The 66,280-nt window shown below is 40.7% G+C and overlaps 1 protein-coding gene and 1 pseudogene across 3 annotated transcripts; one reads left to right on the plus strand and one right to left on the minus strand.

The window, feature by feature from the left end:
- Positions 1-5,604: 5,604 nt before the first annotated feature.
- On the plus strand, positions 5,605-59,926 carry anchor (integral membrane protein GPR155 homolog anchor). Of its 3 annotated transcripts, none has more exons than XM_065230413.1 (8): positions 5,605-5,831; positions 7,223-7,644; positions 50,610-50,899; positions 50,974-51,119; positions 51,477-52,415; positions 58,050-58,552; positions 58,622-59,131; positions 59,193-59,926. In XM_065230413.1, the coding sequence occupies exons 2-8, from the start codon at positions 7,379-7,381 to the stop codon at positions 59,392-59,394; spliced, it is 2,856 nt and encodes a 951-aa protein (XP_065086485.1). In that variant the 5' UTR covers positions 5,605-5,831; positions 7,223-7,378; the 3' UTR covers positions 59,395-59,926. The 3 variants fall into 3 exon arrangements, with proteins under 3 accessions (XP_065086485.1, XP_065086487.1, XP_065086486.1); XM_065230415.1 differs by having other exon boundaries at positions 5,605-5,764; XM_065230414.1 differs by lacking the exon at positions 5,605-5,831 and having other exon boundaries at positions 6,421-7,644.
- On the minus strand, positions 21,242-22,162 carry LOC135708499 (eukaryotic translation initiation factor 2 subunit 1-like; annotated as a pseudogene).
- Positions 59,927-66,280: the final 6,354 nt, after the last annotated feature.

Here is a 66,280-nt window from a genome sequence, read left to right on the forward strand (position 1 = left end):
AGTTGTGTATTGAGTCTCCATGCACAATTATAGGAACCTAACGCTTCTAACGTACCGTAACTATAGGAGCGTGTCCCTTATTTAATATTCGGCTAATTTCAGTCGACTTGCATTAGTCATTATCTAAGAGCTATCTAATCTTTATCTGTTTGATTGCTGCATGAAAGGTGTATAATTGGTCATCAACATTACACTGGCGACCAGGCTCAATGCCCCTCCAGCATGGCACAATAACATCCCATTTTTAAATTTATTTATCAGTCAAATTGCTTTTTGACGTAATCACTTTCCGACCAAACTATTTTTCGGTGTTAAAGGGTGAACACGAAATTATTGCGACACATTCAACAGGGCATAACTTTTTTACCATTGGGTAAAAATCAACCAAATTTTGCACACTTTCTCATTGATGTGTATTGTGTACATGCTGTCAAACTCGAAGTCGTGTTTTTCGATTCAACGAAAATGGAGGTGAACCAACGCGAGTTGAGAGAACAAATTCTTTCCAAACACCTGGAATTTCCTGACCTGTCGCACCGGCAGTTGGGAAAAATGTTGAACATTCACCATTCAACCGTCTCCAGAGTGTTGAAGCGGTTCCAGGAGCGGTTGACGTTGGACCACGGCAAAGGAGCTGGAAGAAAACCGGGACCGGAGAACAAAAAGACGGAGGGAAAGGTGAAGCGGATGATTAAACCAAATCCCAACGTCTCAAGCCGTGATTTGGCTAAAAAGATCGGCATGTCGCAGAGCTACGTCCAGAATGCAAAGAAGAGAGCTGGACTACATACTTACAAGGTACAGAACTTCCCAAACCGCGATGAGCGGCAACAATCGACGGCTAAAACTCGGGCACGGAAGCTCTACGAGAAGATGCTGACAAAATATGGCTGCTGTGTGATGGACGACGAAACGTATATAAAAGCCGATTTTAAGCAAATTCCGGGGTTGGAGTTTTTCACCGGCAAGAGCAAGTTCGATGTGGACGACAAATTTAAGAAGAAGAAAATGTCGAAGTTCGCCTCCAAATATCTCATTTGGCAGGCCATCTGCTCTTGCGGACTGAGAAGTGACAAAGGGCACAGTAAATGGCGAGATCTACAAATATGAGTGCCTCGAGAAGCGCCTTTTGCCGTTCTTGCAGCAGCACGATGAAGCTCCGCTGTTTTGGCCAGATTTGGCATCATGCCACTATTCTAAAAGTGTCCTGGAGTGGTATGAGGCCAATTCTGTCCATTTTGTTCCAAAGGACATGAATCCGCCAAACTGTCCGGAGCTGCGCCCGGTGGAGCAGTACTGGGCAATAATGAAGCGGGAACTTCGGAAGAGCAAGAAGACAGTCAAAGACGAGAAGGACATGTTAAGAAAATGGAAAAAAAACTGAGAAACTGGTACCGGATGACACTGTAAAGACTTTGATGGAGGGCATCAAGCGAAAATGCGTTAAATTTTACACTCAAGGCTCCATCGATTAACTTTTCTTTTGATTTTTGAATTAAATATATGTATAAAACTACCCTAAAATTTTGGTTTGATTCTAAACATTATAAGAAAATTGGCATGACATTTTCGGTGTCGCAATAATTTCGTGTTCGCCCTTTACTTAAGTCACCCAATATCTATGGAGATGCCGTTTGTCTTATATCGAATTCGTTTATTATTAAGTTCCAACGTGGATCGGGTATCAAGATTAGGTCTGCTTGTTTTCTGACAAACGTCAGTTTGCTCGTTTGTTTTTAAAACCTAGCTCAGGTTAAGGTTCACACTGACAACAAGTTCGGTTTCGCACTAGGTTGGAACTGGTGTTAACCCCGATAATGGTTTGTTTTTTTTTTTTTCCGTCGACCCCGACCCCGATAATAAAAGAGTTAAGTAACAGCACCGAGAAACCCATGAAAAGTGTGCGTTCGTCGTTTCGTTGTCTCATTATTAAAGTGAATAAATCGAACTGTTTGTTGCTCAGATGATTTCGATGGTCCTAAAAAGATGAATGGGCTGTACGTAAGGAAACGTGATTGATAATTCTCCCGAATATAATGGCAAATACACTTTGACTTAAGTAACATTAGGGGGCCACCAAACGACTTACAATAACTTTTTACTGAAAAACCAGTATTTTTTAAGCATGATGCTAGCGATCTGCTTTGTATGATTAAAACCCTGCATGTTAAACATTACTATCACATGAGATTATATGTGTTTAATTTGAAATTGGAATAACTTTTCGGTCATCAAAACAATACTAGGGGAAACAGTCCTATTATTGCGATACGTTAGAAGAGTCAGGAGGCTATTGTTGTGTATGGAGGCCTCCATGCACAACAAAAGGCTTCTAACGCTTCTAACTTACCGCAACAATAGGACTGTTTCCCCTATATTATTCTCAGATCGGTGCGAATGTTACTTACGACATAATGAAAATTGTCTCTTGTGTTCACTGCCGCTCTTCTCATGTCGGTCCCATGGCAAAAATCAGCAAGCCGAGAAAATTGCATTTTAAGCTTGATTCGTACCATTGCTTCTTATGGGATGAGACAACCAATTTGGCTGTCTTTCCAAACTTTTTCAGAATAAAGTTTATGAGTTCATCCACTATTATGAAAATATGGGTGATCAGCTACCATTTGCATTGTAAAACTCAGTTTTGATAAAAATTGCTTTGGGACCGACATGCGAAGAGCGGAAACTAAATTCACATATGGAAAATCAATGAGCGTAGGCAGGTCAATGAATTAATCTCTTTCAATTTCTTTTTCATTGACGGTGTGATGTAATCGATGCGCTAAGTGACGAGAGCGCAAACAAAACGAGGCCATTGTTCAACGATACGACAATAACTTATGCGCCTTTCACACAAAACCTACCCAACCCTTTTCCTTTCGACAATCCCTGATCAGCTGGTTCACTATAAGTGTACCTCGCAGAACTTTTTTAACCCCCATGGGTAAATATGCTGTGATGCTCAGTCTTCTCCCCCTCCCTGGTGCATTATGGACGGTGTAAATATTTACATCGGTGACATGGCCCCTCACCCCCTTTTTTTTCAATGCGTTTATTTTTCCAGGCTCATTTGCCGTAGCTTTGCGGAGCCAATATTCATCGTTTGGGTAACAAAATTACTTAAAACTAACGTTAGTAAAGCGGGGGCCGATTACTCGCGGCTATCTCGAGGTTAGGGGTAACAAATTGTAACAAACGGGTGGCAGGGTAGGGATTGAGAACACAAGGTTTTTTAGAGCAATGTGCTCTTGATCTAGAACTAAGCGACATACTGGAGAAAATGACAAACATGGGGGTACACCGATAGAGACCTAGCAACTTGTGAGAACACAAGATGACACTAACTACTAAATCCTCAGATCGATCCGTTTTAAAAACACATAAATTAAATTAAAATATTCAAAATCTCGGCTCGCCAAGATGTCTCTAACGGGTCGCAAAGGTTATTTTCCTCGGGCCCTGAGGGATGCGGATAACTCGGATCTAGCAACACAATGTAGGGTGAATGACCAAAGCACGTGGTCGATATCGTGATAGCCACTACCACAAGCGCACAAATTGCTGCCTGCGAGCCCGATTCGGAAGAAATGCGAGTCTAACGAGTAGTGATTAGACATGAGTCTTGACATGACACGTATAAAGTCACGGCTCATGTCCAATCCTTTGAACCATGGCTTGTTCGATACCTGTGGGAGAATAGAATGTAACCATCTTCCCAGATCACTCTCATTCCATTTTTGTTGCCAGTTGGTGAGGACGTGCTGACGGGTAATTGAAAGGCGATTTGTCGATTAAAAATATCGCCTTCCATAGCGCCCACCTTCGCTAGCGAGTCCGCTTTCTCATTACCCGGAATTGAGCAATGAGATGGGACCCAAACTAAGGTGATAGTATAGGAGCAGTTAGATAAAGTACTCAATTTAGCTCGGATTTCGGTCAGGAAATACGAGGAGTGCTTCATCGGCCTCATTGATCGAATAGTCTCCAACGAGCTAAGGCTATCAGTAAATATATAATAGTGATCAGATGGTAGTGAGGCAATTTGTTCTACTGCGTAGAATATGGCTGCTAGTTCCGCAACGTATACGGAACATTGCCCCTCACCCCCTTGTACATCATAAAATGATAATGAAAATCTCGATCATTGTTAACAGGTAAATATTTATTTTATTCAATTAGTATATTATACTGTACATGCTGTTCATACGAATACATACATTCAATGATATAGGAAAAGGGGGGAATTACGATTCAGCATGGAGAATGTATGGGAACCGTTCTAGAGGTTGTTTGGGGCATGTGGTTCATTTTAAACGTTATAATTTGGCGTAATCACCATGTTCCAATCACGTTTTGGAATGTGGCCTTGAGACTTGAGATTTGGCTTTCATAAGACCCCCTTCTGCCTAAATCAAAATTAAAAATGTGGCGAAAAGTTCGATAAATATAAGCAGGCAACATTTATTGCGGATTGCATCTGAAATTGGGCTGCTCCAAAAATACAAAAAGTGTGATTCAAAATCGCCTAATCCTAATCCAAAGTCTACAATCCGATCACGATCCTTAATTTACGTTAAGGATCCAAATATTCGACGATTTCAGTTCTGATTCGTGAAGTGAACATGTTTGTGGATGTTCTCGAGTTTCCTGATGACCAGCTCTTGACCATTCAAGACATACACACTTAGTTAGAGATTGGCACAGCCAAGTGCTCGGCAATCAATTTTACGGAGATCTCAGCAAACATCACGTCGTTTGTTGAGATTCAGTAAAGCATTTTCCGAGACTCAGCAACCACACGTCACTTCTGCTGAGGTCTCAGTAAAACAGATTGCACTGCGGCTGTGCAAATCTCGGCAAAAAATATTAAATGTGAGATCCATTCCATAAAGGGTGTTACGATCAAAATTTAGTCGACTTAAACTTGACGTATTTCTTTTAAGAGCATTTAAAAAACCCCTTATTTTGTGGGTGTGTGCGTGCAGAATAATGTATCTATTTTGATTTTGACATTTCGACAGTGAGCATGCATAAGGGCGTATACGCAATGATCGATTCCCTTCATCGGTTTTCTCTTTGCACTGCTACAGCTAAGCGAAACAATTCTCTAGAATTTGTTCAATGCAGTGCTGTAACAGGTTGTATTGACTATCAAAAGCACCAGCAAACGCACCGAGAAACGTTAATCCAAGCAAAAGAGAATCATTGCGTTTACGCCCTTATGCATGCTCACTGTCGATTTGCTCTTAAGTTATTAAAATGGCGTTCAAGCAAAGCGCCCATTACACATATCAATATATTGACAATAAATTGACATACTGACATACTGTATGTAAATCATTAGCAGATCCAGTCACATGGCCTGCTTTGCCAAATATATGATTACACATATTAGTGAGCCCAACGGTCACTTCGAACAACCTTCTACCGTCGTATTCCGCTAGATTACAGCACCGTCAGTGTCATTTTATTCACGTGTATGTGTGGTATAATGAAAATGACTGCTTCTGGCAAATAATTGCGATAAACGTCAGCGGTTGTTTATACATATAGTTTTCTCTTGAATTGAAAAAAAAACGAAGTTCCCTCTCAGTTTCCATTCAGTCGTCAGTACTCGGTCGGATTTCATTCGTTATGCACGCAAACCAAACGTAGTGAACATCTAAGAGCCAATTCGGAGAATCGTATGCCTGTCGGTGTGCGCAGTACCTACATAGAAAAGAAAACTTTTACTCATCAAGTCTGACGTATGCAGCCTTTTTCAGTACGGTGAAAAATTGTGCAAAAGTGGAAAAATTCTCGTGGTTATAATTTCGATTTTGCATATTTCGGTAGGAATGCCCTTGGGCTTTTTGTAAACCAGTAGGTTTGCCCAAAAAAAAGTTTGATTAACCGTACAAACAGAAATTAGTGTCCGCAGAAAAAATAAGTTTCACCTGGCAAAAAAAAAACACCAAAGCAAACGAGACCCTTCTAGGTTTTGTTTTTGTTCTTGGAACTCATCTATGGCAGTGCCTAGCAGCAGCAGATTCAAAACAAAAAAAAAAGTTTATTTTGCTGGCTCCATGATGCAGTCGATCTGGCTTGTTGCAGCGACCAGTGTCGGTGTTCAAGGTTTCAATCGATTTTCGCAGATTAAATCCTTTCACGGCAATGCGACATGGGCGGTCAGCTGAAGGGAAAGAGGAGAATCGAATGAAACAAGCGAGAGGTGGAAATGACACTGTTGATTGTGTATTCTTAATGAATGTGAGCGAGTTTGTTGTGAAATTTCAATTGCTATGTCCCTTCGACGAAAGAGAGAACTTTGCAGCTGGCTAAATTGCGGGTTTTGGCAAAAATTTAGATCAAATTTTGCGAATGACTATTTTTTCTCGCGATTTTTTTGCCGTCAATTTTTCCCGTGTGATTTTAGAGTGTAACTTTTTTGTTAACATGATGCTGCAAAAAATTCAAAAACCTGTTTAACATCATAGAAGATCGATTTTGTTATTAAATTTATACAGAAGCCAAGAAATAAGATGTATTATTTAATTAACATACAAGACGTAAAAAAAGCGAAAACATCATTAGGAAAACCTGTTCTATAATAAGAAATTGGAACATCACAGCTGTGCAGAAACAGAAAGTCCATTCTGATGCATGGAACGAAATGAAACGAGAGGTTCAATTTTTTGAAAAAGTGAAAATGTGGCGATGAGCAAAAAAGGAGTGGTATTCGAAATACACTTCTGAAAACAATGTTCCTTCAAGAGATAGGTACTCTGTGCAGCATTGTAGGCTACTAACCCCCTCTTGATAGTATTGACAGCGTAATCCCTCTTCCATCCTAGTGGGTAGGCGTCTGTGGGTATAAGTAAGGAAAATAACTTCAACGAGACGTAGGAATAACTGAATTATAAATTTATGTAATCGATTCGAGAGAAGTGCTAGGCTACATACTGACAGGCCTCGTGGGTTGTGCTACATGATCCATGTGATGTGATGTTATTGATACAGGTCGGCCGATGTACAACAATCAACAGTGTCAATAAGCGCTCTACTGTCTCGAGTATACTCTTCCATGAACCGCATTTTATAGATCGATAGCAACGTGCACGTGAATTAAATCGAGCATGAGTAATGACGAACAGCTGTTTCCATAATCGATTGAAGGGTGGATGATCTTTGTTTAGTAGTATTTCAACTCAATGGTGTTTTAAATTATGTTACTTAATTCCAGTGCAGTGCTCATTAAAAAAAGTGAGAAAGTAAAAATGGATTGTGTCAAAACTAATTGTTTCTAAACTTGTGCCAAGCCACAACAATCAACAAAGTGTCCTAAGTGAAAAAGAACGTGCCCGCTGACGAAACTCATCCAGGAGAAATAGCTTTGCTGATGAAAACCAACGCCTCTGGCGTGGCAAAAGTGGTAGCTCAGGCCAGTATGCTAACTTTGGCGAACAAGACGCTATTGTCGGTCGTGGCCAATGCTACTACTGCTGCCATGAGTGGTGATCCATATGTAACCACTATGCTGCCGCCGACGACGATGTCAACGAACAACGGCAGTAGCGACGGCGGCGGGGACGATGATCAACCGAGCATTTCCATGGATAATCTCTACCCGGCGCTGGTGCAGTGCTTTGCCATCATAATTTGCGGGTGAGTAGAAGAAGCTATGTTGGATATTACAGACGGTACCTAGTTGTTATTCGCTGGGTGATGCGCAATTTTTAAAGCCTCTGCGTGGATGCTATCACTTATCACCCTAGTTGTTTGCTAAAATCATCAGTGCTTTCAAATACCTACAACAGGAACACATCAGTAGACTGTCCCCGTTTGTTTACAATGTTTTTAAATGTTTTGCTCATCCAAAATTTGCTATCAGTACCTATATGTTAAGTCCTCTAAGTAAAAGTATGGACGTCTGCCAAAAGTTGATCGATTGGAACAGCTTTTATCAGTTTTGTGATGACAGTCGTCCATGCTTTACCTATATTTGCATTAACGTTCTCTGTGCAAAACAATAGCTTTATTAACTCTTTATTTGTTCCAAATTTGAATTAAATTACATGTCATTTAAATCTAGGTGCTCCAGCTACTACATTAACTTACTAGCCTTCATTGTTATGATATATATCTAAGTTTGTTTACATTGTTTCTGCTGTGGCAATTCAGTTTTACCTTTGTTACTACCGTAACATAGGTATTAAAATCGGATTTCATACGTCTTGGCGTCTGTGACCGATAGCACTAGTTTACAAAACAACCTAAAAAGTGTGAACTTTAGTGGTTGACCAACGTTTCTAATGCAAAATCTTACGCTGAATTCAATGCCGTAGTCAGAAAAAATTAAAGTAGAGCCATTTTTGAGATATACAAAAATTTTGATTTTTTGAATTTTGGACAAAAGTACGATTACTAAAATGTCAATATCTTTGGAACTAGTGCACCAATTTTAAATCTTTTTTTATGAAAGTGAAGCTAAATAAATTTGCTATCGTTCATCAGAATATTATGTCTTAATTAAAAACTTAATTTTGAAGTCATTTAAAAAATTACAGCATTTTTTTTCCTGCGAATTTTCCATAAAAATCTTGTTTTAATCAACATTTTTAATGGAATAAAAAGATTCAAAAAATCATTCCATAATTTATTCTTAAAGTCCATTAAAAACTGGAGAAAATGAGCCTTTGATGGATGAAATCGGTTGGAAATTGTCGAAGTTATGATTTTTTTTGTAAAATCATGGAAATTGAATGTTCCAAGATTGGCCGTTGTCCCGCTCCTAGGTTCATGCACCACTTCCAGTAAGCCTTTCGGCGGACGTGTACGCATACGGTGCATTTCACTAACACTACCAGCTGTCACGCAAAATTAAATGGGATATTTTCAACAATATAATTTACGCTAGTGTTTGTGAGACCGCTCGGCGAGAACCTAACGCAACCAACTCAATTTGACAGCTTTCTTTCTTTAACATTGCTTAACGATGTATACGACAAAACGTGAATTCAAGTGTAAAAATGATCCTCAAAAGTTTTGTTACGCGCGTGGCAACTATATATTTACAAAATCGGTCAATTTCACTGCTTCGTTGCAAACTGCATACAGGCTTTATTTTAAAATTGATCCTGGAGACTTTGACGAACCGTGGATTCCAAAAGTATTATGTAGTTCGTGCAAAACGTGCTTGGCTAGGTGGATGTCAGGCGCAAGGTAAATTGATTTTTTGAATAACTTTCATATAAACAATTTATGTACAGCATGGTAGTGCTTTGTTCTTTCCTGATCGACATTATCTTACTTCATCTATTTTTGATAAGTGTTAATGTCTTACTTACTAACTCACTTATTTGTTATCTGTCAGTCGCTATTTGTCCTTTGACATGCCACCATATGGCGTCGACCGTTTTGTCATGCAACGGATTGTTATTTCTGCTTGACAAAAGTTAAGCAACAAGGACGTCACAAAACAGTTGAGTATCCACAAGTGGCTTCTATGACAAAACCTGTTCCACATTCAAGTTCGGTCCCGTATCCTGTTTATCCAAAGCGGAAACGAGCGCCCTCTGTTGAATCGACCGTTACAAAAAGTGAGGAGGAATTCAAGGAGAAAGGAAGACTTCGAGGTGGAATTGGAAAGAAACCCAAAACTGTTTACACAATCCGAATTTAATGATTTGGTGCGAGATCTCGACTTATCGAAGGAGAAATCCGAATTGCTGGCATCACGCTTGAAAGAACACAACATGCTGAGCAAGGAGGTCAAAATTTCTTGTGACAGGAATCGTCACAAGAAATTTGACAAATATTATTCTACAAAGGACAAGGCATGTTTTTGCCATGACGTAAACGGCTTGTTTGAAGAGTTTGGTGAGCCATATGATCCAGCTGAATGGCGTTTATTCATCGATAGCAGCAAGATGAGCTTGAAAGCCGTTTTACTGCATCAAGGGAATGAGAAACCTTCTATTCCATTAGCTCATGACGTTAATATGAAGGAAACGTATGAATCAATGGCTCTATTACTCAATTTGATAAATTACAATCAACACAATTGGAAAATTTGTTCCGATCTTAAAGTGGTTGCCATGTTGACTGGATTGCAACAGGGATACACAAAATATATGTGTTTTTTGTGTAAATGGGACAGTCGAGCTCGTAAGAAACACTACGTCCGAAAAGATTGGCCAAAACGGGATAATTTCACAATTTGTAAAGACAACGTTAAAAATGATCCTCTTGTGGTAAAAGAACGCATAATACTTCCATCACTACATATAAAACTTGGGCTATTCAAAAATTTCGTCAAAGCGTTGCAAAAAGAAGGGCCGGCATTCCAGTACTTGAAATCAGTATTTCCAAATTTATCTGACGCAAATATAAAGGAAGGTGTATTTGTTGGCCCACAGATCAAAAAACTGCTCAATGATTCCGCATTCAATACAGTTTTGACACCAGATGAGGAAGAAGCGTGGAAATCGTTCCAGCGTGTTGTCACAACCTTTTTAGGAAATTTCAGAAGCCCAGATTATGAGGAAGCCGTCGATGAATTACTCAAAAATTATGAGAAAATAGGTATAAATCAAAAATATTGTGTTTGTTACATATAATTAATTTCAAATCCTTTCATTTCACTGAACACAGGTGTGAATATGTCTTTGAAGATACATTTCCTACATTCTCACATGGATTTTTTCCCGGAAAATCTTGGTGACGAGAGTGATGAGCACGGCGAACGTTTTCACCAACAAATGAAGATGATGGAACGTCGTTACCAAGGGTTTTGGGATGAAGCAATGATGGGTGACTATTGTTGGTTTCTGATTCGAGAAACAAGTTCAAAACATCGAAGACAAAGTCATTCGATTCTCAATCATTTTTAATAAAACCTAAATAAATTTCTTTTGTATCAACTCGGTTTTAAATCCTGATATGCCTTAATCAAATTGATATGTAGAGAAAAGAATCTCCCATGAAAACTTTACATGCGATTTGGATGCTTACAACGACACCTAGAAAAGGAACTCTAAAGCTGTTGTATTTCAGCAACATTTTTAAGTGTTTTACAGAAATGCTCATAACTTCGACAATTTCCAACCGATTTCATCCATTAAAGGCTCATTTTCTCCGGTTTTGAATGGACTTTAAGAATAAATTATGGAATGATTTTTTGAATCTTTTTATCCCATTAAAAATGTTGATTAAAACAAGATTTTTATGGAAAATTCGCAGGAAAAATTAAAAAAAATGCTGTAAATTTTTAAATAACTTCAAAATTAAATTTTTAATCAAGACATAATATTCAAGTGAACGATAGCAAATTTATTTAGCTTCATTTTCATAAAAAAAGATTTAAAATTGGTGCACTAGTTCTAAAGATATTGACATTTTAGTAATCGTACTTTTGTCCAAAATTAAAAAAATCAAAATTTTTGTATATCTCAAAAGTGGCTCTACTTTAATTTTTTCTGACCACGGCATTGAATTCAGCGTAAGATTTTGCATTGGAAATGATCATCACCTTACCGAGTTCAAAAATGCTGTAAACTAGTGTAGCCATCCACACAAGCTATCTCACCTGTATAAAACATTCCCAATCGATAGATCTCTGCTCGATCTGGCTCGACAGTTTGATTACGACATCGTAGAATCAAAGATGAAATTTGCTGATGTCTGTATGTGCGTCTGTGGACGCGTTTCATCTAGGCAAGCTTTTTCCGAGATGGCTTATCCGATCAATATGGTTGATACCTACATGGCGTAAACTCCTTTTTTTAAGTCAGGGGAAGAGTTAATGTTAAGTTTGTACGTTATCATCTGAAGAAGAAATCGTACGAATTTATATTGTGTCGATGCCAAGAGTTTTCATACTTTACAATGTATCCCAATAAGACCAGTTGGATTTTGTCCCTTTAAATTTGTACACGGCCGATGAGATCAACCCAAATTTTAGTTCAGTTTTTTCTTAATCCAGGGCTGGTAGCAGGCCACTTTTTAGTGACTTGGTCACTAATTTCAAGTCAGTCACTAAAAAGTCACTTATTTCATCAAAAAGTTACTAAAGTCACTATTCCTTAATATTTAGTCACTAAAGTCACTTTTTTACGATGAGAGTAAAGAATTTGACTTTAAAAACTCACATCAAATCACAGCTTGATTGGTATCAAATTTGTGCTAGAAAGATTAATTAAAAATCAGTGTGTAAATCTGACTGACAATGAGGCTAGCCTAGGAAAAAAATCAAGATCTCGAAGTTAAATAGCCAGAACATTGAGTACCTTTGACAATTTGTGACAGGTCTATGACAATTTCGAGATCAGAAAAATTTAAATATTAGTGATTCCGTCAACATGAATTGAACAGTTCTAGATAGAGCTGGAATTAGGGCGTAACAACTTTTGTTAACAATGACTTCTCTTGAAGATTTCTCGAAAGTCATGGCTCTCCCTGGCAAATTGACATCACCATCGAGTAGGGGAAGACTACCCCTATTCGATGGATATGTTGGTTTGTGTAGGCGTGCCTTGAATGCCTAGAAATCAACGAGAAAAGTCATTGTTTACAAAGACTGTTACGCCCTAGTTCCAGCTCTATCTAGAACTGTTCAATTAATGTTGAAGGAATCACTAATATTTTAATTTTGACGTAGGACTACGTCTTTGATTTCTATATGGGGGTACACTTTGTGAAAACCGAAATGGAACATGTAACAAATTAAGAAAGATTTTGAACTCAGCTGCCCCTGGTCTAATTTCAATAATTTTATCACCAATCGATCAGAAATATGGCTACGCATCGATAACAAAGCTTACGAATGTTGATTTTCAACAAGAAAAACTGGTAAATGTCCAGCATTGCCCAAAAACGTAGAGTTAACCAACAAATCCACCTATTACCGTTGTCTGGCTCGCCGTGGCGGTGTCTGACGTATCTCCTATCTACACGCCAAGCGTAAGCGGCCATGGATGTCATCTACGCTTTGAAGTGACAGAGACGCACTCTGTTTGGTTTCGGAAGTTAAATCATCACCAACTTTGGCAACAAAACGGCTCTTTTCAGGGCCACCAAGCTTATTGCAGTAAAGAGTAGGAATAGAATTCATCTGCCTGTTTGTCCATATTCAGAACCAACGATCACACAAAATGCTCATGCAAACTGAAAGCAGGGGTACAAATTATTTTGATCAACCTTGATCAACTTTGAATCGCCATGGCCGGATATTTTCGATGGAATAAGCAACAATCTAGCATCTAATTCGACGAAGACGGCAGGAAACATTTGTGAAGCCGAGTTATTTACGAAAGAAAGTGTCGATGAAGAGAATCAATCAATGTAGATAGGACCTTTAGTATATAGGAGTTTAGTTATCTCAGAAATAAGAAATAAAGTGCAGGAACTCAGCGATGAGTAAATTTGCCTCATGTTTTCCCAGGATTTTCCAGGGAAAAATTCCCGAATTTAAGGAAAGTAAAGATTGGATTAACTCAGTCTATTTATACTAATCCAAGACTGAACAAAATTTTCGTCAATTTCCTCATTTTCTGGCAGATTTTTTTAGGTTTTCCACAGGAAACCATAAGACAAATTTACTCATCGCTGAGTTCCTGCACTTTTGGCGATTATGAGTAAACTAAACTCAAATTTGGGTCGTTCTCATTCGCTGTGTACGCAAAAGGAAAATAGCCAGTGTCGTTACTTGATAGCAAACTACTCATAATGGGAGGAGTCTTTGTAGCTTTTATACCACTTGGTTGCACATCATTCTGCTTTAACCTGAAAAGATATAAAAGAGCGCTGCTGTATGGAATTAGCTCATTTTCGCTTCAGACGGCGTGGTGAACAGCAATAGCAGTAGTAGGAAGGTGGTGGCTAGTCCACTCCTTCACACCTAACAAGCAACAATTGACTGGTCGTGGCAAAGGCGGAAAAGGTCTGGTAAAGGAGGCGCCAAGCGTCATCGCAAAGTTCTTCGAGATAACCACCATCGGTCGTCTGGCTCGCCGTGGTGGTTTCAAACGTATCTCCAGTCTGATCTACGAGGTGTGCTGAAGGTGTTCCTGGAAAATGAGGTCCGTGAGGCTGTCATCAGTAAAGAGTTGGAATAGAATTTATCTGTGCTTGTTTGTCCATATTCAGAACCACAAGCCCCCAACGACCACACAAAATGCTCTCCAGAGTTGTAATCTTGTAACCAAACTTGGAAGCAGGGGTGCAAGTGATTTTGATTGATTCTCATAATCAACTTTCTCTTTGAAAAAAAAATTACTACAAATTTGGTACACTTACAATTCAAAAACGGAAAGAGTTGAGATAATAGATAATTCATCAATTAAAAGAACTAAATGCTCTTCACATTTATTCCGTCCACTAGCGGTCCTACGTCAAGCTTCCGTTCGTGCCCCTAGGCACAGACCCTTCTACTTTTTTTTTTTTTGATCTCGAAATTGTCATAGACCTGTTACAAATTGTCAAAAGTACTCAATTTTTTTCCTAGCCTAAAATCTCAAAAAATGGTCTAGGAAAATTTTCAAACCCTCGAAATTTTTTCATAGGCCAGAAATTTGAAAAATCATTGACACTTGGTATCTTTAGTATTTGTCGAAAAACCAATACCAAAACCAAACCATTAAATTGTATTGTATTTTTTCCGTACTAACAATCCGGTACTACAGAAACAAATTATCGGGTCCTTGTTTGAGAAAAAAAAACATTGTATCTATGATCATAAGCTGTTTTCTATGTTTCAAGAGAATTTAAAATGTTCAAGGATTGTGAACTGCAGGCTGCACAATTTTCTTAATTTGTTTGTCTAAGAGATCGCTAATGTTTAAGTCCCAGCAATAAAAAGTATGGTCTAAAACTCTAAAATGCATCCCTAGATCTCTCATTTTTCACGATCGAGATTTTAAGTGCTACACGCATTCAAATTTTGTTTTATATCCGTTATCTTTCCGTGTGGGATAATTTTCCTCGTTCCATAGTAATGAGATTTTTTCTTAGACTGCGCACTCCAAAGAAGAGCACGATGTGTTTATTAGAATACTCATGGCTATCTGAGATCTAAATTTAATTCTAGTCTGCAGTAATTCACGTTGCTAAACGCTTCGCTTCATATATACCCTAGATGTTTAAAATGTACAGTCCTAAATTGCCAAAATTTGGCTAAATCCTTGAATTTAAACATTTTTTTCTGTGCCTCAATTTTGCGATTTACTCACCAATTGCATCTAATATCAACTTAGGTAGACACCGTGCACCGTGCTCTTGCTTATTCATTTCATACTCACTTTATTATTGTTTGGAAGTCACTATTTTCGTTATTGTAGTCACTACTTTTACATCACATACCCACTACCAGCCATGTTAATCGCAAAAAGTGCAGGAACTCAGCGATGAATAAATTATCTCCGTGTTTTAAACCCTCAATAAACTGCTGGAAAATGAGGAAAATTAACGAAAATTTTATTCAGTCTAGTAGAAGTACTAATAGACCGATAAAATCCAATCGTTACTGTTATCATAATCTGGATTTTTTTCCTTGAAATATCGTGAAAAAGCTGGAAAAACATGAAGCAAATTTACTCATTGATGAATTCCTGCACTTCTTGCGATTTATAAGTAAAGGAAAATCAAATTTAGGTTGATCTCGTTGGCCGTGTACAGCGAGTTTTTCCAGCTTTCTGCACACGTAATTTCTAAACATACAAATTTCAGTAAGATCTTCTTTTTTTAACTCTTTATTTGTTCCAAATTCAAAATAAATCACTTTTGAGGGGGATAGAAGGAAAGGGGTGTAAGTGACTTTCATAGATTCTCTTCATCGACTTTCTCTTTCGTTAATAATTCAGCAGCAAACACATTCCTTGATTCGTGCGCCATTCTGGATGCTATATGAGAACCCCTTTTATCAAACTATGAGGCAGAAATAGCGCAAAATCTGTTTATAAAGCTGTGACTATTAAAAGAGAAAGTTTGTTTAACTATCCTGTGCACCTCCAGGGGTGCAAAGGGCTTTTGTGAAAGATTTCCATCCTCGGCGATTACTAGCTTTGGCCTTGACCTGTGCCCAAGTCAAATTTCGGTCAACGTTCTTAATTTCACTTTTTAGGCTCCGCCGCCACGAGCCTCTGGGTCTGCCTCTGCTGCGATGTCCTGCTGGATTCCAGTCCAGTGCTTGCTTGCAGATTTCGTTTCCGCTCCGTCGTAGTGTGTGGCCGACCCACCTCCACTTCCGTTCACGAATGTCTGTCTCTATCGGCTTCTGATGGCTCAAACGATGAAGCTCGGAATTTGAGATCCAATTGTGGGGCCACCAGGCACGAATTATGTACCGCAGGCATCGGTTCATAAACACCTGCAGCTTCTGAGTGTTCTCCGCTGATACACACCCCGTCTCGCTGGCGTATAACAGCACAGACTTCACGTTCGAGTTAAAAATTCGGATGCGTCGAATGATCTGATTCGCTCTCCATACATTTCGCAAACTGGCAAAATCAGTCCTCGCCTTCTTAATCCGTGCACCTATGTCACTCTTGGTGCCGCCGTTCGACGCTATCTGGCTGCCAAGATATTGGAAGCTTTCGACTTTCTCCACTGCCTGCCCAGCTACCGTGAAATTGGAACGGTTTTCCGTGTTGACATCCAACGATTTGGTCTTGTTGACGTTGATGGTTAGACCTGCTTCAGAGGAGCGTTCCACAAGGTCGTCGAGCTTACTCTGCATGTCAGAGCGCCGTTGTGCTAATAAAGGGTGATACGGTCAAAATTTGGTCAATATCAACTTGACGTATTTCTTTCAATTTTGCATTTAAAAAACCTGAACACCCCTCATTTTGAAGGTGTGTGTGTGTAGAATGTTGCTCCTATTTTGATTTTGGAATTCACTCTTCAGTTGTCAAAATGCCGTCCAAGCAAGAAGAGCAGCGTATCAAAATTTTGCTCGCGCATCGCGAAAATCCGAGCTACTCGCACGCAAAGTTGGCAAAATCCGAGGGGGACGAAAGTAATCCATTCTGCATTTAATTTAACAGATTTCAAATAAATTTGCTGAATAATTACGATAAACACCGGATAAATTCGATCCGTAATGATTAATAACACGTGTCTTCAGATGTCATCCGATTTCATCCACTATTAATCGATAATATTGGATATATCAGATAATTCTGCTCGTTACTGCTGATGTTATGTTTAGTGTGTATCGCAGTGTTACCTGTCAACGGGGAAAACCGGAAACTGCTTGTCATCTCGCTTGTGATTCAAATTCAAAAATGGAAATCAATTTTAGCAATTTTTGGAAAGAGGTTTCCAAAACTACGGGGCCAATTCCAATAAGTGTTCGGGCGGCGCTGGAAGGAACAAAATATCTCCATGGAGGGTTGGCATCCATTGATGACCGAACCATAGATGCCATTGAAGCTGATGTTCGCCGGATGCCGGAGATACTGGGAAAATCTGTTGAGGAGGTGAAGGAAATGTTCGGTAATATACCCGGAGATATTCGTGAATTTCGTTTCGTGACCGGTGAAAGAAGTGCAATGAAACTTGTGGCAGATTGTATCAAACAACATGGAATAAAGCGGTTTTGTAAAAGGTTGTCCGGACAACAAACTCTGAACGTGACTGCAGCACAAGATGCCTCACGATCTGTCCACAATAAGATTTTGGACTACTACAAAAAAAGGTTTTATAGTTATTGAAATCTTAGCTTTCCTGTTATTTTACGACCCCATTCTATTACAGAGACGACACAAGTATTGATTTGTTTACAAAACTGGCTAAGTTATCGCTAAACATTCAGCAGGATAACTGTGGTATCAAAGCATGTATCCAATGTCCATTTTGTGGTAACATCGTCACGATACGGCCTGAAAAATCAGGAACTTGGAAAATATCCAACTTTTCAGCTCACGTTAAGGCCAAACATTCAACTGCAGATCACATTACGAGTACAAAACCTGGGAACAACTCGGAGCGCAAACCAAATAAACGACTTCGTCTAGACACCAGCGCAAATGTTACGCCTCACCAATTTGACCAGGATGTAGTCACACCAAGCTGTAGCCGGACTATTAAAAACAGTTTTGCAACAGCTGAGCTCACGATCGAGAACATTGACGAGTACCCTTGCGAGTACCTGGAGGTCAGCAAATGCGGTGAGAAACCAGAGCCGGATGATCTAAATACCGATGTGAAGCTAAACGACGGTGAGGAGCTGGAAAACGATGAGATAGATGTATCCAATGAGGAAGTAGATGCCAATGCAGAGCTAGACGCTGATAAGCAGATAGAATCCGATCCGGTAAGCAGTGCTGGTGAAGAACTGGAATCCGATGAGGAGCTAGTGAGCAATGAGAATCTAGAGGCCGACAATGAAGTAAAAAGCGCTGAGGACCAAATGGTAGAGCAGAATCAGAAAGCCGACGATGATGCTGGTGAGGAAGTAGAGTCCGATGAAGATGCGGAACGCAGTTCCGGTGGAGAACTATCGTTTGAAGAGGACCAACAGGATCGAAAATCCGATGAAGATGACCCTTCAAACTAGATAGATACTGCGATTTGGCCAGTCGCAGTATCGAGGATAAACAGGCTCATACGGGAAGCATACTGAACCTGCTAACCGCTTGCGAAGCGCGATTGGCTGGTATACATCCAAGAGGTAGACGTTATACTGATAAGGAGCTTGATTATTTCACATACAAATATGTACAGTGTGGCAAATCGGCTTACGAATTTGAACACGCAAATTCCGTGTCGCCGGATATTAGAACATGTCAGCAACATTTGAAAAAAATGAGCAGAAATGTAAAACCAGATTGTCTGAGACTGCCGGAATTCTCTCGATATCTTGAGCTCAACGATTTGCCAAGGGTATTCGTATTGAGTGAAGATGCAACCCGTATCTCTGGTGGGGTTAGCTATAACTCTATCAAAGATGAAATATATGGTCTAGTTCCACCTGTCGATACCAACGGAATGCCCATCAGGAATTTTTTTGTTGCTTCCTCCCCAGCACAGGTTAAAGAATTCCTTCAGCGGTATCCAGTTGGTCGGAACCTTTATGTTACCATGGCTCAACCGTTAAAATCAGGTTCTGAGGCATTCTGCCTGATGTTCACTTGTTCGGACAATAGATTCACCACAAAAGATGTTCTCAGAAGATGGAAACACACTGAAGAGGAGTGTAAAAAGCTTGGAATACTAATGATATGCAGAGCATCTGATGGTGATCCACGATTGGTTCAGGCCATGATGAATCGCATGAGAATTCCAATCAAAGACGAAAATCGAATCGGTGAATGGTTTTTTGCTGACTGTTCTACGGACAACATTTGTATCCAGGACACAACCCATCTTGTTAATAAGTTTCGGGTACGGCTGATGAAACAAGACCGTCATATAATAATAGGTATTTAAAAAAAATAAAACTTACTGATAATATCACATCAATTTTACGCTAAACACTTTACAGGAAACCATACTATATCGAGTGTTCACCTTCAGCAGCTGATACTTTTGCCTAGAGATCAACATGGACTTTTTCCGTCTGATCTTAGCATGCAGGATAAAATGCGTTTCCGCCCGGTTGAAAAAATGACGGAACGTCGAGTTATTGATGCGTTAAACAGTAATTTTCCGGAAGCTGAAGGCACTGCAATATACCTCCAATTGATGTCCAAAATCATGACTTCATTTATGGATCCGAACCTGAACGCTTCAGAAAGAGTTTATAGAATTTGGTTAGTATGATTCATTATAGCTTCATAAACATTGAAATAAACGCATAAAGGCTTGATTATGATGCACTGTTTAATATTTTTTTACAGGTATGCCCTTTTCTTCGTAAGAGCTTGGCGTAGTTGGTGCGTTTTAAAATATAAAACAATCAAAAACTGCATTACAACTAACTGCTACTGGAGCCTGGAAATAAACGCTCACGCTTTGGTCAACTTTCTCAGACTTTGTCGCGAAAAGGGGTACGAATTTAATATAACTCTTTTGCAAAGCCAGACATGTGAAAGCTTCTTTAGATTAGCACGATCCTTCACTACAACAGAATCTACGGTTGTAAATTTTACCATGCAATCCTTTGAAGCGCGATTGAATAGGATCGAAGCGAAATCTCTCTTTATACATAGCAGAAAAGATGAGTTTTGCTTTCCTCGCCAAAAGTTATCCGATACCTATACGCCACAATCACAGCTGCCGTCAGATTCGGATATTGTATCCACAATTTCAAAAGCTAAGCTCGAAGTACGCTACCAGCTGGAAAAGTTAGGATTGGAACCGAAAAACATGTCGTTCGAAGAATGCGTATTCATCAGAAAACCTAAAGCAAAAAATGACCCCGCTTGCGGAGAATTTGCGTATATTTCTGTACCGGAGGAATCTTTTGAAAGTGACAAAGAGATCCATAATGCAACCGACTTATTTGGAAACGTTGGCGCTGAACTTAACATAAAAGATTCATCAGCTTTCAACTCACGAAATACGTTTCAAATTCGAAATCGCAACGGAAGCATTGTGCGTGTGAAAAAATCTACATTCCTTTGGATGCTGATGTCGGAAACGGAACGGTGTTCCTCGGACAGAATTTACAGATTTCAAGGACCAGCGCACAGAATTACATAATTACAAACGTTATTTTTCAGTAATAAAATCAAACACTATTCACACAAAATTTATGCATCATAAGGCTTTTGAGTGGGGAGGGAGTGGGTTTGGAAACTGTGACGAGTATACAGATAAAATTTAAGGCCCATACAAAAAAACGTGACAAAGGGGGAGGGGGGTTGAAAATGGGCCAAATTTGCGTTACGTAACTAATGGACCTTCCCTTACAGTTTTTTGCATTAAAATACTCTTTTTTAAATAAATTATGGTTTCTTACAAATTCAAAGTTATAAAGGCCAGATATCTACACCGATTCTTTATTTTATCTTTTGTTCCCATTATCGTACATCTGTACATCCCGTAATCGTCCGCCTCCTTCCACGAAGATTCTTCCTTCACATGGCCATGGCCCATACCGGCAGTATCCCCCATCAGGACTCGATCGGTAAACTTGGCATAGATCCGATAGGGCTGCAGCGGTTCCAACTTCGTCGCCAACACGGAGCTGTCGTATCGCAGGAGATCGACATTCATGTTGAAGTACACCCCGTCGAACTTACACAGGAACACATTTTCCATCTCCCGCCGCTGGCCAGCCAATTCCGCGTTGAAGTAGATCATCGAGTAAAAGTTGAGGTTTTTAGACACCTGTGCATCGAGCGTGTACAGTTGCTCCGGCAGAGGGACCTTCACTGCCAGTGGGGGTGTAATCAGTGTGACGGCAATAATGGTCGTCCTTAGCGGTGATCACTTTCGGTGCCATCAGTACCTTAAACACATTGCCGAGATTCTCGATCGTTTCCATGACCTTTTCAATTACCAGTTTCAGGCCTTTCAGCCCGTTGGCTTTCTCCGGCGTTGAGGTTGTCATGGCTAAAACGATATTTCTGATAACTACTGCATTATTTAATACTGTTGAGTGATAAATTTACCATACAAAGGTGGAGCAATCAAATCAATCTTGATCCAAAGGTTCCTCCGTCGAGAGATCTAGGCCAGCCCGCAGCGCAGTCTTGACTGCATCGATACCCTCGTAACCGTAGCAAGCAAATCCAATATTTGCTCGGATCTTAACCACTTGCTAGGTAAGCTTCCGCTTGATGTTACTCAACAGAATTTCTTTCACTTCCCGTTCCAGCCGCATTCGTCCGAGATGGCTCACTGCAATATATATTAGATAATTACAATCTAAATCCATAATCCACAAGCAAAATCTACTTACATGACACACTGTTTGAACACATCATACGCAACGGCCTTGCTCTTGAGCTTCTCCTCGAAGCGCCAGGCCAACTGCTCGTTAAAGAACTTCATATCAACCAAATGCCGGAGGATCGAATTCACTGCCTTTTTCCTTGGCAAATCGCTCCGTACATGTTTCCACATCTTCCGGCGAAACTCGTCCCTTGAACAGATCGATGTATCCCTTGAATTAGTCCACACGGATTATGACCACTGGTTCGGTTTTACCGATAAATCTGTGGAACAATTCTGACAACAAACGAATGTTGCAATACAATGTTTTGCTAATTTGAGGCAAAAATGTCACGTCACCTTTCATTAGGTCCTATCTACATTGATCGATTTTATCATCGACTCTCTCTTTGAATCACCATGGCTGCGCAAACAAATTTTGCGCTATTTTTGTCACATAGTTGGATAAAATAAGGTACTAGCTAGTACCCAGAATGTCAAACATAACAGATAATGTTGTTGCTACTGAGCTATTAACGAAAGAGAAAGTCAATGAAGAGATTCGATCAATGTAGATAGAACTTAATGAAAAGTGACGCGAGAAATCTCTTCTGTCAAAACAGCTGTCACCGTAATCTGTCACATGAAAATTAGAGATGTGACCCGATATGTCAGAGATGTGATCGATAAAAACGATATTTTTATTTTTTAGAGATTTAAGCTCGATAATATCGGATAAAATGGATTTGGCTGAATATTAATGAAATCATTAAACTGAAGAGATTTTCTTGCTAAATTCGAATAAATCTGGGACTTTCGCCCCCCTCGGCAAAATCGCTAAAAGTTGCCAAATCAACCGTTACAAATGTAATTAAAGTGTTTGGGGAACGTTTGTCGACAGCCAGGAAGTCTGGATCGGGGGGAAATCGAAAACCGGAAGCCGCTGAGACGACAAAGAGAGTTGCCGGTAGTTTCAAGCGAAACCCTAACCTCTCTCTCCGAGATGCCGCAATTAAGCTGGGTGTATCGTCTACAACCGTGCATCGAGCCAAAAAACGAGCCGGACTATCGACTTACAAGAAGGTAGTGACTCCAAATCGCGATGATAAACAAAATACGACGGCCAAAGCGCGATCCCGGAGGCTGTACACGACGATGCTGACGAAGTTTGACTGCGTGGTAATAGACGACGAAACCTACGTCAAAGCCGACTACAAGCAGCTTCCGGGACAGGAGTTTTATACGGCAAAAGGAAGGGGAAAGGTAGCAGATGTTTTCAAGCACATGAAACTGTCAAAGTTCGCAAAGAAATATCTGGTTTGGCAAGCCATCTGTACCTGTGGCTTGAAAAGCAGCATTTTCATAGCTTCCGGGACTGTCAACCAAGAAATTTACGTGAAAGAGTGTTTGAATAAACGTCTGCTGCCTTTCCTGAAGAAACACGGTTGTTCCGTACTGTTTTGGCCGGATTTGGCATCTTGCCATTACGGTAAAAAGGCCATGGAGTGGTACGCCGCCAACAACGTGCAGGTGGTTCCCAAGGACAAGAACCCTCCCAACACGCCAGAGCTCCGCCCAATTGAGAAATACTGGGCTATTGTCAAGCGGAACCTAAAGAAGACCAAAAAAACTGCTAAGGGCGAGCAGCAGTTCAAGGTAAACTGGCTTTCTGCGGCGAAGAAGGTGGACAAGGTGGCTGTACAAAATCTAATGGCAGGGGTCAAGCGTAAGGCCCGGCAATTCGGATTTGGAAAAGCGGAAGCCTAACTGAATATTTTTCCTGAATTTTATACTAATTGAACTTGAAAAAGAAATTTAATTTGATTTTTTAAATAAACGATTTCACCGATTTACACGCGTTTTCCCTTGACCAAATTTTGACCGTATCACCCTTTAACGCAACATCATCAGCCAAATCGGAGTCGTTATAGGTTATTTCTGAGATTTCGTGCCTCCCTTGTAAGAAAACGTAAGAGAATTTTTTTTTAATCTCACGTAATAAGTACATGGTCCAGTGCAGGGTTGTGCTATAAGGGTTTTGTTTTGAAAACAGCAACATTGTGAAAGTTCTTCTTCTTATTCGCATTTCAAGCATAAACCCCGTTCACATTACAGCCTACACACTAAGATTTTTTTACAGGAGTCAGTATTTTTTTACTGGGTTTTCGAATTACTGAAAAAGTCGGTAAAAATTCAAATGACCGTTATCCGTAAGGAATCAATGAAATCGACCAATTTTATTTTCTATCATTAAATGGGTTTAACAGAACTAAGTATGTACAAGTTCAGAACAAATTTTCTCGTTAATAAATTTTCCACAGATTTTTAAACTTTTACCGAACAGTTCCGCAGTTCAAAAACTCGGTAAAACCGTACTGACTCGATTAGTGTGTATATCACGTAATATAGGCTGTCTTGCAATGAGCACTCATACATAGGATTTCCAGTGAAAACTAGATGTATGAGTGCTCATTGCAAGACAACGTATATCACTTGATATACGCTGTAATGTGAACGGGGTGTTATTGCTTAGTGAATATTAGCTTGTTGCGTGTTCTCAACTTAGTGTTCTAAATGCGCTTCCTCAGTTATTAATTGAGCACTTTTGGTGCCAATACCAATGAATGAAATTGTATATTGTTTTCGACCGGACCGGGAATCGAACCCGCATTCGGCTTGGTAATACCGTGCCACAAACAAACAGACAACTCTTAGCAGAAAATTCTTTGAAAAATATCGTCAAGCGGATTTTGCATGCACACTAGCACCAACAGTCAATACGAAACTAACGATTTCAAATTGGCTCACTATTTGACTAGCCTATTGGTCTCAAGCAAATCCACTAACGTACCCCATTCTAGTATAAATTCCAGTACTACACTACAGTTTGATAGATAAAATGAGGGGTTAGTGGATTTTCCTATGTTTCGAGGGGTGAATCGATTAGCTTGGGACCGAAGATAGTACCAGAGCTGAGCCAAAAAGTTGAGCTCGTTTCTTCGGGACCTTCTGGCCTTAGAGTTACCTCTACACTAGCACCCTCTATCATGCACATTCCGAAGCATTGTTTTGCAACCGGAGCATCCCTCGTTCATGCAATTTTTTCACTAGTTGCTTTTCTTTCGTTCTGTCAACGCGTCAGCTGTGTTGAATAAAAACAAAACAGGTGGAAGTCAGTGATGTCGGTTCTACAAAATTTTCCGTAGATCTTTAAAATTGATTGAATTTGTTTTTTTTATTTTTTAATCTTTATTATAGAGATTTTTAGCCTAAGGCTAGTTCATCTCTAAAGATCCGTAGGAGAAATTCACAGAAGCTTAGTCTTTTTTAGGGTTTTGTTTTGTTTGTTAAGTGTGATGTTTTTTTGCTGGAAACAAGTTTTTAAACGTTGTAATGCATCACTAATGAGTGCCCTTTCTACCACCGCTCATCACTTTAATGAGTACAAAGCAAACAATATGTATCAATCAACGTTATTCATGCTGTATTAAACACCTGTTACTAAAAATCGATGCAATATTACACTCATTAAAATGATTTGTTCACAAATTCTGTGTACATCGTACAGCGTAATATTACACAACAAGCGGAATGACCACTCGACTGTTTGGGTGTAATATTCAACAATTTTTTTCTGTATTTTTTATATAAATATGTGGTACAGGAATGACCCGATTTTGTCAACCCCTCCGTGCATTAGACTTTTATCAATAAATAATTGTAATTCCAAATCATTCTCATGCATCTTCAAGATGGGTGTTTAAGGTATACTTTGGTCCAATAAGACCACTGAAAAAGCGCATGGGAACATTCGAAAACAATTTCAAAAAAGGGCTGGCAAAATCGGGTCATTATGTATGTATGTATCCAGTGGGATGCCTTGGTTCCCTTATTATTATCAAGAGCTGACATATACTAAATTGACCTGTAAAAGAACTGGCATCACTGATAAGTTTGAAATATAGTGGTTTGCTTAACGCTTCAGTGGCGCCATCATGACAAATGCAAGCATATTTCCAACTCAAACCTTATTTGCGAAAAATGTGATGGTGAGTGCTATGTCTGGTTGTCTGTGACCGTTCCTTTACTGAAAAGGCTATAAGGCCCCACATTGTGAAATTTAAACATGCTGAAAATAGTTTTGCAGGCCAGATCCTTCAGTTGAATACATTGGCGTCGCCCTAACCTCAATCTACCTGTTCAACAACTCTCAAAACGTAAACAAACAAAACAATATTGGTTTCAATGGATACAAATCAGTGAAACTAGAAGACCCTATGCCTTTTGAAACTGATTTGAAGGTAAAAATAACCCTAAATAACGATTTCAAAGTTGCTGAACAGGTAAAAAGTGAGGTTACGCGACGCCACTGGTTGAATACAATATTTGCAGTATCTGATTTTTATTTGCAGAAATATAAACTTTCGGGTCAAAACTAAATTTAAGGTTACGGACAATTCTGAAGTAAATAAGCCGAAATTTTGATTTCACTGGGCCTTACAGAAGCACATGTTAACAATGAGCTGACAAAATCCTAATTGTGGACCATGACAAAACCGAAAATGTTGCATAGGTATCCCAAGTAGCAATTGGGGTTTTATGAGGGTTCTGCAGACTATGATTTAGACTTGTAGCATGCTTTAAAACCGTGATAAAACTTGCAATGTTGCTTGGGATGTTACGCTAATTTCGGGTTCTCATACCGCTTATCCCTTAGCTGTAGTATAGTACTGGTTCTCTGAACGTGTCTGATACTTGCTAAAGAGGCTGAATTGGGTAAAGAGCAGGCTTCCAGTGCGCGCGCTACCGTATGCGAGACGCAATACGAATAGTCTCATAGTCATAGCAGTCTCATGCGCAAGAGATTTGTAGTACTCTGTTTCTCTCTCTTCAGTTTTGTCGCATCTCACATTCTCATAATGTCAGTGTGTCGCACTGTTTTGTAAGCACAGCACATTTCCGGATGTATGCGTTTCATGAGAACGAGTATCATGCGACGTCGCGTGAGCCGAAGCTCATGCGCTTTTCTCAACGAGACGTCGCTAAGCGACGTTTCAATGCGACATCGGAATAACAAACTCAACTGGAAGACCAACTCGTGTTCTTGATGTGGGAAAAGTGTTGCTTTGTTTTGAAAACGAAGGAAAGCGACCTAGCTACTACACTCTTATCGAACATGGAGAAGAGGTGTCGGATGGTTATGACTTGGATGGTTATGGTTTTCCTAGCGGCAATTTTCGTTGATTAAAGGATTAACTTGAAAAATAGCCCATTCATAACGAACGAAGGAGGAGATGGGGTTTTGGTAAGCGAAATGTACAATCAAGTTGTGGTTTATTTGCTCGTTAATGTGCTTTTTTTCAATTTCACCGAGGGTCTGTCGTCGCAAATTGATTGTTTCAATTCAGCATCGGTGGCTGATATGAACTATACTGTGAGCACTAACACACCTGAAGAATTCAGTTGCTGCCGTAGTAAGTTTGTTGATTGACAGGTATTCAATACAATTCCTGAAGCAAGAAGCTTAGCAACAATCCGTAATACAGATATGACACAACTTTTTCCTAAATTTATTACGTTAACCTTAATCCAGAATTTCGTCCTACGTACACTGTGGTGCTAAGTTGATCGGACAAAGGTCGTTTTCATACAAACTAGCCACGTTTAACATGTTGTAAATGTGTTCTGTTATGATCAATTCAGCTGAAATTTTGACGCAAAACTACAAATATTTTGAATTTCACGTGTAAGAATTACCAAATTTTTTGAAGCACCTGCTGGAAGGTGACAATAAAATTAAAATTTGTGCATAGCTGATCGGACAAAAGTCAATGGAAAAGCAAGTTTTGAGTCAAAATTTCAACTCAGAACAAATTTGCATTATGTTAAACTTGGTTAATTTTTAAGTGTATGTAATATACTTGTGTGTATGTAATAAGAAGTCACCACCAACGTTTTTGCAGCAAAGTACACTTCTGCGTTGAAAATAATCCCTTAAAATAGTGTTCACTCAAGCCAGACAAAATACAAATATTAATCTTCAGAGTTCTATCATTACTAGCGTGTTGATATGATCGGTCAAGTCAGACCGAACTGTGATTTTTTTTTTTGATTTCGAGAAAAACGAATTTAAAGTTGGCTGTTCAATATTGTGTTATGGGACAAATCATTTGACCGTTTTCTCTTGCTACTCTAATTTTTCAAATCTGGCTGAAAAAGTGAAATATAGCTGAGGGAATTCTTGATCTTATGATATCATTAACTCATTTTTTGTTTTTATTTTGCTACTTAGTCACTTCTGACTTAACGCTGACTATATGATCTTGTATAGTAAACTTTAGTGCTATTTTACATTCAAAAAAGTCCATTTATATTTTTACTGGTCTGAGTAAAAGTATTCTGATGGATTATTAGTCTAATTTGGTGCAAATTCGCAAAGACTTGTTTATTTTTCCACCAAATGGGCTGAAAGCTTCAGAGACTTCAAAAAACAATGTATTTTAGAAGATTTCCGCATAAGGACTTGTTGAAGGACACATAGTTCCACATATATTCCGGTATTATTTGGGGTGCTATCATGCTAACGGTATCCCAACCAGGGATGGGAAATCATTTTCATTCATTTAGTGCATTCATTACATTCATTTGCCTCTAACTTTTTTTTATCAACAGAATTCCGTAAAATAGTGTTTGCAGCTTTACACGGACAGAAAATTGTTTGCATTGAACCAAACAAAACTTTAGTTGTATTTAAGCAAACAATTCCGGTTGAAATTATATTGCATTTTATTGTTTCTATAAAACTTATTCAAATAAATTCAACATAAGATTCTTTTTGTTTTAATAAGCCACTTTTCAATTGCAACTATTGTAAAAATAACAATATTCTATTATTAAGCCAACAATAGTTAATTTTAATTTAGCATTTATTTGCTGTGTCCATTCCCCGGGCCATGAATACAAAAATAACTACCAACCATTCCCTCGTTTTCACCCGGACAAAAATGTAAACAATAACAAAAAAATTCTCATTTGATTAAGTATTGTTTTTAATTGTGAATTTCGGGAAATAAGTACGAGATTTCCGAAAATCTTGAGACTTGAGGTAAGCAAGTAAGCTGCAGTTGAAGCTGCAGTTGTTAAATATAATCAATTTTTAAGTTTTTTTTCCTTGATTTTTTTCCGTCGATCTTGTTTTCCGTACTGAGTACCAATGCTCCCGACGCCAGGAATGCACCTCCCACACCTGGACCCTACATATCGACCCATCAACTCATGAACCGGTGACCAACGGCTTTACTTCCCTTCCCGAAGGAAGGCGTGATCAGTGATTTTATGCCTCAAAAATTCAAATGCAATTCTGTTTGTTGCAAAAAGAAAACAAAACACAAAAAAAAAATCGACATTATTTTTGAATCAATAAACATATTGTTATTTCTACTGCGTGAATTGTCAGCCTTCATAAAATAAATTTGATTGAATCAACAAGAAATCTCTTTTAAAAACAAACATATTTTCTTGTTGACCCAGCTGCCAAATTTGACAGCTTACGTCAAAACCATGAAAGCTCTTGTAAATTCGAAAAGATTTTCTTTTTGATTTAACAATCCATGGGTTTTAAGGGACAACAATACTGGATTGTTGAAACAATAATGATTTCTTTTTGCAGCCAAAACAACATGAAATTCTTATTGCATTTACGTCAAATATTATTACGTTTAAAAATTTTTTTTCTGCGTGTAGTAGGTTTTGAGATTAGCTACATCTTTTGTAAATGACTCAAATCGGTATCTCTTATGCATGATGAATCAGAGCGATAAGAACAAACCATTGTTTTTCAGTGAATGTAAATTGCATTCACTGAAAAACAATAACATGTTCTGCCAGCTCTAGTTCGTCATGCATAAGAGATTCAGATTTAAATTTTTTACAAAAGTTGTAGTTAATATCAAAAGCTACAAAAGCTTCATACATTATTTTACGGTGTTCTGCTGATGGAAAAAGTAACAGACAAATGAATGTAAATGAATTGCACGAAATGAATGTAAATGAATGCACGAAATGAATGTAAATGATTTTCCATCGCTGATCCCAACTACCGTAGGGTTGTCATCCACCGCTCACGTAGTCTTCCTTTACCTTCCTTTAGCATCCTTTCGACAAGCAATTGCGTCTTCCTAGGATCATAAGTGGTGATCTTACGGTGATTCCAGTATATCTCTGGAACCATGTGTTGAGTCTGCTTGAATCTATACTAGAAGATATTTCTGGAACCATTTAAAAACTTCACCCCATTTGAAAAGGGCACACAAGTCTTCTGTGAACAAACCCTTCCAGTCCCTTCTCTCGTCACCCGACAACATCACATATGATGGGACCGCGAGAGTCAAGGCATGCGAAACAGCGCACGGCGATGGCGCCCTGAGAGAGCGCATAGAGATGTTGCAATGAAACAGTCGCATGTGATTGAATACATGCGTCGCATTGAGAGAGCAATGCGATGAGACAAAACAAAATTGAAACGCTTGAATTTGTTGAGAGCGTGTAGCTTGTCGCGCGCATCGTTCTGGTCTCGCTTTTGTACAATTAATGTAGCACACCATGGATTTGAGAGTCATGCGACGCTCTGTCTCACAGCTCGCTGTCGCATTTGTGTACGCGTGAGATTTCCGGAAGCCTGGTAAAGAGGTGACATCTCATCAACTTGGCAGGTTGTGGACGAACTCGGCTCGTACTTTACCGATCTCGCAGCCATCGAGAAGTACGAAATCGAATTCAAGCGGAAAGCTGAGCCTTCGACGTCATCCATTGCAAGTTTATCTGTTTCTTCTAACGCTGGAAACTCGGACATCAACCAGGCATGCTCCTGGCAGGAATTGCAGCATGCCCTCCGCTGCAGCAACGGAAAGTCGGCGGGTCCCGACGAAATCGGGTACCCTCTACTCAAGAGGTTACCAACGCCAGGCCTGCTACGGATGCTGGAGCTTTTCAACAAGCTCACCAACTCGTATCCAGCGTCGTGGAAAGAGAGCTTAGTCATTCCCATCCCAAAAGCCAATGAAACAACCTGTGAAGCTAGCAAGTTCCGGCCAATAGCCTTGACATGCTGTATGGCCAAGGTCCTGGAGTGAATGGTCAACAGGAGGCTAAAGCATTTCCTTGAAGCCGAAAACCTGCTAGACCATCGACAGCACGCCTTCCGTCAAGGGTACGGAACGTCAACTTATTTTGCAACATTAGGGGAGGTCCTCAAGAGTGCCAACGATAGCGGTCTCCACACCGAGATCGTCTCGCTGGATATATCGAAGGACTTCAACAGGACGTGGACGCTCCTCGTCTTAGAGCAGCTTGTCAACTGGGGGCTGTGTGGGTCCACTTCATCAAAAATTTCCTGACCGATCGCTCTTTCAGAGTCGCAGCTGGCAACACGAGGTCCCAGCTTTTCAGAGAAGAGACGGGCGTCCCACAAGGTTCAGTTATCGCCGTTACCCTCTTCCTTGTGGCCATGAACGGAGTTTTCGGAGGACTGCCGAAAAATGTTTACATTTTCGTGTATGCTGACGATTTACTTATCGTAACTACCGGCCCAACAGTAGCACGTAACAGGATCAAGGCCCAGGCAGCAGTCTCCGTTGTAGCCAGGTGGGCCAGCGCGGTAGGTTTCCAGCTTTCGGCCACCAAAAGCGTCAGGTGCCACGTGTGTCCATCCCGGCACCGTGTCAGCGGGCCACCTATTAAAGTTCAAAGCCAGCCCATACCACTGAAGAAGACGGTCCGTATTCTGGGGGTACTTGTTGACCGGTCCCTCAACTTCGAGCAGCACTTTAAGGCGATCAAGAACGACTGCCGCAGTAGGATCAACTTGATCCGCACCATCACTCGCCCCCACCGGTCTAACAATCGCGACACTCGTTTCCGGATTGCAAGAGCCGTCATCGATAATCGCCTCCTGTACGGTCTTGAGATGACGTGCATCGCCACCGAAAAGCTCGTGCAGATACTAGCACCAACTTTTAACACCTACGTTCGGATTGTCTCCGGCCTTCTTCCGTCAACGCCCGCCGATGCCGCATGCATCGAAGCGGGTATTCTGCCCTTCCGCCATCGTATAACCGCAGCAAATGCAACGAAAGCCGCTGCCTTTACCGCAATGACCTCCGGAAATGACAGGATCTTTCTCCCCGATGAGGGGAACAGACTCCTTCGCATGACTGGCAATTCGGAGCTCCCCCCAGTGGCCAAGGTTCACTGGTACGGAGACAAAAGTTGGCGCATACCTTCACCAAAAATCGAGAGTCGGATAAAAAGCAGGTTCAAGGCTGGAGATAACTCTGCAGCGCTGAAGAGAACAATAGCCGAACTGCTAGGCTCGGACTACCCACCCCATGCCCACATATACACAGACGGATCGCTTTCCCGAGCCGGGGTCGGAATTGGAGTAGCCGGAATTTCAGCACCGATGAGTAGCAGCTTACCCTCACAATGCTCGGTTTTCTCTGCCGAAGCTGCGGCCATCTTTGTTGCAGTTGCAACACCATCGGACCGGCCCATACAGGTGCTATCCGATTCTTACAGCGTGATACATCGGAGACCATGACTCACCCCTGGATACAGGGTATTGTGGAGGCCACACCTCCGAACACGGTGTTTTCCTGGATCCCTGGGCACTGCGGTATCCCAGGAAACAGCGAAGCCGACAGCCTGGCAGGGTCTGAACCAGCTCTCCCCGTTACACTGACGAAGTGCCACTACAGGACATAAAGCGATGCATAGTCAGCACAATGTGGAAAGCCTTGGAAGCAGATTGGTGCCAATCCCAATCCCTCTTCATCCGAAGAATCAAAGGAACGACGAGCAAGTGGACGGATATGCCGAAACTACGGGACCAGAAGGTGGTTTCTCGTCTTAGGACAGGCTATACAAGGATCTCACATAGTTTTGGTGGGACGCAGTTCCACAGAATGTGCTACGTTTGCGGAACCACTGCATCGGTGGAACACATCCTATGCCTGTGTCCGCAATACCAACAAATACGGGAGCAGTACTCACTTCCCAACAGCATTAGGGACATGGGCGACGAACCTTCCACTCTAGCGACAGTTATTTATTTCCTCAAGGACGCTGGGTTATACAACAACATTTAGGTCCTTTTAACTTTCTTTTGGCTGACGGTACATCTCTACCGTACGGGGGATTACCCCTCCTACGGTGGAGCTCCGATCTCTTTCAAAACCCTACCTAACTTTGATGTACCAGATTGTTTTTTTTTTCTCGTTGCCTGTATTGTTAGTCTTTTTACTGGAATCTGTTTAATTGCTTCTATTTGAGTACATGTGAATTGTAAGCCAACTCCGTAACAAAATTTGCTGACAGAACTCCCCTCTGGGACCTCCCATTTTATAGAGATGAACTAGCCAACGGCTAAAATCTCTCTAATAAAGCTTGAAAAAAAAATTTGTCTGCTCTATTAGAATGACTTATGCCATGACTTCAACAGATAACCGAATGTTACAATTTTGATCTGTTGCCACTCTCTTCAACATTTGCCATTATGGTCCTAGGCACATTTTCCCACCAATGAAAAATATTGTTTTTGAATTTTTATGTGTCTTAAAGTTTAACATGCTTGCTTTATTTTCCAATATGGTGTAGTTTGTGTGTTAAATTTAGAAGCCTTTACATCGTCGGCATGTCAAAAACTATCACGGCGGCGCGACAAATCGTTTTCACACGATTTTAAAGAAAAAGGTTTTGTGTTCGACTACACTCACTTAACATTTCAAGTGAAAAGAACTGTTCTTTGAGTATAGCGTGAGTTCTTTGCACCGATGCTTAAAAATCACATTACGACTATATTCTTTTCTTCACCTTGTAGCACGTCGCCATCGAGTTATCTCGATGATAAATATCATAAATCCGCCACGATTTGCTCGCCAAAGCCTCAACAGTTGGCACTCATTTAAATCAATCATCATTAAGGCAATTAAACAAGCTTTACATAAAACAAATATTGCCCCCAGCTGCTCCCAGGACTGGCAGCTTGCCTGTTCGAAACCTTTTTTTTTTCTCTTCAAATTGCATGTTTCCTGGTGGTCAGTTGAAGGAATTGTATGAAACACCGTTTGCTGGAAAGTGCAACTTTAAACCCCAAAGTCAGTGAGTCACTTCATTCATTGATATCGCGTTTGTTCTCAAGTCCAGTGCATTTCTTTGTCGTCGTACCAGGAACAAGCCATCAGCGCCAACAACCGTGTGGAAGTCTTTCAATCTGCGTCAATTTAACTTGATAAATGTGGCTGCCGTTGCTGTGTTTGCGATTCCCGCTAATAAGATGTTTGCTTGTTTTCGCTGCCTTTCCAGTAGGTATAAGTAAAATGATTAGTTCGTTAAAGCATCTCATGAGAGAAGTGAAGGCGATAGAATCATGATGAGTTGTGTGATTGGTGTTCATTCGAATATGTGCCATCATGCTTTCTAGGCTCGTTCCAAACTAGGGATCAATCAAGACTGGAAGAATAATAATGATAGTGTATCGGTTTATTTTGAATCGCAGTCGAGCTATAAAAAGAAACTGTTAATAACCCACATTGCTGAAATGCGTCGTCGTGATGAGTCAGCAAATACATGTATTTGGTGTCCACCGGGGATTTACCTGTCTCATTTCTGAGATCTTCGGAGTCGAAAGAAGGTAGATGCAGACTCTGCAAAATCTCCAATCGTCCCTGAACAGTTTCTCCGTTGATGAATATTCATCGCTGGCTGTTGCGATTTATGCCTGTTATACATTAGAGTGGTTCAAAGAATCGATTTTGCTCCACCAAGCTCATTCAAAATCAGGTCCTAGTAATTCTTCCAAAACTTGAGCTCATTTGGATGCGAACTTATACTGCACTGGTTCTTTGAAGTTTATATGGGAAAAGTGGACTTTTTGTTCTCATCATTCTAGACCTACGCTGTTATAATCTACAGAAAAAAATTGCTATCTGTTCTTATAATAAATGATCTCAGACGCAGCTTTGCTCAAGACCGCATTTGAATTGAACGTTAGAATAATTAGTTATTAATTAATTAGGTAGATGATATTCTTCTGACATGCTCCATTAACTGCACAGCAGGCTAAATTAGTGTGCTTGGCGGGATGAATAGGGCAGAACACCCATCAGGCTACTATCTCACAAGTGGAAGATTAAGTGTTGCCCTGGAAGCAATCGATTAATCATATCAGGAAGTTATCGGCGTTCGCATCCATATAAACTCAAATTTTGGGAGAATAATCAGAACCTGATTCAGAAGCGATTGAGCCTGGTGGAGCAAAATCGATATTTTGAACCACTCTATTATACATACAGTCGTGATCTTAATGATCGTGATTCACAGAAAGCGTGCGCAGTGCTCAGTGCTCACACATAAGTTCTTCGGAAACGCAATTTTCAGATTTACCAGCCTACTACGCTACTTAGTAGCCGATACTTTACGCGTCACCTTGAACTGGGACACATCCTGGTTTATTGACATCTCGAACGGGTTTGTGGAAGCAAAACATTTAACATTTAAGTTGGTAATCCGAATACAAATAGATGTAGATTATTTATTGATTATTTGCCGGAATGGTAGGTTCTTTGAACTACTCTTCTTCTTCTTGATTCCTTTATTTAACGTCGATCTCCGCAATCTAGTGCCAATCGAATGGTTAGGGAGCTGGCTTCCACAACACATGGGCCGGGGCCAGAACTACTCTTGGAGATCTTCTTGGCAAAGTTCTATCTCCAGAATCACTTTATTCCACTCCATTAAGGCGTTTCCCTGTAGCGTCCTTTTTCGTGTTACACTTCGCAATTTCACATGTAAAAATAAGAAGGTTTCTGTGAATGTACGTAGCTGAAACTACTACTTGTTTTTTTTTTTGCTGCGGAAAAGCAAGGAATGCCTGATGTATACACCTCGTAGATCTTGAGATGCGTGCTCTTGAAATTGCGAGGTGTGATGGACTCTACGAAGAAAAAAAAACCTTAAGTTAACCCTCGACCGATGAACTGAAGCAAAACTTCACGTTATCGCTATTGGTGAAACCCTTTGAATTTCATTGGATACCCAATGGATGAAAATTATGTGTCAATGTCATCATTTAAGTTAAGGCACATTTTTCGGAAAACATATATTTGTAAATTAATTAACATCCGAACTCCACTCTTTTTTTTACATATTCTGCACTAAAGATACTTTCTGCCCCACCCCATTCATAAAAAAAAAACGGTGGGAAATCCTGTCAGAGGCATCAGGGGTAAAAAGGGATGGACTTCGGATGTTAATATAATTGCATATAAGAGGTACCAGATATGTTTTACAGTCAGTTGGATGCGAAGGATCGTCAGGCAGACGGCTCTCCGAAACAACACAAGACCGCTGCGGAGAGAGTTCGGTGTCATCAAGCCTTCGGTTTGTTTACATTTTCCTATTCGCGCATCAACATGATTTTCTGTTTACTTTCCAAGTCACAACTTTCTTAAACAGAGCATAGAGGAAGTAGATGAATTCTCATGTGATTTGAGGCATCGCATAATGGAATTCGATCCAAGTCTAAAACTGGCTACTTCCCTAGGGTTTTTAGGGAAATTCACTGGATGTGGCCAGCGTGATGCTGGCTATTCCTAATAACTGCCATTGAACTGGTTGTTGAGTTTTAATGTGATTCAATGTTTTTTGACCATATTCAGAAAATGGCCACTTCTGCGGGGGATCGAAACATGACCAGGTGTGGCCAATGTGGCACTGGGCTCCCAAAATGACTACGATTGAACTAGTTTTTGAATAAATTCTAATGTGAATTGAGGTGTCACATGATAAGTTTTATTCGTTTGAGGTCGCAATTAGCCTCATGCCTCATATAAGCCGCAGCATGTCCGGTCATATTTCCGGAACCGGTTGACCGATTCCAAAAAATATTTGCTCTATGTGACCATAATACTTTTAATTTAGCGGCTGTTGATTGGTTTATGACACTCTGCCCTGCAGGCTCTTAAGCATACAAATGGTACTTTATATAATAGGTCCAACCATGATTCAAATTCTTCATTGCTGAATAAAGTCCTATTATGAGAACATCATTCATTCTTTAGTAATATTAGAAACTAGAAAGGTAGACTTTTTCACCAAACACACATTTTTTATGTCCATATACTGTATTCATAGAAAGAACACGGCATACATGACGCAGTGCTAAAATGACACAAATAGGTCCAACCAAAATCCATTACCCTACACCGGGGCAAGTTAAAACGCGTGGGGAAGTTGAAACGGTAGAAGTATCTCTTAGCGGAAGTGAATAATCACTGGTATTATTTCTAATACAGTCAAATTTCGCTCGTTGGGCTATCTTTAAGTGGGCTACGTTTTAGTTGGGCTGTACCCAACCTAAATCGAAGTCAAACGTCATTACTGACATTGCAGATTTATTTTCGAGGGGCTCATGGATGAACAATTTGGATAGTTGCTAAAAGATTTTGATGATAATAGACAATCGATGTATCCGCAAGCAATTTTCAGCTTTGACAGCTCAGCCCAACTAACGAAAGCCTTTCACTAAGGCTGTGAACCATTTGCCGAGTTAAATTTAACTCATGGTTAAAAGTGACATTTCGAAAGTTATTTTCTATGTTCGAAAATCCTTGTGCTGTCGATCGACCGGTTTTCAAGAAGAACTCAGCCACAGTTGTCAAAATTTAACTCCTTGTCTGTCAGAAGTAACCACGCTCGGATAGCGATAACTTTCCATCTGTCAAATTTTAACCAAAAGTTAAAATAATCCACCAAATGGTTCAGAGCCTAAGTGGGCTATGGGTTTAGCCCAACGAGCGAAAGTTGACTGTACGCAATGCCTCTCAAAAATAATTACAGTGGTTATTCACTTCCGCTAAGAGATACATGGACCGCGACCAAAAATATCCATTAGTATCGTCCCAATGACGCGTTCATCTACATAAAATTGATAAATAGCAGATTTTTAGCGATGGGCCCAATCTTAGATCCATAGGCCAACATTACAGCCATTTTCCCTACATCAGTTTTGCGTAGTTCTACGTCATACTGCGGGCGTGTCTAGGATATAACCCTTTATTTTTTTCCAAACAATTACACCCGTTGCTTTTCCAACCTGGCACAAACTGCTATTATTACATGGAAAGCACTTTTACCTAATTGACGATTGGCAGACTATAATCGCAATTACCCACAAATTGAGCAAAAGAAATGAACGGTAATGCGACATAATCAACTAACGCACGCGTAATCAGGGGGCTCGGATAGCCTAGTCAGTCAAATAACTGTCGCTAAAGTAGAAGGTTCGTCGCCCAGTATGTCCCTAATGCTGTTGGGAAGTGCGTACTGCTCCCGTAGATGTTAGTATTGCGGACACAGGCATAGTATGTGTTCCACCGATGCAGTGGTTCCGCAAACGTAGTACATTCTGTGAAACTGCGTCCCTCCAAAACTATGTGAGATCCTTGTATGGCCTGTCCTAAGACGAGAAACCACCTTCTGGTTCCGTAGTTTCGACTTATCCGTCCACTTGCTCGTCGTTCCTTTGATTCTTCGGATGAAGAGGGATTAGGATTGGCACCACTCTGCCTCCCAGATTTTGCGGACTATCCATCGCTTTATGTCCTTCGTCGGTGTAACGGGGGCCAGCTGGTCCAGGCCCTGCCAGGCTGTCGGCTTCGCTATTTCCTGGAATACCGCAGTGCCCAGGGATCCAGTAAAACACCGTGTTCGGAGGTGTGGCCTCCACGATACCCTGTATCCAGGGGTGAGTCGGGGTCTCAGATGTAAGGGCTTGTATCACGCTGTAGGAATCGGATAGCACATGTATGAGCCGGTCCAAGGGTGTTGTAACGGCAACAAAGATAGCCACAGCTTCGGCGGAGAAAACCGTCGGTGCTGAAATTCCGACTACTCCAATTCCAATCCCGGCCCGGAAAAGCGATCCGTCCGTGTATATGTGGGCATGGGGTGGGTAGTCCGAACCTAGCAGTTCGGCTACTGTTCTCCTCAGCGCTGCAGAGTTATCTCCAGCCTTGAACCTGCTCTTTATTCGACTCTCGATTTTTGGTGAAGGTATGCGCCAACTTTTGTCTCCGTACCAATGGAACTTGGCCAATGGGGGAGCTCCGAATTGGCAGTCATGCGGAGGAGTCTGTTCCCCTCATCGAGGAGAAAGATCCTGTCATTTCCGGAGGTCATTGCTGTAAAGGCAGCGGTGTTGAAAGTTGGCGCTAGTATCTGCAAGAGCTTTTCGGTGGCGATGCACGTCATTTCAAGACCGTACAGTAGGCGACTATCGATGACGGCACCTGCAACCCGGAAACGAGTGTCGCTATTGTTAGACCGGTGGGGGCGAGAGATGGTGCGGATCAAGTTGATCCTACTGCGGCAGTCGTTCTTGATCGCCTTAAAGTGCTGCGCGAAGTTGAGGTCAACAAGTACCCCCAGAATACGGACCGTCTTCTTCAGTGGCCGGGGGGCGACCCCGGCGTAGTGGTTAGCATCCATACCTATCACGCCAAAGTCACGAGTTCAAATCTCACCCCCGGACAAGTCACGAATGACCCAAGAGCGTTAAAGTGACTATAATTGAAAAAAAAAAAAAAAATCTTCAGTGGCTTTGAACTTCGATAGGTGGGTGTAGAGAATTGAATGCTGATGGTCCCATTTAGGGATGACATCAGGAAGTAGTCCACTGTACTATTGTAAAAAAAGTTGGGGAGTTAAATAGAACTGGTTTCACTTTGATAAGAACGTCAGGATGTTGTTCATTTTGCCCGATATCCCAGTAAACTATTTAAATTAGATTAATCAATCGAATAATTCTTGATAGAGCTGGAATTAAAGCGTAACAGCTTTTGTAAACAATGACTTCTCTCGATGATTTCTCGAAACTCAAGGCACGCTCACGCAAACCAACATAGCCAACGGGAAGGAGAAGTCTTACCCTACCCGATGGGGACGTTGATTTGAGTGAGCGAGCCTTGGCTTTCTAGAAATCATCGAGAGAAGTCATTGTTTACAAAAGCTTTTACGCCCTAATTCCAGCCCTATCTAGAATTATTTAATTGGCGCTCTAAATATTGAACCTATATACAATTAACTATTTTAAAATTATCAATGGAATTGAATAGTGCTGGTCCCGTCTTTTGTTGACGTCTATAAATCTCTGTTCTTGCCAATTTTCTCCTCATAGTTTAATAAACTCATACATAATGCGGTTATATAAATTGGCGCCATTAATATCACACTCTCTTGTACTAAATTAATGTAAAATTATTCGAAGATTCGAATTTGTATGGTCCTATCTTGGACAAACTTCAGGAAAGGGTCCATTTTGCCCGATTTACTTAATTCGCTGGACATTTTTAAATATGTGCAGTGCGTTTAATATTAATGGCGCCAATTTATATAACCACATAATTTATGAGTTTATAATTATTTATTATTTATTTTACATATGAAGGGAGAATCGTGACTTTTTGCGTAAACTTTTTTTGGAATTTTTACTTAAAACTAGAAAAAAATAAAGTGCATATTTTTTTCCTAGAAAGACTTGCAGAAGTGACGTGCTTGTGCTACAATTTATTGAACAATGTCAAAGACGCCATTTTGAGCACAATTAGAAGATTTAAAATGACCGAATTTTTGAAAAAAATATTATTCAGGGTGGCCAGCGAACTGGGAGTACCGGGAAATATCCGGGAATTTGAAAAATTACCGGGAAAACCAGGAAAAATCCGGGAATTTGACGAGATAACCGGGAAAAATAAATTAACCATACCATAGTAACAAATTTTTACAACAGAATTTCAGAATATACCATTAAGACAGAGTGATTCTTGGTCTTGTCCTGCTCTATTTGCTGCATAATTTTCTCCAGTTTCCCGTCTTATTATTTTTAGAATTAAATCACTCAGCAATATCGTCAATTTCAGATATAAAGTGCATGGGCCTTAAAAGAAAATATCGATTTGTAGAAACCGAAACTGAGTTATTCTTTTCCGGGGTGTTAATTTTTCTATATTCAAAATTCTCATGATATGAATTCCAGAATTAACTTGGAATTCTGCTCTGAATTATCATGGAATTCTTTTGAAATTAACCAAAAACACTCCGCGTAATAATTTCCGTTGATTTTTTTTTAATTTCCTTGAAACCCCTTCTAAGAATTTGATTGGAATCCTTCTTCCAAGAATTCCCTTAAATTCGGTGACTTTGATCCCTTTGAAATTCTTTGCTAAATTTTCTTTTAACTTTATTCAAAGATTTCAAGATTTCTGCTGCATCTTTCGAAATTTTATTTGGAAACTCCTTGGAGTATTTAAAAAAAAATCTTTCTAATCATCAGCATTTTTTTTGCAATTTATTTTGTTGGAGCTCTGCGGTGAATCTTTCGCACTAGGGTTGAAATTGTCCCCAGAACACTCGCAGAACCCTGTTTCTTGTTGAATTCTCATCATAATTCTTTTGGAATTCTTCTTAAAATTCATCTGTCATTTCCCTCACTATACCCATACAAATCTCCTCAGAATCACAGGAATTTTCCTTAAAACAGCTCCTTTTGAAATATTCAAAATTTACCTAAGAATTTAATTTAGAACTTGCATTCTTCTGCACAGAAATCCCTTAAAATTCATCTAACAATTTCTAACGACTTGCTCAGAACTTCTCTTTCGAAAGTTTTACTAAAAATTCCAGGATTTGTCCGCAACATTCTATAGATTGTTCTATAATTTGTTATAACCCTTAAAATGCTTCCAAGTCTAACAAAAGTTCTAGTTTCAGACTCTGCAGAACTGTTAAAGTCCCAGAATTTTGGGAATCTTCTTAAATCAATTGTTTACCCTTTCAGTAAACAACCTTTCAGTAATATTCTTCAAGTATTGGTTTATTGGGCGTGGGTATTAAATGTCATGAACCATGTCTAGTTTCACGTTGAACGAGTTCCAACGTCAATAGGTTTTTACACATTTTCTTTATCCGATATCTCTTACAATTTTCTCTAATTCTCATTTGTATCAAGTGTATTTTTGTCATTAAATCTCTTATCCTTCACAATTCTGTCTTATAACCTGTCCATCAAGATAGCTTATGGCCTAGTGATCTTAATCTCTGTTACTCAATAAATTCTGGGGCTTTGAAATAACAAACAATTATGCAAAGCTTCATGGATATCGAAGAAAGTCAAGTAAAAAGTTAGAAGGGTTGTATACTAGATACGACCGCAGGGTTGGCGTTGGATAACGTCTGTTATGTGTTGTACTTAATTGTGTATATTATATTTTAGGAATATTCCTTAATAACTCTTTTGCGAAAGTTTGGTTACCCTGAAAAGGGCCGTTTTGTTGGGCTGATGTTGTTGGGTTTGCTCTACTCTGTCGCCCTGGAGGAGCTTTGAAATGATGTTGGTAGTTCGAAGACAGACAGCATCTCCTCTTCCAGCGTTCCCACACCCCAGTATAGTCCCCAAATTTAAGTGTAACTGTGATATTCTGGAAAGAAATTGTCTTCAAAACTAACTCTTTGTCGAATTATGGGTGGCCCTGAAAAGGGCCGTTTTGGTTGTGGTTTTGGAATGATGGTTATGCCGAGCATGGGTACCGGATGGCGATGGCAATTTTGATGAGCGGTTTGCATGCCGGGCGCTTTGCTTCAACCACGAGTGCGGTGAACTCCGGGTAAATATTATTACCAATCAGTAGAACAGCGCTAGGTGGTATGATGAACCGGGAAATCCACTCGAGATGTCGAGAAGGTAGATGGTTGTTCTGGAGGTTGTGATGAGGACGATTTTGGAACGGAACGGGTTGTGCTCGATGATGCATCGTTCTTCTTCAAACAGTCTGTGAAGACGAGTTCGATTCTGAAATAAGGTTTGTAGAAATGCAATAAAAATGGAATCTATGGCTCTGCGAAGATTCAACTTTCGATATTCAAGTGTCGGAAAGGCATTAGAAAATTAATCGTTAAACTCTTTCTTGATAATGTTGTGGCCTTGAAAAGGGCCATTTTTCCAACGCGCTCGGCGTAGTTGCCCTTGCGGAGCAGACGGTGAATACGACCGACTGAGAACTGCAGCAGCTGGGCATTCCATGACGGCGGCCCAGTATACCGGAGCACTGGCACCAACGCACTCGGCGTAGTTGCCCTTTCGCCCCCAGGCTCTGCTGCCGTTGCTCTGCTTCCGCTGCTCTGGTACTGCTGCTCTGCTGCTGGGTCGACGATCGGATAGACAATGATGGAACGGGTGACCTTGTTGGACGCTTACATAGTAGAACAGAAAATATCAGAGGTGTCAGATACTCGCATCTGATGTCTAGGTTGGAGAAAGTATAAGAATATAAAAAAATCAATCGATTTTCACCATCTTTAGACAATGGTTTATTTTTAACCATTTTTCAATAGTATACAGAATTAAATCAATAGTTTTGAAACATTCAGCAAATTGCTAGAAATATTTCCAATCGATTGATTCCATTATCTAGTAAATCTATCGAGAGACGGTTGAGTTATTATCGTTCAAAATCTTTTAATTTTTCGTAACGCATCCAAAATGACTGTTTTCAATTTTGTACCCCCGTATGTTGTCGAAAGACGTTATCCAACGTCAAAAAAAAAAATGTTTTGCTATTTGGCCTGGACCTGCTCAATAGTTAAGTGCATAAAGGATAAAGGTTAAATATGAATGATGCTTTGCATGATTGTTTAGACTTCTGTTCAGGCTTTCTCATTGTCAAGATCATCGACACGCTTTTGCATACATTTGTGTCGTGTCATCTAATCTAATCTAATCTAACACCAACACAGCCAGTTCTTGAAAGCATCCTGGAAAATGATATATATATACCTACATCATTTTTCTTGTCTATTTGATACATGTTTCACATCGACGATGCGTCACACATATCAAAACGGCCAGGCTTACTGTGCAGCATTTAAGGGGCAAGATGATTTAGACATTTTTGACATTTAAATGATCTTTATTTCTTGTATTTGTTTGGTTAACATGTATAGATTATCAAGTGACACAGATGCGTCTTTTCAACTTTAGTACATTTGAGATTTTACTTATTATTTACAGTTCCTAGTCCTATCAGGCCTGTTATAAGAGTATGACCACCTTGGTGGGATTGGTTTGTTTTGAATTTGAAAAAGGAGACTACTTATAACTTCTATTTACAACTACAATTAACCTGTAACTACTATATACACCTAACCTACTATATACAAATTGCTTATCAAAGCATGTTCTGATATATTGCATTTCTGCATAAACCTAGTCTTAATCTCATCAATTTTGAAATCTAATTTTGGAATGTTCGCCTTTTGGTGGAGGTCTGAAATTCTTGTGTCAAAGGGACGATCAAGGATCATCCTAAGCACTCTGTTCTGAGCTACCTGGATTTTGTTCCTGTGAGTCTGAGCACATGATTCCCACACCGGAGCTGCGTAGAGGATCGCAGGTGCTATGATTTGTTTGTAGACAGCCAGTTTGTTCACCCTTGAGAGGCGGGATCTACGCCAAATCAGCGGATACAGACACCTAACCAAGGCGGAATACTTGATTACGGTTTTCTCCACATGCGAGCGGAATAGGAGCTTTTCGTCAAACAACATCCCGAGATAGGTTACTTCGGCGGACCACTCAACCCTTGTGCCATCCATGATTACAGTACAAGAGGAAGCTGGTTTTAGTTTGGGAGATTGCCGATGAAGGATTTTGGAAGCATTGATTTTGATTTTTCACGTGGTGTTTGCCATTGTGCCACACATTGTCAAACGCTTTTTCAACGTCTAACAATGCCATGGCTGTAGACTTGGATACAGCCTTGTTACTTCGGATGTTATTCATCACCCGTACTAGCTGATGATTTGTGGAGTGCCCCTTCCTGAACCCGAACTGTTCCGGTAGGAGAATATTGTGCTCCTCGACAAACTTGAGCAAACGATTGAGAATAAGTTTCTCGAACAATTTGCTCAGCGCTGAAAGGTGGCTGATTGGTCTGTAGCTTGAAGCTAGCGTTGGGTCCTTCCCGGGTTTGCGGATAGGTATGATTTTCGCTGTCTTCCAGAAAGTAGTGCAGTTCCAAGCATCTGTTGAAGACAGCAGCCAGCAGAGAGTGAACCTTCATGCTGAAATTTTTCAATACTAGGTTGAATATTCCGTCAAACCCGGGGCCTTCATGTTTTTGGTGTATTTCAGCGTTGAGTAAATCTGTTCCACTGTGATTCTATCCTCCGGAGGGATGGCACAAGGGGAGGAATCAAGGTTGAGTACGCATTGCACAACCTAAACTTCGAGCGGACTTTGGATGTTGGATCCAAGCATGTGCGATTTGGCAATATGCTCACCAATCGCATTTGCTTTCTCCTGAGGGGTGATTATGAGCCGATCGTCATCATTTTCATCTTTGAGTGGCGGAATGGGTTTGGGGTGCGTCTTTAGGACCTTGGCAACCTTCCAGAATGATCTGGAGCGGTCATCCAGATTCTGGATGAGCCGCCCGAAACTTTCGTTCCGGAGTGAGACCATTCTGGAAGCAATCTCCTTGTGCAGATCGGCCATTTCACGTTTCCACGCTAGATCTCCGGTTCTTTGGAACTGGCGTCTACGAACATTTCTCAGTCGAATCAATAGTTGGGTGTGGGAATTATTGGCAATAAACTTACCCCTCACAGGAACTCGTCGGACGCACGCCTCATCAACCACGGTTATGGCTTGGTGGAGTCCCTCCAACGCTCGGTCGATGTCCTCCACGGAGTGAAGCGGCGGGTTGTCGATGATGTGCCTGTCTACCACGCGTCCAAACTGGGCCAAGTTTACGCGATGGTAGTCCTTGCGCAGGCTTGAAGCAGGAGCTACGTTGTATCCCAGTTCAGCCACCACTGGTTGATGGCCGGAGCTGAGTTCGTTCAAGGCTATCGGCTTGGACAAGCCGATATTTGTCAGGAACAGGTCTAGTGTCGATGGGTTGCCCGCCGGTGAGATAAATGTTGGCTCATCCGAAAACTAAACGGAGTACAGCCCATGCTGTAAGTGGTCGAACAGCAGATGACCGTTCTGGTTCTGCTGGTAGTTCCGCCAGTGATGGTGGACAGGTCTTTCTTGAATTTAGCCGCTAGTCCGCTGCTGGCGGCACACTGTCGAGGGCAGTAGACGGCGATGAAATGGACGTATCCAGTCACCGACTCCACCTCCACACCAAGGGCCTCGATGTTAGAGCTGCGGATATGGGACAGACTGCGGTATTTTATCCCTTTTCTGACGATGATCGCAAAACCACCCCCCCCCCCCCCCCTGGAGCCGAATTAGGTGTCGCCGGACTTGATGTGGGTCTCGGTGAAGAGGCCCACGTCGATGGGTCGATGGTATGCTTGCGGAGGAAGTCCGCAAGCTCGATGGTTTTTGCTCTTAAGTGAACCCTACACGATTGCTTTTATTGACAATAATCGTATTGTCAATACATGCTATATTGACGTCAATATATCGAGATTGACAATATTTCTGAATACACATCATCAATATTATTGTCAATAATTCCCCTTCGCGTCAATATATTGATGCGTGTGGGGTTTGCTTTAAGGAGCAAGCGTTCCATGTGACTATGCATAGTGGTTTAGACGCCATAATGCATAGCCAGTTTCACGATTGTTTCGAACTGTTCGTTCTTGTTGGTGTACTTGCGGAAAGCGCTTGTAACATGGACGAACATGTTCCAAAACTCGTCCACCGAGTACATACCTTCTAGCGTTGGCGGTGTTCTCCAGGATCCAGGGGGGAGTGGAATTTGTTCACCGGGTGTTGGTTGGGGGGAGCGGGTTGCACTCGCGGTTGCTGGTTGGTTCGAAGAGGCGGAAAATCGGTGCAAATGAAAAACTTCGAATGTGATTCAAAATGTCGTGTTGGGTTGTAAAAACAACGCGGAAGATTTTTTCGATTACCGCGAGTGAACAAACCGGTCCTTTTTCGGAGGCAGAATTTGGTGAGATCCATCTGATTTATAATCAATCATAAATGCATATCCATATATTACTAAATACGCGCCAGATTTCGAAACATCACATTTCGAAATCTGGAAGTGTGTTTGCAGTACCATTATTCATATGATAACGGTAGTGTTTACATGCGGGGCTTATTGTATGTGAAAGTAACCTCGGAATGGACGTGAATTACCAGGCATTCTGAAATGGGTTGCTGAATCTGCAGTATAGCTATCGCTTTCTAACTCCCGGACTAAACTTGCTTAAAATTATTACATCAAGGATTATTGTAAGCAAATTTCTTCCATAATACCACTGCCGGCCAGTGGGGGTTAGATTGTTGTGTGTTGTGTTGACGTGACACTCGCTTTGATGGAAACCAAGAAATGCTCTGCACTTCCACGAGGAATCACTGGGATGCTGGGTAAGAGGGTTGGGTTTTCGCGTACAAGATTATAAAACGTTTATTAACAAACTATTAATCCACCTATTCCTTTGCAGTTGAATTTTACCCGTTCAATTTTGGCAGCCAGCCCGAAAATTTAGTGTTGCCTTTATCTAACGGGCTTATTTTGAAATTCAATTTATGATTTAATTGACTTCGGACTTTATTATAAGTTGTAATCACAAGGAGCAAAAACACAATATTTTGATATTCCGTTCAATCTTGGCACGTTGCCAAAATTAAACCCCGAGCCAAAAAGAAAAGTTTTGTGATTTTGTTGCTAAAATCGAACCGTGCCTAAATCAAAAGACAACTGTACAAATATTTAAATTAAATATATGGTATGCTCTCAACAGTGTTTACTATCATAATCACAAGTGTTAATAAGTAGGAACGAACTCACCAAATGAATCCATGAGGAATGTCCCCCAGAATGAAATTGCATGGCGCTACTGGCACTTTCATGGTCCACCTTACTTGCTTGAATCAGAATGATATCCACCTGGTACTATTTCAACGAATTAACATGTTGCCTCTCCTTGAATACATCTTGATGCCTGGTGATTCCTTTTCTTCAGGGAGAATTTCCTGTAGTCCTGTATTTCTTATCTTTTTGTAATTTTCACATTTTGATCATCCAGATCAGGTTCAGCTAATATGAAATATCACTAAAAGAGTCCCCAGGATCAGCCCTTGTGGTTCGCTTCTCCGTGCCGTCGTTGCAAACGAAATAACGTCGGGGCTTCACTGGAGGAGTTTTTCTTGGGAGCTGCTGCCCTTTGAAGCTCTGAAAAAACTTCATGACACGGGTTTTGTTGAGAGTCACGGATAGACAGCCCTAAACTTGAATAACTTTAGAAATCACTATCATATTGGTTTTTATACTGTTTTAAACATATGCCGAAATCATTTCTCCGAAAAAATCACAGCAAAGAAAATTCACCGCATACATTTCTAGATAGAGCTGGAATTAGGGCGTAACAGCTTTTGTAAACAATTGCTTCTCTCGATAATTTCTCGAAAGGCATGACTATCCCTGGCAAATCAATATTGCCATCGAATAGGGGAAGACTTCCCCTACCCGATGGATATGTTGGTTGGTGTAGGCGTGACTTGAGTTGCTAGAAATCAACGAGAGAAGTCATTGTTTACAAAAGCTGTTACGCCCTAATTCCAGCTCTATCTAGATTTGTGTGCTGTCATTGGTGAAAATTATAAAATTCGGATTCACTCGACAGTTATACCATACAATGTAATTTGACATCATGACATTGTTTTCCATTATTCATTAGACGTTCATGCTTTAATAATAAAATAATTAAAATTAATAAACATTCTGTCATAATAGTGAAGAGCGTCGATCATCATTTCGTTGCGACATTTGCACCAACTTACTCGACAATTATCACACTCGAAATTCGACTGTGATAATCGTGATTTAGGGAGAGTCTATTTCATTTTTCCGTTTGAATAATCATGTTTTTAAAATTTTAAGGGGAAATCGGGCAAAATGGATGCTTTGCTGTGTGTCCAAGATGGGACCATCACCATTCAATTCTCCGGAAACTTTTACATGAGTACAGTGCAAGTGATTTTTTTTTTATTATTGGCAGTGGCACTAATTTATATAACCGCATGAAATATTAGTTATTCAAATATGAGGGGAGAATCGGGCTAAATCGGGTCCACCACTAGACGAGACTAGCACAATTCGATTCCATGGATAACTTGACATTAGTTTAGTGCATATAGGTTCAATGCTTAGAGAATTCAACTACTCGATTGATGGATCTAATTTGTATAGTTTAAGGAAAAATCGGGTCAAATGGACCACATCCTGACGTCTGATCAAAGTGAGGCCAGTTCTATTCAACTTCCCAGCTTTTTTTATAATGGTACAGTGCATGTTTTCAATTTAGTCGTATCATGCTCAATTTCTGCATGATAATTTAAGTTTCCTTCCAAAATAAGGGGAAAATCATGCAAAATGGACCGCTTGCGGCAGCCATGGGACCATCACAATTCAATTAATAACTCGAAAAGTGCTTCAAAGAACACTAAGCTGAGAACAGGCACAAGCTCGTGTATGAGCGTCAAAAGCCAGAAAGAAGAAGAACGCGTAATCACGGTTGTTTGCACGCAAATATTGCAACAATTAAATTGCACGGAAGGCATTTTCTGTCGATCGGGTGTGTGCGATTCGACAGAACATTTTATGCCCATTGCGAAGCTTTTTGCTTGGTCACGTTGTCACGTTTTCATATTATTTAGCATACCAACGAGTGTATTTTGTTGCTGTTTGTTTTTGTTGGGGTTTCATCACTGCGACGATTATTTTGATCGATTGGATGATCACCATGAATTGATCAAAAGCATCACCACATAGGGGAAATGGCTCTTATGCTGGCCTATGGATCTTAGATTGGGCCCATCGCTAAAAATCTGCTATTTATCAATTGTATCTAGATGAACGCGCATTGGGACGGTACTAATGGATATTTTTGGTGCTATTGAAAATTTAGTCGATTGCTGAATTTAGGGGCATTTAAGCCGACATTACATCCATTTCCCCTATATCATATATTTTTTTCTTTGGGAAATGCATTGCATGAGGTTGATATAAATATTGTATAGGCGTGTGGAGGCCGAAAATTTATGACGGACACCATTTTGAAATCCAAGATGGCGACTTCTGATTTGCGGTAAAAAGCGTCAAATATCCTACACGGGAAAAAATTCGTTCCAAAATTTGTCATCCTCAAGTCAATAGTAGGGGGAAGCATTTTGCCCGCCATGAAAAAGTTTCTTTGAAAACCTGAAAACTTTCCCGTTGAGGTCCTGCAAAAACCTTGGAAAATGAGAGAATATAGTAAATTGACTGAAAATGAAAGGGGATCACTATAACGGCGGCATTGTACACGTTCATAAAAAAAAAACGAAATCCCAATTACACCCAACCGGGAAATGTAAGATTCTATTACTAATTTGCATAAAAACTATGCAGAATTCGTTATGTTTCACCGCATGAACAGTAATGTGGTCGTCGGAAGGTTTTTCAAATCATTTTATAATTTTAGCTAAAATTTTTAACAAAGTTTGCTTTCCCAAATGCACTGCGGCTAAAACATCATCTCGTGAAGGTTTCATTCAAAAATATTAATTCAGTCCATTGTAAGAACTGCCATTACATTTATTGTAGGAAATAGTGCAGAGGATGTAAGAAATCGACCCTTACATGTGATGCTCCTGCCATTTGTTTTGCGTTTAATATCTCTCCCAAAAGTCTCCCTATATTTACACCACATGCATTTATGTAACTAACTCATTTTCCGCCTTCGATCCCTTGCAGCTATCTGGCCGGTCGGCTCAACGTCATCACCAACACCGAGGCCAAGGGCCTGAACACCTTTGTGGGCACGTTCGCTCTGCCGTCGGTGATATTTCTCTCGCTGGCCGAGCTGAACTGGAGCACGGTGAATTGGAATTTTCTGCTCTCGATCTTGATATCGAAGACGATCGTGTTCCTCTCGGTGGCAGTCATTTCGCTGCTGGTGGCCCGACCCGTAAACTATGGTCGCGCCGGAATACTGGCCACTTTCTGCACCCAGAGCAACGACTTTGCGATTGGATTTCCTATCGGTAGGTGCTGTAGACGGATTTTGTTTTGATGAAGATTAACTAATTGTAGCCTTGTTTGGATTTTTTTTTTCTAGTGTCCGCACTGTACTCGAAGCTCCACCCGGAATATGCGTCGTACATCTACTTGATGGCGCCCATCTCGTTGGCCATCCTGAATCCAATAGGCTATGTGTTGATGGAGATCTCCAAAATTAGAGCGAAAGCGGCGGAAGAAAACCAGGTAATTGCCTTTTGCGGCTATAACTGCTGTTTACTTTGCTTTATTTAGCAATTCATGTACGTCCAAAAATACAAAGCTACGTGTAGATACAAAAAGACGCAAAAGCAGACATTGAACCATTCGGTGGCGATTTTTTTCCTCATTATGCAATCAAATTGCGATCGCCGGCCGGCAATTCCACGTTTTTGCATTTGAATAACAATCGTATCGTGCCGAGTGATCAATAATTATAAGTTCCTTCTGCATGTCATATTTGAATTGGCGAATCTCACTGCCTCATGCATGGTAATCTCAATTTAAATACTATAGCATAAACATGCAAACTCACATTGTTTTTGATTCCTATTTTATTTACAGGCACTACAGCAAACCCGTCGCCCCTCGATTCCACCCTGTTCCCAACTGGCCGATACCGGCAGCACCGGTCGCAAGCTCCTGAAAGGCAAACTCCTAGTCATCGTCAAAACGATCGAGTCCATCTTCTTCAACCCGGTGCTCTTCATGACCGTACTGGGCGTTATCGGGGGACAAATCTTCCGTAACGGAATTCCAACCGTCCTCGCCAGTATCCTACAGACACTGGGCAACTCCTTCTCGGCGACGTCTCTGTTCCTACTAGGCCTAAGAATGGTCGGCCAAGGAGCTACCCTGCAAGGACCTGGCCTGATCCTGCCGGGCATCCTGATCCTGGTGAAACTCCTAGTCCTCCCGCTGGTGACACGCCAAACCGTCAACATAATCGGCGCCGGGGCAAACTTTTCGGAGACGACGGATCTCAGCACGTTCGGGTTCCTCTATGGAACATTCCCTTCGGCACCGGGTGTGTTTGTCATTGCCTCGCAGTACAACCAGGATGTTGATCTGATCGCCAACAGCATGGTCGCGTCCACGTTCATCAGTGCTCCTCTGATGTTCATTTCGGCCAAGATGATCACCATCACGAACCTGAATCCGTCCGACTATCTGAACGAACTGGACAAGTTTGCGTTCGACATCAGTATCGTGGCGATGCTCTGCTCCGTATGGATGTTGATTCTGTTCACGCTGACCCGCAAGATGAAGAAGATGCCGCATAGGATAACGAGCTGTTTGATCATATCGCAATTGATCTGCAACATCGGAGTGATCATGTGGTCGACGTTCGAGCAGAACTCCGGCTGGAAGATGTATTTGCAGTTTTACTTCTTCACGATCGGGTGCTACAGCAGCCGGCTGTGGACGGCATTCTTGGCGATAACGATCCTGTTTCTGCAGTGCCGTAGTTTGTGCTTCGTGCTGAAGCTGTGGCCGGTGTTTGTAAGTATATACCTACCTGTAGGGGAAAATGGTTCGAAATAGCGTATCGGAAACGAAGACTGGCTGAGCAACCTTTTCAAATGAGATAATCACTACCCACACACTCAGCAACGTTTTCCTTGTTCGGTAATTTTTTACCGAAAATAATCGGTAAATGAAGAATGTTACAGATTTTTCGGTAAACAAAAATAATTTTACCAACATTCGGTAATGTTTTACCGAAGTGACGGTAATCTGGCTTTTATATTGACGAACTTCGTTAAAAAGAGTACAGTAAGAACTGTAAAACAAAGTAAACGCCGAATTCGGTTAAAAAATACCGAACAAACTGCAAATTACAGAAACGTTTACCGAACTTCTGTAAATAATTCCAGACTGTCAATCGAAAGACGGTCATATTTATATCAAGTGTTAAAGTAAACAGTAACAAAGTGACCGGAAAATCCAGTGAAAACAATGTAAGTATGTTCGCAAATACAGATGAATAATGCATCTATTAAATATTCCTAATGAGATTGATAATTACATTTATTTCTTTCATTTTTATGATTGCTCTTCAGACACAGCCAGGAATTCTGTGCTTTCGGGATCAGGTTCCAGTCAATGTTTCTGGACTGGCATCCCCATGGAAGCAGCCACCTGCGAAAAGAATAGTTCAGCGAGCAATATATGTTATTTTAAAATATATTTTTACCTATATGTTTACTATTGAATAAAATCTCGTAAATAATAATGCAAAAAGAGCTTTAAATTTTAATTCACCGGAAAAAAAATCAAAAAATACACAAGATAAACAAATTTTCATCGTTTCGTAATCGTTTCGATTACCGAACTGTTTACCGAACGTTCAGCCACAGACAAACAGACATAACACTTACAAGTTGTTCATTGAACAAGCATTTAACGGACAATTTAAAAGTATCGTAGTTGGTAGTACCGACACCTTTGGCGCGCATAGGTAATTCCCTTGCGTATGAAGTTTACACACTACCGCCATCTGTTCAGCGTAGTGCCTACCACAGTATACTCAACAGATGGCGGCAATGTTTTACAATGAGCATATTCAATGAGTTATGTCTGTTTGTCTGTGTTCAGCTGTTGAAAGTTCGTTAAAAAATTACCGAATACGGTAATAATTTCTAAGTGTGCAAGTATTGTAGAATTTCCAATCAATATCAAGTTTTACCACAGACAAACATAACACCAGTATTCGGAAAATCATTCTCAAATCTCATTATTTGAGCCTCCCTGCAAGAATAAACTGGCGTGCGAATGCGGCAAGCAAAATTCACGCTTATCATGCATATTCACGCACTCAGAATCATAACGCCGAAAAATTATTCCCGCTTTAAACTCATAAAAACCACTCTAACGTCAATTAATAATTTTGTTCGACCATTTTCCACAGAGATGGCGCTGTTCCGCTGGTAGGAAGTGATAAAAACACCGACAAACCGACAAGAATGATCATACAAATTACCACAAAATTTCTGCTCAAAGCACACTACCGACATCTGTCTCCATGTTCGCGGAAAACGTTTAACTAAGCCACGAACACGAGTGCAAAATGTATGAGTTGGTTCGTGTCTGATCTATTCTGGACATGTTAAACGCTGTCCAGACTGGAGAGTTATAACATGTTATAACGGTTGTCAAATAATTGCAACACAGAGACCACCATCAAGATAGCGCTATAACATGTTATAACTCTGTAGTCTGAACGTACTATTAGATTTATCTAGATGAAAAGTTTCTATGGTTTTGACAGATGGGATCGCTGCAAAGTTTCTATGGTTGTGCCAGATGTGACGCTGCACATTTGAATCGGCCGTTATAGATTTTCGAGCGAAAGCTAAGTTTAAGTTTCATGTCAGTTTGTCGGTAATAAAAATCCCCATATAGAAATTGAGAGAAGTGGGAATAATTCGCTTTCGGTGCATATTCAGGTCAAACAAAGTGAACGACAACCTAAAGAAATTAATCAGGGACTTTGTCGTTCAGTTTTTTCCCGAAAATTATTGTTAAACAAGCTACAATTAAATAAAAATGATTTTTCCCCATACAATTTTACCTGCTTTACTACTGAGGGGGCGACTCTATCTAAGATGCAGGACATTTTTTGCTTTGCTGTTATGAGATGCACTCGCGCACGATTGATTATGATTTTGAAGATTTCCTGCAAAAAGGTGGAGATCGATGCGAGTAGATGGGTTTAGATGCAAGAGATTAAAAAAGATTTTTCGTAGATTGATTCGCTCATGTGAGATTTTTCGACCATTTGAAATCGAGATTTAGATGTGTCGCACCCCTTGCTTTACTACCAGTTCCCAGAGAGCCAAAAAAAAATCAAATTTGAGAGAGAAAATTTGCTCTCACGACCTGAATCTCTCAACATGCCATGTATATTGATGACACTCGATTTGTGATTTCCCTTTCACAGATTACAAAATAGAGTACCTGACACTACATAACATGTCTGGTACCTCTATGTATGCATTTGCTTTAACATTTGAAGTCCCTCCTTTTTTACATATTCTGCGCTAAAGATACTTTATGCCCCGCTCCATTCATAAAATTCGGCGGAAAATTCTGTGAGGGATGAGCTATTTTGTGAGCAGAATGTGTAAAAAAGGAGGGACTTCGAATAATAATCTAAATTAAAGAGCCTGAATTTATAAAGAGACGACATATCAAAATTGGAACAATCGAATGTCTGTCAAAGTCATAGGAAAAGTCATTCCAATCGAGCAGAAGACCTGTCAAATGGATAAGATGTCACCTCTTTATAAATTCAGGCTCTTTAATCTAAATGCATATATAGAGGTACCAGACATGTTTTGCTCTGCAGTGTCCTCTGTGAACAATTATAGGAAAACAGATTGTGTGTAGTTTCCAATAGATGTCACCGCAAACAACAGCAGTGGCATCTGATGGAACATGAATGCAGAAGCTGACAAAATGATTAAATGATAGCATGCCTATGCATGTTGTGTTAGTGTTCCAACCCCTGATGCGCAAACAATAGTAATAACAATGAATAACGCCAAAATATAAAGCAATGAATTTTTGAACATGAAAACTCATCGGTGATTTTTGCGACGTTGAATTTTGCAAGGCAAAACTCATAGGCGCATGAACTCATGCATGAGATTTGAGTTTTTGAGTTTTTTTCCGAACACTGCATAACACTGACAAGTTATTCATCGAACCCGTATTGTTTTTAGTTGGTAGTACCGCCACCTGAAGCGCGTATTAAATTTTCTTGCGTTTGACGTTTATACAATACCGCCATCTGTGCCGCGTACTGTCCATCGCAGAATACTCAACAGATAGCGGTAGTGTTTAGTGACGATGTTTTAAAGTGAAATATATGCAATATGTTATGTCTGTTTGTCTTCTGTGGTTTTACTATTAAAATTGAGGAACAGAACATCCAAAACTGCTATTAGTTTAATCGATATAAGAGGTAAAATATCAAAAATAATATCACCGACAAACCGACATGAAACTTAAACTTAGCTTTCGCCCGAAAATCTATAACGGCCGATTCAAATGTGCAGCTATCACATCTGTCAAAACCATAGAAACTTTGCAGCGATCCCATCTGTCAAAACCATAGAAACTTTTCATCTAGATAAACCTAACATGTACAGAATAGATCAGACACGAACCAACTCATACATTTTGCACTCGCGTTCGTGGCTTAGATAAACGTTTTCCGCGAACACGGAGACAGATGTCGGTAGTGTGCTTTGAGCAGAAATTTTGTGGTAATTAGTATCGTCATTCTTGTCGGTTTGTCGGTGATAATATCCTAAAATCTATGGGACCATAAGTGAGTAATAGCAAAGCTATTTGTTGCCATATCAAAAAATAGCAAGATTCAAAATAAATTAATATCACATTTTGCTATTATATCTCATTATTTAACTTAATGAGAATGTCAAATTAATAGCTTAGTCTACAATAAGATCAAAATTAGCTTCTGAATTCATGATACCATCATATCATAACAATATCAAATTATGCTTTGATAGGAGAATATCAAATATATCATATTAACAATATGATCCATTCATGCCTTTTCCAAATGTTGCAATGGCGACCCGCAAAATATTGCTTCACGCACCATCTAGCGTTGAAAAAGGTCAGCAACAATCATTCAATTACAATCGAGGGGTGCGAATATAGCACTTATTACAAAAGAGAGTCAAATTATTTTCATTAATTACATTGTGTATGTTACTTTAAAATTTGTCTGACATGTCACTGTTGCCATCAAATAAAATAAAATGCTGAAATATATTAATTTTAAATATTCAACAATTTTTCATTTGGTTCACCCCTCGTGACGATAAAAAAAATACATTGGTAGCCTTTTTGGTCACAGAGGTGCTTTCATCGCTAAAAATTCGGTTCGCCAGCTAAGTGAAAGAGTGGATCATATTGTTAATAATATAATATATTTGAGAATATGCTATTAACTTGTTACAGCATATTACTTACCAATAAAATAATAAGATATTGACTACTCGACGCAAGATCTCACTAATACAACCTAGCTAGCGTAGCCGGGAAAATCGATTTGTAAAATCTCTGGTCACGTCTTCCTTCGGAAGGGAAGTAAAGCCTGACGAAACCGACGGTAGAGTCAGGGCAACGAAGTGGAATATCAGCGGACGGATTCGGACCTGTTGTGGAAATAATGGAACTCGCGAGAAATCACTTTAACTACGTTTATTGATCGAGCGCAAAATACAATGCAACCGAACGCGGTAGCAGTTACTTTTGGAATGATAATGATGTTCGTTGCCTTCTCTCTCATACCCCGAGTGGGTCAAGATATATAGAGAGGAGTAGAGGTGGGTTGAAGTGGTAACTGTTGTATCGTTCCACAAAGCCGTTAGTCCCGGCCCATGTGTGAAAGCTGCCTTCCTGCACATTCGATTGCCGTCAATGGATGGCAATCGATGTCCGTCGGTGATTGGCACTAGATTGCGGAACAGAGACCGAAAAAATACCGGTGTATAAATAAAAGCACCCAAAATTCGTAGGAAGGGGGCCTAGATAATTCTGGAGCGGGCCTGGCCCTCTTGGTACCCCGTTGGCTGCGCCAATGACTATCTCCCTACAGTTAATAGAATTGGAGTAAAGTTTTGTTTACCGCTAAATTGCCACTTCGGCCACAGTGCATTGGCATTTTTTCCTATTTCAGGCGATTCTAAGACCATTTTTGCGTATTTAAGGTCATTTTGGTAATTCCATCGTCTTAAAGTGCTATTTGGTGTCTTTCATGCTATTTTATCGTGTTATAACTATTTATGCGTTTTGATTATACTCTTTTAATGTATCCAAACTGTTTTCGCGCTTTAAGGCCATATTTGGACTGATTTAGCATTTTTGGGCAGATGCTATTTCAGTCAAATTTCAGCTTTATTTTCAAGCATTTTTTTTTTGCCTATTTGACGTTTTCTAAATTATTTCGATGTTTCAAGAGGTAGAATTTAAGCAATTATGTAGTTTGATTGCTTATTGGCACTTTACAGCCATCAGGTTTGAAGTCCCCGTTAGCAAATATCCTCCAAGTTGACGAATTTTCGACAAAATACAATATAACACCCTTCTCCGTTCCAGATTGCTGCAGCTTGGGGTCTACCGACGATATTCGTATCGCTCCTGTTCTTCCTGGACAACAAGAACATAACCCCAACGGAGAAGCGCAACCCAAGTTTCCAGTACGGGAACGCCCAGGCAGCGATAGCGGTATTTCTTCTAGTCATGTGCTTCATCGTCACCGTCGGCTGTCTGATTCTGCACCAGCGATTCAAGAAACGGCACGAAAAGTATATGACCCTGTCGAGGGAGGTTTCCTCACCGGATACGGATACCAGCACCCTGGGAGCTTCATCGGTGACCAATTTGATCCAGGAAACGCCAAATACCACAGAACATAGCAGAACGGTACATAGACGGCGGCATTCGATGACTTCGAGCGATGACGAAATGCTGAGGGGAAACGATTCCGGATGCGGAGCAGGTGCTAGTGGGTGTTGTAGTGCTGGCGCAAATACTCGTCGAACCGTTGTTGATATTGAAGATTTGGTTGTTCGTGGGAGTGTGAACAATGACATCGAGAAGTGAGTGACTTAAAATCGCGAGTTCAGATAAAGATCAAGGCTAACCTTTTCTGTGTGTTGCAATTTTAGCGAAGAAACTATAACCTCCAGCGGAATGTGCTCGGCGCAGTTCAACTGCCCATCAGCCTCGAAGCAACAGTGCCAGTCGATGATCGCGCACTATCGGGAACAGGCTCGCGATGGCCTGGAACCGTTAGAGTTTGACAAAACCGTTGATGAACACCAAACGCTCAAACACATGGTCCTCTTGATTCTGCTCCTCTGTTCCATGTTCGTCGGACTGGCGCTTTCGGTATGGACCCTCATCATGGAAGGCATGTCCGGAATCTACGTCGAGCTGACCTTCCTGGATGCTTTCCTTAACTTTGGTCAGAGTATTATTGTACTGGCCGTGTTTATCAGCGACACTGGTGAACTGCTACTACCATTGATGAAGTTTTGGCGCAAGGTATGGTACGGAGCCAATTTGCTTCAGCTGCCAATCTGGAGCGAACTATCCGCCGAAACACAACACATTTGCGATCAGTTTACGACGCATCACTTGGACAATTGTCGAAAGGCGATTGCCAGGGACAAGAGGTGCCATTCCCTAACGGACAATTTATGGAAGCCTGATTTAATGCCATTATTCTTTTTACAGATGGCGCATCCGAATCTACAAGAAGGTGTTTTACGGCAATGTTTTCGTCGAATGGTTGATCGAGGTCGGATTGGCGAAGGATCGCTCGGATGCAACGCACTACGCACGGCGACTGATCGATGGGCGGGTCCTACGACACATCAACAATGTGTACCACTTTCACGATCGCAATCTACTGTACACGTTTTGCGATCGCTTGTAAGCTGTTTTAGCGATCAGGACTGGAGTGCTTTGCTTCTATCTCGCGGCAGCCAGTATTTCTAAGAATTTTACCAAAAACAAACCCACAAAAATAATTCTAGGAATAGCTAGGAGATACAAGCCAAGAGCTCCAAGAGTTTCCTCTACACAAAAATGGAACCGGTTACCAAATATGAAGACAAAACGGAAAGTATTGTGATGACTACGACGACGGTACTCGTAGATTATTTCTAGGCAATTAATGTTTCTTAGAGCGAATTTTGTTGAATATTCTTAGTTTAGGTATTTATTCTTCTTTTACGTTGATTGAGCGGCAAGGCAATGAGTGATTGTAAATATTTGAATCTTTCTTATGAAAGGACCAACGTACGGTAGGATGGAACGTGTACATTTTATATCGCATATTTTAGATATTTAATAGCAAAGCTTGCTTAAAGGTTCTCAATCAATACACAAATTTTAGTCTGATACAAGCTACAAGCAGAACTATACAAAATATATACGATATTTATCATGATATTGTGCAGCTTCAACCCTCAGTGTTCTTTTCTTCCGATGACCTTTTATTGCATAGACGGTGTGTGAAGGATGCCTTAATCATTTCAAGCTTTCTCGGGAAGGATACCTGAACGTTTTCTGGATTTCTCAGAGCTTTGGCTGGCGATTGCAAATTTGAAAGAAATAGGGTAGAGAACTACTTCGGCCTAATCGCCCATTTTGGGCCTATCGAGCAGACAACTTCAAATAAATCCATGATTTCAGAGTTAACTCAATCATGCGTTTGGTACGATACTTTAGTTAATAAGCTACCGAACGAAGTCAATGAGAACGCGTGATATGAAGGTTTGCACCCATTATTTTCAAAAACAAAAGAAGCGCTCCGACCAAATCATGTTTTATCTTCATCCGATAGGCCAAAGTGAATTTATTGGCGTTTCAATCATGTTTCAAATGCGTTAGGCCGAGTTTAGAATCCGTAGGCCAAGTTTGGCGTCAAGAAGCCGTGTTAGACTTTTGACAATATCTCAACGATTGGTATCTCTTTATCAAATCTTACGGTACGTACGGAAAGGTAAATAAATTTGGAAGCCATCAGTAATAATAACATTCCGTTTGGTGCTAAACTGCGCTAGATTAAGAAAGACTAAGTGCGAGCTGTGCTTAATAGGCCGGAAATGGGGTAGTTAACCCTATTACCAAATTTCCACTGCTTCGTCAAGTACGATTGTGAGAATGCCAACAAAATTTGTTATGTTTCACCGCATGAGCAGATTCTGTAACGTGGTTGTCGGAAGTTTTTTTTAAATAATTGAATAACGTTAATGGTCGGTAAATATTCAAGTTCATTCAAAGTGTTTTTATGTTACTTCATACGCGAAGTTAACGATTTTCAGAGTTGGTTGGAAATGCTAACATGAAGCTTTAGTGTGATGATTTATTAGCTAGAGAATGATCTTTAGAAGAGGGTAGGTGGATAGTTCCGTTAGAGTAGAGTTAGAGTTAGATGAAGTAACATAAAAACACTTTGAATGTAACAACTCAAGGCGGGAGTAGCCGTCAACAATGCTGAAGATGGTACAGCACGCAACAACCACCCTACTGCTTTCTCTCTGAGATGATCACGTTGGTCATGACGAGAGGAGCAACACAATAGTTGGGTAAAGAAGAACTGCATTATAACACACCATCGACTGGAAATGCTCTCGAAACGTGGGGCTTTAGGTAGTGATGAAAACGTCGCTAGAACTATTCCACAGCCGCAGTCAGTTTATGAGCAATAAGAGGGACGCACATTTTTGCCTGTGGACTTGGAGACATACTCAGGCCTATTCTGCGCGGCGTGTGAGGTGAGGTGACTCGCTCTCACTTGTGAAGTGACAATTGTCACCTCGGGTGAGGTGACTCTCCGTGCAAATCAAATGGAGAGTCACCTCACCCGAGGTGACAATTGTCACTTCACCATCACTTCACTGTCACTTCACCTCACACACCGCGCAGAATAGCCCTGACTTCAAGTCCCCGCGTACATCGTACGGGTTAGGCAAAAATGTGCGTCTATCTTGAAAAACTGTCGCATTAATGGCCCTTCGCTCATTTTCAACTTCTATTCAATTTTCATACTGCCGTACTCTAACGGAACTATCCACCTACCCTCTTCTAAAGATCATTCTCTAGCTAATAAATCATCACACTAAAGCTTCATGTTAGCATTTCCAACCAACTCATTCAAGTTCAGTTATCTGGCAACTGTGGTCGAAACCGGTTGTGCCTCTCAGTGTGTATCACAAGATCGTCCAATACATCCGATAGTAGCTAATGTTTCGGTGTGCTTTGTTCACTGCCTATTGTTGTCGACGTTAGAAAAAGTAAGAGGTTGTATCCAAGATACGATCGTATATTTGATGTAGGATGTCGTGCTCGGTATGAATATTCGGCGACTGTAGATACCACTTTTTTCCCGGTTACCAAAAAACCGGTTTGTCGTGATGGTTGAGTAATGCCGAGCTATTAGGGTGTTCAACACAGATGAGGCTAACGAACTGAATGTTGTTTGAAACGAGGGTGACGCGCTTGGCATAGATGGCCCACAGTGACTCACGAAGAGCTACTGAATCCGATCAGTAGCGGTGTGGCTTCTTTAGCCTTTCAATGTGTACTGTAGAACAATGTTTAATGCCACGCGCCGAAAGCATTTAGATTTTTAAGATTTTGTGACAAGCAATGCATTAGGTATAGGAAAAACGTCACGATAGGGGGGGGGGGGATAAATTTCTCTTCGATTTAGCGTGACATAATTAATGCATGGGCCCAAACGGTAAAGCACGAGGCAATGAAAGAGCAAACAAAAACAGTCAGTCACTCACGAGCAGGCGAGTCACACCGCTTCCCTTCGCTCACACAGCATCAGGCTTGGGAATTGTCAACCTCATGACGATAAACTATGTAACAACGACAACAACAAAAATTCAACGCTCATCTGACAAGCACGATGCAACAAACTTCTGCTTGAAAGACTGATCTACTGGGCTGTCTCTCGACGAAACATTTTCTATTCTTGTCTTTCTCTCATTTGGTCACGAAACATCTGTTGCGTGACGTTTTCCAGAATGACTTAGTTGTTTCACGTACGTCGGACGACAAGATTGACGGAAACTGTCAACATGGTTATTGACGAAAAAAGTCTGTCATGTCATTCTTCCATTCTGTCGCGACAAAACTGCCGCTGGTCGTTTTCTAATAAATGGATGTCGCTTTGGATGCGAGACATAACAAGATAGAAATAACTGGAATTGTGTTGTTTTGACGTGATTTCACCTCTGACTCGAAGTAGCTTGAATCTTGGCGCTGAACTTCGTGTTTGCAGTGATGGGTATTTTTGGAACGGACACAACTGAAAGCTGCCGAAAAACGATGTTTGGAATCCAAGATGGCGGCGTCCGGTTTTAGAAAAAGTGGGAAATACTGCCAAATACCCTTCAATATGTATATTTTCGGAATCGGGATGACCTCTAAACACCAAACATCGTTATCCAGCGCCATCTTTAAATCCAAGATGGCGGCTTCCGGTTTCAAAAAAAGTGGGAAATACTGTCAAATACCCTTCAATATAGATATTTTCGGAATCGGGATGATGTATGGAGACCGAAAATCGATGCCCAGCGCCATCTTGAAATCAAAGATGGCGGCTGCCGATTTCAGAAAAAGTGGGGAATACTGCCAAATACCCTTCAATATGTATATTTTTAGAATTGGGATGTCCTCTAGAGACCAAATATCGATATCCAGTGCCATCTTGATATCCAATTTGGCGGCTTCCGGTTTCAGAAAAAGTGGGAAATACTGCCAAATACACTTCAATGTATATATTTTCTGAATCGGGATGACGTCTAGAGACCGAACATCGATGTTCAGCGCCATCTTTGATTTCAAGATGGCACTGGACATCGATTTTTGACCTTATTGAAATCCAAGATGGCGGCTTCCGATATCAGAAAAAGTGGAAAAAAAATTTCCAAATATCCTTCAATATGGGTATTTTTGGAATAGGGATGACGTCTAAAACCCGTAAATCGATTTCCGACGCCATTTTGAAATCCAAGATGGTGGCTTGAAATTTCAGAAAAAGTGGGAAATACTGCCAAATACCCTTCATATGTATATTTTTGGAATCGTTATGACGACTAGAGATCAAAAATCGATATCCAGCGCCATCTTTAAATCCAAGATGGCAGCTTCCAATTTTAGAAAAAAGTGGGAAATACTGCCAAATACCCTTCAATATGTATAGTTTCGGAATCATGATGACGTCCAGAGACCGAAAATCGATTTCCAGCGCCATCTTGAAATCAAAGATGGTGGCTCCCGATTTAAGAAAATGTGGGAAATACTACCAAATACCCTTCAATATGGATATTTTCGGAATCGGGATGATGTATGGAGACCAAAAATCGATGCCCAGCGCCATCTTGAAATCAAAGATGGCGGCTGCCGATTTCAGAAAAAGTGGAAAAAACTGTAAAATACTTTACAATATGGATATTTTCGGCTCAAAGCTGACGTGCAGATGCCGAAAATTGGAATGCTGAAATGGCGACAGCATCAATTTTCCGTCTATTTAAGGGTATTTGACAGTTTTTTTAAAAACAGGACTGCCATATTAGATTCCAAAATTGCGTCGGACATCGATTTTGAGCCTCTACATATCCTCCCCTTTCAAAATATACCCATATTGTGGGGGTATTTAACATTACTATCCAATTTATCTGCAACCAGAAGCTGCCATCTTGGAATTTAATATGGCATCGGACAGTAATTGCTGGTCCGTAGTTACCACCGCGAATCCCAAAATACCCACATGCATGTGTATTTGACAGAATTTCCAACTTTTCCTGCATCCTGTAGCTGCCATTTTGGATTTCAGGTCACTCATTTTCTATTTCTAGATGTAATTCTCTAGACGTCATTCCTTTTCCAAAAATACTCATATTGAAGGGTATTTGACTGTATTTATATCTTTTTCTGAAACCGGAAGCCGCCACTCTGGATTTCAAAATGGTATCGGACATCAATTTTCGGCATCATACACGCGTCCTGTACCGAAAATATCCATATGGATTCCAAAATGGCGTCAGACATCAATTTTTGGGATGTACACGTCGACCCAGTTCCGAAAATATCCATATTATAGGGTATTTGACAGTTTTTCTGAAGTCACTTACCATCATCTTCGATTCAAAACTGGCGTTAGACCTCGATTTTCGGGATGTCCGTGTAGTCTTCTTCTTTCTTTTTCTTCGCATTTCAAGCTTATTGCATATCGCATATTAGCTTATTGCGTGCTCTCAACTTAGTGTTCTAGATGCACTTCCACAGTTATTAATTGAGAGCTTTCGATGCCTGTATGTACCATTTTTGCATTGATATGATTGTGTTGCAAGTCCAATCATACTTCTATGCCCAGGGAAGTCGAGAAATTTTCCAACCCGAAAAATTCCTAGACCGAACCGGGATTCGAACCCAGCCACCTCCAGCATGGTCTTGCTCTGTAGCTGCGCCTTTATCGACTGAGCTAAGGGAGGCCCCGTGTAGTACTTGTTCCGAAAATACCCAATTTTGATACTTTTTCTGAATCTGAGAGCCGCCATATTGGATTACAAAATATTATCAGACATATATTTTCATCGAACCCGTTCCGTAAATACCCATATTGTAGAGTATAAAGGGTGATACGGTCAAAATTTGGTCAAGGGAAAACGCGTGTAAATCGGTGAAATCGTTTATTTAAAAAATCAAATTAAATTTCTTTTTCAAGTTCAATTAGTATAAAATTCAGGAAAAATATTCAGTTAGGCTTCCGCTTTTCCAAATCCGAATTGCCGGGCCTTACGCTTGACCCCTGCCATCAGATTTTGTACAGCCACCTTGTCCACCTTCTTCGCCGCAGAAAGCCAGTTTGCCTTGAACTGCTGCTCGCCCTTAGCAGTTTTTTTGGTCTTCTTTAGGTTCCGCTTGACAATAGCCCAGTATTTCTCAATTGGGCGGAGCTCTGGCGTGTTGGGAGGGTTCTTGTCCTTGGGAACCACCTGCACGTTGTTGGCGGCGTACCGCTCCATGGCCTTTTTACCGTAATGGCAAGATGCCAAATCCGGCCAAAACAGTACGGAACAACCGTGTTTCTTCAGGAAAGGCAGCAGACGTTTATTCAAACACTCTTTCACGTAAATTTCTTGGTTGACAGTCCCGGAAGCTATCTATGAAAATGCTGCTTTTCAAGCTTTTCAAGTACAGATGGCTTGCCAAACCAGATATTTCTTTGCGAACTTTGACAGTTTCATGTGCTTGAAAACATCTGCTACCTTTCCCCTTCCTTTTGCCGTATAAAACTCCTGTCCCGGAAGCTGCTTGTAGTCGGCTTTGACGTAGGTTTCGTCGTCCATTACCACGCAGTCAAACTTCGTCAGCATCGTCGTGTACAGCCTCCGGGATCGCGCTTTGGCCGTCGTATTTTGTTTATCATCGCGATTTGGAGTCACTACCTTCTTGTAAGTCGATAGTCCGGCTCGTTTTTTGGCTCGATGCACGGTTGTAGACGATACACCCAGCTTATTTGCGGCATCTCGGAGAGAGAGGTTAGGGTTTCGCTTGAAACTACCGGCAACTCTCTTTGTCGTCTCAGCGGCTTCCGGTTTTCGATTTCCCCCCGATCCAGACTTCCTGGCTGTCGACAAACGTTCCCCAAACACTTTAATTACATTTGTAACGGTTGATTTGGCAACTTTTAGCGATTTTGCCAACTTTGCGTGCGAGTAGCTCGGATTTTCGCGATGCGCGAGCAAAATTTTGATACGCTGCTCTTCTTGCTTGGACGGCATTTTGACAACTGAAGA

Source organism: Ochlerotatus camptorhynchus, unplaced genomic scaffold, assembly GCF_037179485.1.
Source record: "Ochlerotatus camptorhynchus isolate MF236.1 unplaced genomic scaffold, CSIRO-AGI_Acam_v1.1 ptg000330l, whole genome shotgun sequence".
Taxonomy (NCBI): Eukaryota; Metazoa; Arthropoda; class Insecta; order Diptera; family Culicidae; genus Ochlerotatus; species Ochlerotatus camptorhynchus.

Excerpts from the sequence above, each read along its gene's own strand:
- anchor (XM_065230413.1), top strand. The coding sequence starts at position 7,379 with ATGAAAACCAACGCCTCTGGCGTGGCAAAAGTGGTAGCTCAGGCCAGT. Across the intron at positions 50,900-50,973 it reads TGCGATTGGATTTCCTATCG|TGTCCGCACTGTACTCGAAG; the intron begins GTAGGTGCTGTA and ends TTTTTTTTCTAG. Across the intron at positions 51,120-51,476 it reads AAGCGGCGGAAGAAAACCAG|GCACTACAGCAAACCCGTCG; the intron begins GTAATTGCCTTT and ends TTTTATTTACAG.